General features: G+C 39.2%; 4 protein-coding genes across 11 annotated transcripts; 3 read left to right on the top strand and 1 right to left on the bottom strand.

Annotated features, from left to right (window-relative positions):
- Positions 1-471: 471 nt before the first annotated feature.
- On the bottom strand, positions 472-4069 carry LOC103715800 (heat shock protein 83). The gene is made up of 4 exons (XM_008803558.4): positions 3820-4069; positions 3576-3717; positions 2389-2669; positions 472-2283 (listed from the first exon to the last, which is right to left on the bottom strand). The coding sequence occupies exons 1-4, from the start codon at positions 3955-3957 to the stop codon at positions 733-735; spliced, it is 2112 nt and encodes a 703-aa protein (XP_008801780.1). The 5' UTR covers positions 3958-4069; the 3' UTR covers positions 472-732.
- Positions 4070-6653: 2584 nt separating this feature from the next.
- LOC103715799 (monodehydroascorbate reductase 5, chlorplastic) lies at positions 6654-19099 on the top strand. Of its 2 annotated transcripts, none has more exons than XM_008803557.4 (18): positions 6654-6873; positions 6964-7147; positions 7239-7338; positions 7841-7918; positions 8189-8260; positions 9919-10037; positions 11588-11672; positions 13937-14026; positions 15304-15405; positions 15498-15587; positions 16450-16530; positions 16884-16955; positions 17023-17117; positions 17222-17310; positions 17413-17475; positions 17550-17593; positions 17769-17882; positions 18919-19099. In XM_008803557.4, the coding sequence occupies exons 1-18, from the start codon at positions 6864-6866 to the stop codon at positions 18949-18951; spliced, it is 1521 nt and encodes a 506-aa protein (XP_008801779.2). In that variant the 5' UTR covers positions 6654-6863; the 3' UTR covers positions 18952-19099. The 2 variants fall into 2 exon arrangements, with proteins under 2 accessions (XP_008801779.2, XP_008801778.2); XM_008803556.4 differs by having other exon boundaries at positions 6958-7147.
- A 150-nt stretch (positions 19100-19249) lies between these two features.
- On the top strand, positions 19250-39227 carry LOC103715820 (UDP-N-acetylmuramate--L-alanine ligase-like). 7 transcript variants are annotated; one of them, XR_005506858.1, is made up of 17 exons: positions 19250-20232; positions 20924-21129; positions 23437-23507; positions 26504-26592; positions 27857-27907; positions 28015-28110; positions 28244-28320; positions 31142-31322; positions 34096-34170; positions 35933-36183; positions 36294-36363; positions 36457-36552; positions 36810-36888; positions 36987-37058; positions 37226-38258; positions 38354-38411; positions 38761-39227. XR_005506858.1 is itself a non-coding variant. In XM_039115573.1 (15 exons), exons 1-15 carry the CDS (start codon positions 19909-19911, stop codon positions 37246-37248), a joined length of 1761 nt encoding a protein of 586 aa, XP_038971501.1. In that variant the 5' UTR covers positions 19250-19908; the 3' UTR covers positions 37249-39227. The 7 variants fall into 7 exon arrangements, 2 of the variants coding, with proteins under 2 accessions (XP_038971501.1, XP_038971502.1); XR_005506857.1 differs by having other exon boundaries at positions 38501-39227; XR_005506854.1 differs by having other exon boundaries at positions 38354-39227.
- A 9318-nt stretch (positions 39228-48545) lies between these two features.
- On the top strand, positions 48546-53137 carry LOC103715797 (UPF0496 protein 4-like). Its single transcript, XM_008803555.4, has 2 exons — positions 48546-48683; positions 51817-53137. The coding sequence occupies exon 2, from the start codon at positions 51827-51829 to the stop codon at positions 52952-52954; it is 1128 nt and encodes a 375-aa protein (XP_008801777.2). The 5' UTR covers positions 48546-48683; positions 51817-51826; the 3' UTR covers positions 52955-53137.
- Positions 53138-60948: the final 7811 nt, after the last annotated feature.

The raw sequence follows: 60948 nt of genomic DNA, 5'->3' as shown, positions 1-60948 counted from the left end.
CTGCTGCCTTGAGGTCCTACATACATACAAACGGTTTAAGAGTACGGCATGATGTTTTAACTATAGAGAATGCCAATGAATGGGTCGATCCACACGCTATGCATGGACTGAGTAACTACTTTGCTCGAGAAACAACTCCTGCAACTTGATAACTTCAAATCTCTAAATGAATTATCCAGAGCTGTCATCCAAGTGATTTAAATTTAATGCTATGAAAAGAGTGTCAAATAATATCAGGCACGGATGCAGAATTCTTCGACCACTGGGTGGAAGAAGGAGGAGGAACCCCAAATGCATCATTGCGAGAAATTACAACTATTACTTGCCAGATGCACAACCCTCCACAGTACGTTTTCCATCTTTTGTTTTTCTTCTCTTTGATCCACTTAAGCCTGCAGATTAATTGTTCAGAGAAACCTGTTCTACAGCATTCCAACACATTGCAGCTACTCGCAGAAACAACAAAAATAGTAAAATTGAAAAGCTTCGAGCATGAGAAGGTAAGAGGAATCCAGAAGCATATTACAGAAAAATATGATCATTACCTCATCGGTCCAAATGCACAACGCAACCAAAACTTACATCAGCAGCGCACATTCTAAGAAACAACAAAGAAGAGAAGGGAAAGAAAACAGAGAGGGGACGACTCAGATAACACCTAATTTAACCTGATTCAGATTCTTCACCTAAAGACACATTATCAAACATCTGTGGTATGAAAACCTCAAATTCCTAATCGACCTCTTCCATCTTGCTCTCCTCGTTGCCATCCTCCTCCAGATCAGGCAAATCGGTATCGCCGTCGCCGGCCGCTTCATCTTCATCAATGCTCAAGCCCAGCTTCAACATTCGGTGAATCCTCCCAGCAAAGGTGTTGGGATCCTCCAAACTGAACCCAGATGTCAGGAGGGCAGTCTCAAACAGAAGCAGCACCAGGTCCTTCACCGACTTGTCGTTCTTGTCAGCTTCTGCCCTCTTCCTCAGCTCCTCCATGATTCCATTCTCCGGGTTGATCTCCATTGTCTTCTTGCTCGACATGTATGAGCTCATGCCATTGTCCCTCAAGGCCTGAGCCTTCATAATCCTCTCCATGTTGGCGGTCCATCCATACTCACCAGTAACCAAGCAGCAAGGGGAATCTACAATTCTATCCGACACCACCACCTTCTCAACCTTGTCGCCCAAAATGTCCTTCATGACCTTGCAAAGGCTCTCGAAAGCAGCCTTTTTTTCCTCCTTTTTCTTCTTCTCATCCTCACTCTCCTCAAGCTTGAGACCTTCCTTTGTTGCTGAGACAAGCTTCTTGCCATCATATTCCTTGAGCTGCCCAACTGCATACTCATCAATGGCATCCACCATGAACAGGACTTCATAGCCCTTCTTCTTGAGCTTCTCCAAGAAGGGAGAGTTCTCGACAGCCTTCTTGCTTTCACCGGTAATGTAGTAGATGTCCTTCTGCCCCTCCTTCATCCTGGTCACATAGTCTTTCAAGCTGGTCATCTCATCACCACTCTTTGTGGAGTGGAAGCGGAGGAGATCTGCCAGCTTAGCCCTGTTCTGGCTGTCCTCATGGATACCCAGCTTCAGGTTCTTTGAGAAGGCCTCATAGAACTTGTTGTAGTCTTCCTTATTCTCAGCAATCTCGGTGAAGAGTTCAATGCACTTCTTCACCAGGTTCTTCCGGATAACCTTCAGAATCTTGTTCTGCTGAAGCATTTCACGGGAGATGTTGAGAGGGAGATCATCTGAATCCACGACACCTTTCACAAATCCAAGATACTCTGGGATGAGCTCCTCACAATTGTCCATGATGAATACCCTCCGGACGTAGAGCTTGATGTTGTTCATCTTCTTCCTCGTGTCGAAAAGGTCAAAAGGAGCCCTCCTCGGCACGAAGAGGATAGCCTTGAACTCAAGTTGCCCCTCAACCGAGAAGTGCTTGACGGCGAGGTGGTCCTCCCAGTCATTAGTCAAGCTCTTGTAGAAGGAGGCATATTCCTCCTTGGTGATCTCCTCAGGCTTGCGTAGCCAGATGGGCTTCTGCTTGTTGACAAGGGACCACTCATGTGAGACCTCCTTCACTTTCTTCTTCTTAGATTTTGTCTCCTTTTCCTCATCAACCTCTTCAACATCACCTTCCTGTTCCTTCTTGGTTTCCTCATCCTCATCATCGCTAATCTCCTTCTCCGTCGTCTTCTCCGTCCAGAGGTAGATAGGGTAGCTAATGAACTCAGAGTGCTTCTTAACCAGATCCTTAAGCCTCCTCTCTTCCAAGTATTCAAGCTGCAGGGAAATTTATCATTATCATTAAATAATGATGATCACCAAAAATATAGATAAAGAAGGGTCGATACATGGAGATAAGAAAGAAAGGGACTTGTCTTTTACCTGATCTTCCTTGAGGTAGAGGGTGATCTTGGTTCCCCTGCCAAGCTGCTCGCCACTCACATCCCTGGTGACAGTGAAGGAACCACCAGCCTGAGACTCCCAAATGTACTGCTCATCATCGTTGTGCTTGGTTGTGACAACAACCTTCTCAGCAACCAAGTAAGCAGAGTAGAACCCAACACCAAATTGACCAATCATGCTCACATCAGCACCAGCTTGTAATGCTTCCATGAACTCCTTGGTTCCGGACCTTGCAATGGTGCCCAAATTGTTCACAAGGTCTAGCACCAGACAAACCCAAAAGTGAGAAGGTTGATGATACCATCAATCAATCCACAAGCCATTTATCCAATTAGCATATCATAATCAGAGCAAAGTACAACAGCATCCCATAAAATTCAGTAAACTATTTTTCTGCTGCATGTATTATTCAACGATATAATGCACTTTAATGTCAATTAATATAGCTTCTCTTGGTTACGGAATCCATCAGAGTAACACACCAGACTAAATGGAAAATGGTAGAACAATGCATGCAAAACTCATTATTTTCATATGCTTCTTGGTTTGCTCTGTTTTACATAACATGAAAGACATTTTCGAAAACCAGCTAAACAACAACTCAATTTCACCACTCTCACAAGTTTAGAATGACTTGGCTAGAAAAATCTGGAGGCACAACCTTATGATTCAATCAATTGTATAATGCTGAGAATTTATCAAAAACCCCAAAAATAAGAATAATTTTCAAAAAGCTTAAGCGTTAATTCCCGATCCATCGATATACGCACATATCAAATCATGAGAAAGAAAAAGGAAAAAAAAAAAAAGAAGAAAAGAAGAAGAAAAAGCAAACCGCACAAGAGGAACAGCAATAACAAACAATTCCAACAAGAAGTCCATTTATAATTAACTGGCACAATTCATGAGTGTTACATCAAAAATCCATTTACATTCCTAAAACAATAATTACAAAACTTATCAATCATATAAGTCAGGATTAATTTGATTTCACAAGCATAATTCAGCTAATCCTTCGTATGGAAAGTTATAAGTACACATCATACATGAACCCAAAGGAAACAACCAGATTGGAACCCAGAAAATACCACAGAAATCGTAAATTCAACCAAAATAAGCGCATTAAAAAGAACAGAACATAGGGTGTAGAGCTGACAGCATCTTACCGGCTTTGGTCATGCCGACCCCACTGTCGATGATGGAGAGCGTCTTGTTGGCCTTATCCGGCACCAGCCGGATGAACAGCTCCGGCTGGGCGTCCAGCTTGCTCTTGTCCGTCAGGCTCTCATACCGAATCTTGTCCAACGCCTACAAAACCCCAACGAATCCACAACCCCAAAATCCAGTCAGAATCATAAAACAAAGAAAAGAATTCAGCAAATATTGTAGAATTGGAGAAAGCAATCATACATCAGAGGAGTTGCTGATGAGTTCTCGGAGGAAGATCTCCTTGTTGGAGTAGAAGGTGTTGATGATGAGGCTCAGAAGCTGGTTGATCTCCGCCTGGAAGGCGAAGGTCTCGGCCTCTCCCATCTGCACATCCGCCATTGCCAGCTCCCAAAAGAACAAGGAGGAGAGAGAGAATTGAGAGCAACGAGCTTTGGAGAAGGAGATTTTTTTTCTCTCTTGCGACCGCTACGCGAGGAGAAGGGCGAGCGATAGGAGAATTTATAGAACTGGTGGTTGGGGTTCTAGGTTCTTCTTTCCCCCGTTACCATTTGCGCGCTCAACCGATTCTAGAGGCTTCTCCAACTTTTCTTTTCCTTGAAATTTTAAACTGGTTCTCATTTCTGGATTCGAGAAGCTTCTTCTTTCTGTTTTTTTTTTTCGGTTTTTTTTGTAAGGTTGGTTGGGCTAGGATGGTATTGGGCTGAAATTGGCTTGGGCTGAAATTGTGAGGCTGGCCTTCTTCAACCAGCTTTTATCTTCCCCTATTATATATTTTTACAACAATTCTTAATATTATTTAGTAAAAAAAAAATTTCAATATCATGGTACACCATAACGTACCGAGCTAGATTCCGATATATAGTATGGAGAGTGTATATATATTTGGTATGAAGCCTGATATCAAGACGACGTATCTTACTCTATATACTTTCATTTTTACGAGGAAAAATACTGGAGGCTAATTACAAATTAATCATATAAACTCATACAAGGTTGATGAACATTTAGACTAATTAATAAATGATCGCTGAAGTAGCCTCTCTATGCAAATGAGAAGTCTCCTGCAAGATTATTATGAGAAACTTCATCACAAAGTTACTTATCCAACAAGGATGGGGAATATCTACGGAGCTTTCCACCCAAGATATAATTAATATAATCATGTTGAATGCTATAACATTCTATCAACTTTCCTTGGTAGAGATATACATGAGGTGCTTTCTATATTTTTAATTTAATATTTCGTTAATAAAATGCCAGAAAAATCGAAAGCTCTAGAACATATCTAATTTTTTAATAAACACTAAGAATAAAATATGTTTCTATCATATAGATACATAATATCTTTTCTTAGTGTGCATATAATGGATACATTATGCGTTACGATTACCAAAAGACAAGAAGAACCTAATGGCTTAGGCTGTCATAAGTTGAACAAGCCCTACTATCCCTGGCTTGTGCTTCATCAAGGTCAAGATCAAGATTATTACCTGTACCATACTTATTTCCATAAGGTATTGGCTTTGTCTATCTAATAAGCTAGAGTAATTAATTAAAAATTAAAAAATGTAAGTGATGGCCACAAAGAGTTATTCATTAGAATATAGATCTGACTTTTGTATCTGCCTTATGATTGGGACATCAAGTTCACAATGCTCAAAAAGAAGGGTTACAATTGGATAGAAGCTGTTTAGATTTGGTCAAAATCAATCTATATGCTACTAGATTTGTCCTCTTGCCGGAGATGGCCATGAACTCGGCGATCACCAGTATGTGAGATCATTTGTTGATGTTATTTTAGGTCAAGAAGGAGAGTCATCTGGGATTGCTAGACTCTGGAGTTCCGGAGCAACATGAATCAGAAAGAGGAGGATGCTACCTTTGGCATTAATCGAGTAAAAAATAAATTTAATTTAGAAACTAAAGATGCGAACTTTGAAGACGAGGACTATTACAAATTCAGGACTTATGAGCGGAGCATATACAACTAAAATAAAACAATGACGTATTGTCGAGAAGACATAAAAATCTAATGAATGAATATGGGCAATTGCATGAGTTTTATGACACGACAACTTTTAAAAGGTTCAATCCAAGCATTCCTTTGAATTCTTTAGCATCATTTTCACTTCATTGAAGCCGTTGAGGTTATCTAGCCGCAAGATATTTAGCAATCAACACTGAATTTTATCATCTAAGCCTTGAAATAGATTGGTCAAAACTTTTTTTTTTTTGCGAAAAGATTTTGCAGTCTAATCTAAATATTCGTTCAATATTTTGTTAGCATAATCTTCTCTTTCATTGAAGCCATTGAGGTCATGTAGTCGGAAGATAATGCATGGCCTTGTTCGTGGTGGATCTATAAGCAAAACGATGTTAAACGACACCAAAATCTAGACTTAGCATGAGCAATAAGAGTGAAGAGTCAATCCAAACATGATATACCGGACGCGTCTCATTTATTGTTTTGTGCTTGGCGGTGAAATTTGAACGTGCCAAATCGAGTTAAAAAGTTTAGACCCGAACTTCAGCGTTGCTGGGGTAGCGGTTGGAGAGCCGGCTACAACATTACTGTTACTGGAGCAGAGCTAAGAACTGCATCAAAAAGTATTAACTATGCGAGGTTTATTTTGGATGCGGACTGCATTCATCTTGAAAAAGATTTGACTACGATGATCGAGTAGATTCGAGATCAGCACAACGATGTTGACGGACAATTACTGCTTTGCGATATATACAGGCTATCAAGAGGATGTAGCTCCTTTAGAACCATGTATATCTATCGGAAGGCGAACAATGCTGCTAACTGGATCGTTTTTTTTGCGGCTCATTATTCTGGAGAATCTTTTTGGGAGGAACCAAGCATTTGTTTTTTCTTTTTTCCGCCAACTTTTTTTTTTTTGATTTTGTTGGTTATACTCGTGTGATGGCGCCCATGTTAAAAAAAAAAAAAAAAAAAAAAAAAAAAAACAACTTCAGTCGGTGCAACATGAGGCAGACCCGGACCAGACCTAACCCACTTGCAACCATTTTGTTAACCCAACATTTTTAATTCGATTGCTCGCCTGCTGGCGTCGTCATCCTGTCTCTCCCTTCCCCCCGCCAGCCCCATCTGCGCCATCTTCTGACCTTTGGCTCCTGCAAAAGCCAGCGACCACCAAATCCTCTGAATTCGAATCAAAAGTAAACTAAAAGATAATTAAAAATATATCAACCAGCCGAAGAATTAAAGAATTATATAGAACGAGATCGAAGAAATAGAGCGATCCACCGCTATTTCTCGAATGTCTTCAGGTCCACTCCACTCTCCTCTCTAGATCTCTCTACCGATCTCTGATTCTCTAAATCGTAGTCCTAATCTTCGTTCCCTTCTCCTAGAGGCAGTTCTCCGGCGAATGGCGGCCTCCCTCTCTCCTTCCTCCTGGGCCGTGAGGCAGGGGAACTCTTTCCTGTGCCCATCCAATCCCTCATCTTTAAAACGGATCCCCCGCTGCCCTCCTTCGATCGGCACTTTCCGTAGATCGCTTGTGGTCGCGGCGTCTTCGACTTTTGCCAATCAGAATCGCGAGTGAGTTATTGATTGGAAGCTTTTGATGTTTTGAGTTTGATCGTGAAAGAAAAGGATCACGTTTGATCGGCCGGAAGTTGGAATCTTTCAGGTTTGTGATAGTTGGAGGAGGGAATGCGGCGGGCTATGCGGCTCGGACTTTCGTCGAACATGGGATGGCCGATGGTCGGCTCTGCATAGTTTCCAAAGAGGTAGCTCTGTGTTTCCATTTGCGCTTCTTTCCTTTTTGGAGATCTTTGTGCTAAGATTTTTTTTCTGCTTTTTATTAGCTTATTAAATATAACACTTGGATTACTGCGGGGATGCAGGAAAATGTAAAATTTTGGTGCATATATATATATATATATATATATATATATATATATATATTATGCCGGAAAAAAAAAACAAAAAGATGGTCCTATATCCGTTATTTTGTTTTGAAATGTAAATTATTTTATATACGGCCGAATGGGCTTGTTTTCTGCTAAATTTCTATTTGCATACAAATCAAGTAATCCAACTCTGTTTGATAGAGCTGGGTTTAATTTTAGAAGAAGCTATCCTTTTCTGATTTTAGATGATCTAATAATGTTTATCAATAGTTATGTGGGTTATTCGGAATCTCCTCTCAATCAGTCGATTTCAATCTTCTGTTGTAACTCATCAAAGTATCTGTTATAATTGTGTATTATAACATTTGCGGTCATGCAGGCCGTTGCACCATATGAACGCCCAGCATTGACAAAAGGTTACTTATTTCCTCCAGATAAGAAGCCAGCACGCCTACCTGTAAGAACTGGCTAACTCTTGGTAGTGGTAGAACTTTTTTATTGTAGCATGTGCATAGAGGAAATTGTGAGCCTATAGAGGTAACTGATTTGTTATTGCTGTGACATAAGTGACAGCCAAGATAATATCACTTTATAGCAGTCTATGTGGTGTTCAGTATTGGGTGAAACAGATAAATTTGTGTTCTGATGAAGTTATAGGATCTTATGTTAATCATCTTGTCTTAATCTAATGCCGCTTGTCAAAATTTCCAAATTCTTGTTCTATTAGGGTTTTCATACTTGCGTTGGTTCTGGTGGCGAAAGACAAACCCCTGAGTGGTACAAGGAGCATGGCATAGAGGTATATGGAATGATCTTATTCTGCTTTCTTTGATCTTTTGATTTTAATCAGTTTGAATTATTTGTTAGCCATGCTATTAGAGTATGAATATGCTTTAATATATGAATAGAGATTACCTATGGATGCTATTTAGAGTCAGAATAAACACATCCTCTTTGAGAACATTGGGATCACTAATATTCAGCTATAACACTGGCAGCTTTGAAGACAAGGAACATTCCCAACATAGTCTACTGCAATTCATCTGTTTTTCTTAAATGAATTGTCGATGCCTCTTTTCATTCATTTAGCATGACTTTCTTTTTTTCTTTTCTTTCCTTTTGGAGAAAAACATGACTAGGCTTTTTGACATGGAATTTCTAGGGTGAATTCACAGAAATGTCAAATCTTCAATATAATGGAGGAAGAATGAATAATTCAATGTAGAAAAGAGGAGGGAGTTAAGATTTGTTGGCTGCCACAAAAACAAAAGATGTTATCATTCTTCAACAATTTAATTCATCTCCAATGCTGTACCATTGGAGGGTTGAGCTGCCTTATGTCGAGATAATTTATTTTTCTCTTTTAATATGGAATATGGTGTTCCTAGAGTTGCTGGACAAGTCATTCGGGAAGTTCCCTAGGAGACCTGACGCAGAAATTTTGAGGGAAAGGCCAGCTTGAAGATCCCTAGCGATAAGGATTCCCACCTTTCTCTGTTTAGTAGTCATCAGACTTACAGGTGGTGGAGGCAAGCTTAGTACTTTGTGAAGTAGTAGCTAGACTTGTAGATGGCTCAGCTACATCATGGAGTGGGGCTTCTTATAAAGTGGCTCATGTTGAGGAAGAGATAACATCAGCATGAGATTTAGGAGGGGATATTTAAGTAACTAGTTTTATATTGTTATAAGGAGTTTGTGGATATTCTGTTTGCCCACACACTATATAAAAGCATCACATGGGGGTTCTAGTATACTCGAAGTTTATGTTGTATATGCTGAGTATATTTGTTTTCTATGTGGATAGAGCCATAATGGGAACCAACTCAAACATCAGAGGACAAGGTAAGGGTCCCAGATCTTGATCTCCAAGTGATTCAGGTCTGTTTGTAGAAAGATTGAACCTAAACTGTATTATCCTGTGTCATTCCCAATATGGTGCAGAAAGTTGATAGACTGTTGAGTCAAAACAAAAACCTCAATCAAATTACTTGATCCACAGTGTAATACAAATGGGTTAGATATTGTTCCTAATTCTAGAACAAAAACTAATTGTTCAGTTCTTGCTGATGTCCGATTGTGCCACTCCAGTTCATTTGCACTGTAATGTCTGGAAGTTGGGGCCCATCATGGATTGTTGAATTTACTGCATTCACCCTTATAGTGCTCCTCTAGTTGCATATGTAATGTATTAACTCACCTGGAAATGCACGAATATATGTTTTTTATTATAATATATCTGTGAACAAGAAATAAGTAAGTCTATAATAGATCTGAGGGTCTATAAAATTTGTTTCATATGCATGAGTTTTTGTGCATATGTATGCACTTGCATTTACATGGACTGATTCCATGGTGGCTTACAAGTATGTGATTAAGCTTTTATCATTGTGTTCTCCTTGTTTCTTGGAATGCTCCAGAGTAGACAGGCCATAATTCAATCTTGTCTATCTTTTCAAGGTGCTATATCAAGATCCAGCGGTGGACTTTGATGTCAAGAAACAAACTTTGACCACATCATCGGGGAAACTTTTGAAGTATGGATCCCTTATAATTTCCACAGGTTGTGCAGCAGTAAGGTATTGTAACAGCTTTCGGTTTATTCCTTTTTCATTTTCTTCCTAGGTCCATGGTTTTCCATGGAAAGTTTATTTATTTAGTGAAATGTATATCTAGTTTCATTCGTTAGTAATTTGATTTTATGCATAATAGAAAGATATCCAACTTAAATTTGAGTAGAAAAGAAAAATTTCAAGATTCTCTATATAATTAATGGGACAGAATATTAAATATTTTTACATGTTTTTATTTTATCTTTCTTGTATGATTCTCTCCTAAATTATCAGGAGCCATGACTTTAGTATCCAAAAGGCTTTAGCTTTCATGCTGATTTTGTTGAAATAGATGCTTGAATTTTGTAGGTCTCTAGCCAATGAAGTACTAGTGGCTGAATTTTAGTGTATGCTTATTTCAGTGGCATGACCGAGTTTCCTTTTATGCACTCTTCCATCTTTGCATCTAAAAGTACTCTTTAATTTTGAAGTTGCCTTGTTGTTTAATCTAGTCCTTCCCCACAATCTTGTGATTTTACTTCACTGACCTGTCTACTTTGACCAAGGCCAGTATTTCCTATATTAAATTTTTAATCAGTAATCGTCATCCTATCTCATAGAGTCAACTTTATGGATCAAGATATAATTGATGAAATCTTGAGAATGTTGTATAATCAGCTCTTAACTTGATGAGAAACCTTTTGGAATTGGTACTAGTGCGTGTCCAAGGTAATTTTGAGCCAGAGAGGAGCCTGAAATGAACCTGGAAGTTATAGTTGTTGGGAAAGAATACTGTGCTGGCCTAAAAGAGTCTAAAGAAAGCCTTGGTATAGGGGTCTCTTTTAATCTTTTGAGGACCAAAAATTATGCCAATGATCTAGATTGAAATTTGAAACCTGATTTTCAATTTCTGACATTAGATACAAATAAATAAATTATCAGTTGGCCTTTTAAATTTGTTTCATGACTGCAGGCACCTTGTGCTTTAACAGTGTGATAATTATTTCCAGATGTACATTTTAACTAAGATTCCTTTCTATGAACTACAGTTTACCTTATATGAAATACATATACAATTCAATTTTTTTCTCATAAGGTCCTAAACTACAGTTTGAATGTGAAACAAAAAATGTTTTGGTCAGATCAGGCTTCTCTCACCTCTAATTAAACTGATAGTTTATATAGAGTTGTTCAAATAAGATGTGTAGTTCAAGATATTTAAACCAAAAAATTGCTTCTCTTGCAAAACTGCAAGAAAACTTTCAGTCCTCTTGCTTTAGGAAAGAGCTTTCAGAGATGTCGTATCTGCAAATGGTTGATCATCTTTGCTTTTTGATGTCTGTGGATACTTAATGCTTTCTCATGCAAAAATCATCACCTAGAGATAATCTGTACCAACATCTTATTGATTATGTTTAAATGAAACTAGTTGCATTCATATTTCATACTTTTTGTGCTGTGTATGGGTGACCAATGATATTCTGAAAGATCAACAAATTTAATATTATGCCTTTCTTTTTAATAATACTTGTTTTCAGAATTCATACTTTTAGGTAGTTGGTGTTCTTTGATTTCAGATTTCCAGAGAAGATTGGAGGAGGTTTACCAGGAGTTCATTATATACGTGATGTTGCTGATGCTGATAGTCTAGTGTCTTCCCTGGTATTTGCTGCCGCTTCTGCAAGTAATTTTAGTGTTACTGGATCTCTTGAATATATTTCAATGTTGAGATTCCTGAATTTGTCTTTTAAAAGTTTTGATCATCTATTAAGGCATGTTTTATTGTGCATCTCATTTGTGGTGCTAATATGTTTTTTGTCCCTTTGGCCTTGCGACTATTTGGATCCCCTTATGATTGATCTGGTAGTTCTTATATATAACATTGAGAATCATTGGCTGGTTATAATTTATGTGAAGTAACAGCCACATCCTTTGTCGTATGTATGTAGATGCAAACTAGGATGACTTCATCTTATGTGAAACTTATAATATGTTCAGTACAGAAAAGGGCTTGCTTAATCTTTGTTACTGGCAGAAAAAGAACATTATGTATGAGGATCATGTTAACACTATTGTTTGCTTATATGTTTGAGGTTCCAATTAAGTAGACAATATGGTATATTTGTTTCTTGCCCTTCAGTTTCTTGAAAATGAGATGTTTGTTGCACAAACAGCTACATAATTCATCTGTACATGTTTCAGTACCTCTTGCGGTAGAAATTGACTAATTGCTGTTGTTTTCTACCACCTTTTCAAAATATGTGTCATTGGTGTAATTTATAGGGGAATTTTGTTATGTTATAAGTATATCAATTTTTCTGCTCTTCAGAATGTGATGGGTCTAGAGATTCATATCCGTATCGCCAATTTTTCTTATGGATTAGAATTTTATGGCTTTCAATTCTGGTATATCCTCATTGATGGTTAAGAATCTCTTTGTTGAAGAGTGGTCATTGGGAAATTTGATTACTCTTGTCGTGCATGGAAATTGAGGCAAGTTGCTTCCAAATATGCCAACTCTAGCAGACTTGGTGTTGCCTGAAAAGTTTAAGTATGCATGTCCTATCAAAATTCAATCCATGAAGTTCCTCCCTATAAAGGAGCATTTAGTCAGGGCTTACAACTTTTTAATGCTCGTATTTGATAGTCTGGACTTTGGGAAAATCATATGTGGCTGTTAATTGATTAGTCTGAAATTGTTTAGTAGCTTCATATTTCCTTTTCAGGATAGCATCAGACATCTCATATTAGTTCACCTGAGAACATCCTTTCTAGTTGAAAGATCTTTGAACAGGTTGACGACCTCCCATTTAGTTAGATTCCGATACTTTACAAGACTTCAAAGGTAGGTCATTCAGTTTGAGAGCAGTCTCCATTCAAGGCTCTATTAGCTGTATAGACTTTGTTATTGCTGAAATCCTCATTTAGTCACAAATATGAAATAAGATCTTGAACCATTAATCTACTCAAAAGCTTCCACGATATAAAAGCTTCATCTTCAATGACCTAAACTTCTTTTTTCTCCCCATATATGCATGGCATAATTCAACTACCATTTTAGATACATGAATGTTTTTATAGTAAGTGGACCTGGCACTTTTCTCTCTGAACTAGTGTTGCATGGATATGGATACACTTGGATGTCTGTCCAAGTGTCTGACTTTGCAAGAGAAAGTAGTAGAGATATAGGGACATGTTGAGAAAATAATTTCAACTACAAAATATGTTTAAATATTATAAAGGGATACATTGAAAAAATAATTTCAACTACAAAATATATTTAAATATTATATAAAATAAAAATTAAAGATATTATTTGTTAAGATATCCCAATATGCATATTTCTTTTCCAAACTTTCCAATTATTTAAGGATTTTAGATAAATGACTTTATACTTGGATCAAACTCATTGTGGAAGGTTCAAACTCTCTACCAATTTCTACAGCTATAGTCGAAAAAAAAAGATAAGTATCCATTGTCTGATGTGTATCACTTTGATACATATATTACATGGATTTTGGGATCTGAACGTGAGAGTCTAGGTATCATAGCTTGAGCTAGATTAAGTCTTTGTCAATAAAGTGAACATGATCGATGTATATCATAGCACTTCATCAGGGTTTTTGTATGTTTAATTTGGATGAACATAACTAGTTAGTTACCCATGTTTGTGCGACTTTGTAATGGTTCGAGTTCGATCACCTGAGAAAAGAACTGCAAATGCTGAGTTGTCATTTCAAATTTTAGATCAGTCTTCTTTTCCCCTCATAGCATTCTCTGTGGGACACGGTGACATAATTGTGGCAACCCTACTCCTTTTTTTTCCTACTTGCAAGTTTGGAGTAGAAGTTCTCATACTTCTGATTTTGCTTAACACATATACATCTATTTCCTGCTTTCTTAGTTCATGTCACCTGTTTTTGTAGGAAAGAGCCAACAAGGTTGCCATTATTGGTGGTGGTTATATCGGCATGGAAGTAGCTGCTGCAGCTGCTGGATGGAACCTTGATACAACTGTAAGAATGTATTTATTAATTGGCATCGTTTATATTTTTTTTGCGGAAAGTTAGGCCATTACCTTGTTATGGTCCTGGCAATTCGGGATCCTGGGAGGGGTGAACTAGAGATAGACCTAACTTTTGGCATTTTTTCGCACAAAGTGGCTTCCCTAGGACTTGAACCTGTGTCATTATGCTTGTCAGCCTAAGCCTTTTGCCATTGCACCAAGCAATGACCCCTCTGAAAGTTTTTAAGTCAATTACCATTCCAACTTGTTAGACATTACTAATTCAGCATATAGCATCATGTGTTCATGGAAAAAAACATTGTTAGATGACACACAAAATGTCTAGACAAATGTTTTATGACTTGTTATTTGTGTTTTTAAGAAACTTAAACATTTATGCAAAGTCAAGGGCTGACAAATATGGTATCTTTAGATTCATTACTCATTGATTTTTTTTTGTATTAATATTTCTTGTCAGTATCAGTTAGCTCAGAAAGCAACTGGGCCATGACACATCCCTGAATACTGGCAGGGAATGTTACATACACTTGTTAAAACTTTCAGACAGGACATGGAAAGTTATGATTGGAGAACTATAATTTCTAATTTAGTGCATCTCTGAACTCATTTTGAGCACTTAACATGATTTTACCTCATCTACACAGATAATTCCTTCTAATCATCTAAAACATGCATCGCTGGATGCTGTTCCAGTAGAACTTGAACTTACACGTGCATAAAACATTGCATTGGCAACTGTATGGTGCTGGTTGTATTCCAAATATCTGAAGTCAGATTTTACTTGCATAGCGCTGTCTTTCCTGATCAGAATCTAACTAGTATAACTTGTCTAAATTGCAATTCTTGTACGGTTACACTTCCTTTTCTTGTTGTATGACTTGTTTATTAGTGGATCATGTGGCTGTCAATTGGTCCGACAGGAACTTGCTGTTGGACGGTCTTTTCCTCTTTATTATATGAAATATGTTTTTAACAATGATCATGATTTAAAATGCTGGATTTTTCATTTTCCAGCTCACTGTTTTTTGGCAAATGCAACTATGTTCTGGTCATGACATTATCTCTTGATTTAGTTTCCAACTGTCTATACACAGACTTTATATGCATGTTATTCTGTTATTTTTTCTTTTTAATGAAATGTTGCTTTTGTGGGGCTGATTGAGTGTAGCATGAGATCTAAAATGAAAAGGATAATGATTGGCATCGAGAGGCTACTTTTTATTTTTTTTTTTAATTATTGCTCTTGTTTTTGTACTTACTACATAGCTGATATTTCCTGAGGAGCATATAATGCCAAGATTATTTACACCTTCTCTTGCTCGGAGATATGAAGAGCTTTATCAGAAAAAGGGTATCCAGTTTGCAAAGGTAATTTACCATTTTGTAGATCATAATGATATTTGTTGATTGTCAGAAGCTATTGATACCGTTATTCAATAAAACTTTTTTATTTCTATCAGGGAGTTCTTATTGACAAAATAGAAGCTGGTCCTGATGGAAGAGTGGCTACTGTTGTTCTTAAAAATGGATCCATCATAGAAGCAGACACGGTATCACTTTTTGTTGCTTGTAATCATTTGGCCTCTTAACTTTGCCCTGGAGAGTTTGGCTTTCTAAATTTCTGATTCTGAATCTGAACATTAATATGTTCCCTTCCCTCAATAACATGGCATGTTATGTGATTTGAGCATTCCAATTCTCATTCTTGAAATAAAATAGGAAACTTTTCATGCGCAATTTATAAGTTTTAATGATGCCTTTTAAGATAAAAAATAATTCTTCTTTTATGATATTTCCTATCTTTTCAATTCAAAAGTCAGGTAGTAAATTGTAGCTTTTTTAGTTAACATTGCACTAGTGTTTAGTCCTACATTTGATGTGGCTTGGAGAGGTCTTGGGTACTTGAGCATGGCCAAGAACCCCAGATAATATAACCTTCCAGCTAGCCTATTTGAGTGAGGTCATGGATTGCTACGGGTACACCTTGTAATGGAATATATGAGTTCAAGTTAATAGTGATGGTCCCCAAGTAATGTTTTGGATATATCTTGAAATGTATCTGGGTATTATGTGGAAGATAATTTTGTTTTTTAAATTTGCTTTTCTACCTTCTGATCTTTTAGTAATTATGCAAAGATGTAAATCTCAGCTTCTACAGAAGAATGTACATTTCAATCATCATGTAAAAGGAGTATTATCCTCTTTTATAGATTTAAAGAATTCCAACCCCCCCTGATCATACACAATCTCCATGTTTGGTCAACCCCTCCCTGATCGTACACAATCTCAGTAAATGTTATCAGCTGCTATCTTCTTTAACCAATGAAAATTTAAGTTACAGTCTCATTAAATGTTTACGTGAATATTTCAAAACTAAGTTACTCAAATGATCTTATGCACTCGCAAATGCAGGTCATTGTCGGGATTGGTGCGAAGCCAGTTGTCAGCCCCTTTGAGGTTGTGGGGCTGAACACAGATGTTGGTGGAATACAGGTTGGTGCCTGGTCCAAGGATTTTTGTCATGCTTTTGTAAATTTATGCATTTAGGATTCACCAATTTTGCAGATATATATAATTATCAAGTCTTTTAGTTTAATTTTGGATGCCTTTTTCCTTCCTAACTTATTGACATTCAATCAAGCCAAAGGTTCTGTTATTTACCATTCCTGAAAACTTGATGTTCGGTAAATACGCTTTTTTGTGTGATTCATGATACATGAATACTGCTTCCAGAACGACTATAAATAGGATGATTTTTTTAAAATTTGAAACTTTGAAATCTGCACCTATAGTAGCATCTATTAGAATGTAATAATTGATCTGATAGTGTCTTCCTTTTCCCACAGGTTGACAGCCTTTTCCGAACAAGTGTACCTGGTGTTTTTGCTGTTGGAGACGTGGCAGCATTTCCTTTGAAGGTAAAGCATGCTTTTGATTTTCCCTCATTTAAAAGCATCGAGAAAGTGATGAAGTTCTCCCGAACAGATGTACAACCGTATGGCACGAATGGAACATGTTGATCATGCTCGAAAATCAGCACAACATTGTGTTAAGACACTTCTAACTGCCCATACTCAACCGTAATTCTATTCACTCCTCTGAAGCCCACTGATTTGCATAATGTTCTTTGATGTGGTGTTCCATTTTTCCCCAGTATTCATATGATGTCTTGCATATAATCCAGATATGACTATCTGCCATACTTCTATTCAAGGGTTTTTGAGTATGAGGGAAGTGCAAGGAAAGTTTGGTGGCAATTTTATGGAGATAACGGTGAGAGTTTTTAACTGAAAATTGGCATATCATATCTGGAAGTTGAAAGACGATCTCATCATCATCATCCATTAACTTGGTCTCGTGTTTTACTTTAAGCAGTTGGTGATACAATTGAAGTTGGAAATTTTGCTCCAAAGATTGCCAATTTCTGGCTCGATTCTGGTTAACACTATTTGATCCATTCTCTAATTTTGGTTTAAATTTTTTATTGACATTTGAATAATTTGCACTTACAGATAGCAGATTGAAAGGAATATTTCTTGAGAGCGGAAGCCCTGAGGTAACTATGAGCTCTCATTCTTAGTTGGACATACCTGTGATGTAATACATGTTTAAATCTTTGAACGTTGAGCAATCATTAATTGATTTCACTTAATTAGGTACTCGAGACCATTAAATGTGTATGGCCCCTCTGTAAAATAGCTAACTTCATGGCTTTCTGTCATACTTTTCAGGAATTTGCACTCCTTCCTCAACTTGCTAAATCTCAGCCGGTTATTGATAAAGCCAAGCTTAGAAGCACATCTTCTGTGGAGGATGCTCTAGAGATTGCTAGGAGCTCCCTCCAGGTTGGTGCCACAGTCTAGTATGCGAATTATGCAACCTCCATTTCACCAATAATAAAAGCCGCCATGGCAATTTTCATGAATATTTTAAAATCCACGTTTCTGATCCTTTTCGTGCATTAATAATTTTGATTTATATTTGAAATCTTTGTATAAGTGGTTACTCTGGTTATTATTTGATGCTGCTTTTGCGAAGTCGCTTGAAAGCTTTTTTCCTTTTCTTTTGTTCTGTTTCGAGCAAAATGTTTCGCTTTAGTGTTAACACGTTTGGATTTATAGGTCATAGAAATACTGATTGAAAGAGGACTGAGATTGAGATAAATTTATTACTTATAGTCTCCATACTCACAGAAGCGAGCAGCTAAATTGATCACAAATTAATATTCTCTGCATAATGTTCCTATCAAACTCTTTTTTGTTTTTTTGAACTCCAAAATGCTGTGGGGCGAACTGAAATGCTGAACCAAAAAAAAAAAAAAAACCTTGACTTAGAGCACCATTTAAATAAATCAAAGGACAATTCTTTCAATTCCACAGTAAATCCTCAGTTTTCCGACCATTTCGCTGCTACCTGTGTGCGAATGACGCCTCGGCTATCTTTTTTTTTTTTTTTTGATATTTGTAGCAGTCAACGTTATATGGTTTCTGTGTAACAATTAAACCTGAGTCTTCTACCATCACCTGCATAGCGGGGTTCCAAGAGTTAGACCCAATTATTGAGTGTGCAACGGGATTTGATCAAGTTGGTACAATGTGTCGCTTCAACTTCATCAGATTTCAACTCTAGCTAAATATTGACACACCATATTGAACCTGAGCCACTCAATTCTCCATCGGGAATGTTGAGTAAATCTTCCAAATTTCAAGTTTCAAATTACAAAAATGCTTGAGTAATTTAATAATTGGCAAACTTACTCTAGTTAAGAATCATGTTGTATGCAAAATAACGTTTCTTGTACTTTAAATGCTCGATCTAATTAAAGGTAAAGATTACTTATTTTAGTGTTATCTCATTTTATTTTCACTTGCATTTTTACAGGCACCGAGTAGCTCGGATGAGGTTATGGGTTGAGAGCTGAAAGAGTATGGTTTAGCTAGTTGTCCCTCAATAAGTGATCTGTATCAAAAAATTATTTTATAATTTTGGAGGAAAAGTTTTTATTTAACTAAAATTTTCTAAATACCATATCATTCATTATATCTATTTATAAATTGAGTAATTTAGGCAGGCCTTGCATGTTGTGGCATGATGGGTGTGGCATTGCAAATTAGTATGAGCAGTTGCAGGTTTAATCAAAAATCTATTCAAAGAATTGCACAATGTTGTTTTTTTTCTAGGTGAGAGTGTAATAATTTATATTTAAAAAGATCAAAATGTAATAGAAAAAACAAATATAGAAGTCTAGGTCAAAATAATAAAATCAAGGGTCTAATTTCAAGAAATTTGGAGGTGTTGGTGCAAATAGTTAACATGCAAACAACTGTTTTTTTTCTTTTTAAGTAACGATCATGCCATCCGAACTCAAGTTCGGTAGTACTGTGTATTCCGATTTTAGAACCGCAAATCGGATGCTGCTTGGACATTACGGAACGCACGGCTTAGCTCCCTGCAAGGAAACTTCCGATATCCAAGCTTCCGGGGTGAGCCTTTAATTTATTCCAAGGTGGACCGGACAATCTAAATTGCAAACAGTTCATATGATGGACACGTATCCGATTTAGATGACGCATGCTGCTTATGACTTTGCGTTTTTGCCGCTGAGGTGTCGCTCTCTAAATCCCGTCGGACAGAAGTTCGTCCATATTTCCCTTTTTAACCAGCTGGACCCCCACGAGACATCCCCCGTCACGTGGTTTTCGTTCTCCGGCACGTGCGGAACGTGTCGCCGCACCGCGCTCTCTTCTACTTCTCCCAGCGGCAGCCTCTTTTTCCGGCGCCTGAAGACGGCGAGCGAGAAGCGGAGCCGAGCGAGTGATGCTCACCGAGCGGCGTCTCTGATCTCCAGATCCCGTCAAGGCGCCGGCACCGATGGAATCCCGCGCTCTTCTCGCCGCCGCCAACGGCCGTTCGCCGGCCGTTCCAACTCGGGCGAAACTGGGGCCTGCCGCTCCGATCCTTTGTACGGGCTTTTCATGTCGGAGGCGAGGGAGAGGAGTTCCTCTGCGCGCCCGCGGCTCGGCTTCGCGAGGCCAATGCGCTCCCCTGGCGGCCAAAGGCGCGGATACAAATGGCGAGGATTTGATGGTATTAAATGGCGAAGAGGAGGGGAAGAAGAAGAACAAGGGGTGGATTCATTTCGTTGGTATCGGAGGCTCCGGTTTATCGGCACTTGCTTTGCTGGCTCTCAAACAGGTAAGCTCTTTTAATTTGGATTTGGATCAATTTTAAACAACCACCTCTACGTCGTTATCATTTCTTGTTCTTGTTCCCATTGCTGTCATTTTGTTATATTCTCATGTCTTCCGAGACTCAAATAACCAGTGTGGGACTAAACACACGCCTGCATGGGTCATGCTGCAGTGTCCCCTATATGGGTCGGATCTCCTCTGGTACCATTTTGTAACAACCCAATCTCACCTAAACTGGCTAGCTGAAAGGTATTATTTGAGTTCCTTGATCCTGTATAAGTGCTCAAGATCTACTCAGCGAATAACCAATATGGAACTAAACACACGCCTGCATGAGTCCTCACAGTATTTTCATACATGCTACTGGCCTGGAGGGTGTGCCTTAGCACAATGGGAAGTCCGCTTCATCGTGACCTGGGTGTCATGAGTTTGGAACAACCTCTCGATTAAGACTCCGTACATCTGATCCTTCTCAGAACCGCAATGGCAGGAACCTCGGTTTCCCTTCTTCTTCTTTTTTTAACACATGCTACTGGCCTACTGCTATCATAAATTTTAGGCTGTAATTTTTGTTCAGCGTGCATGTAATAAGCATGTTATTGGTATAAATTCTTTGTCTTTAGTTTTCTTGGGAAAAGTTTCATTTTTCCTCTAAAATATGGAGAACCTTATTGATTTTCTATATCAAAACTCAGGGCTTTGAAGTTAGTGGCTCGGATATCATGTGGGGTAGATTTATGGATGGATTGCATAAAGCTGGGGCAAGGTTATTTATAGGGCACTCAGCATCGAATATGGAAAGGAGTGCTGGATCTGGTCTACCTAATGTGGTTGTTGTTTCTAGTGCTATTCCTGCAGATAATAAGGAGATTGTACATGCAAAGTTAATGGGAATTCCAATGTTGGTACTTTCTGCTCTGTCTCTTTTTATGCTACAAGCCTTTTTATGTATGGAGAAAACCACACTTGGCATTTTATTTAACAAATACAAATGTAAATTAACATATTGGTCATTGATATAACTCATCATGTACGAAATTTCCAACAAAATTATTATGTTTTATAAATTGAAAATAAATTTTTAATGTCAGTCTATTGCTTAGTTTGTGTGCACCAATCACAGCAATGAAGCGAAGAATGAGCACCTTTTTTTCATTACATCTGACATGATTGGTATTGGACCTCATAAAATTGCAGTTGCTTGGTGTCCCCTATGTAATTAGTGCAAACCATGCCTCTGTTTTGTGCATAAGTATTAGATGCTGTGCTAGATCTTTCCTCTTTCCTCTTCATCATAAATGAGAAAATGTTATGAATTTCACAACAATCTTGATTAATCAAATTTAAGATCATCAAGATGGTATAATGTCTTGGAAGTCAAATGAAGATAATGCACATTTGAAAACTTGAGGTCTTGTGCATGATCTAAATAAATTACCAAGCATGCTGTGCTCTAGTTGTTTTTTCATTCTTTTCTTTCCTTTCCTGTGTTAAAAAAGGATGTCTAGTTCTATTAGCATGATGTACTCCTACATCTTTTATGCATGGTATTCCCTATGTGTTCGTGGAGACAAGTTTCTTTATTTTTGTTATTACTTCCCTTTTCCCATGTCATTATATATTTGGATGCTATCCATTCCTTTTATGTCTGGCAAGTGCGTGTAGGGCATCTATCGTCTGAATTTGATGACATGCTACAAATAGTAGTTCAAGATTCAAAACGTTGCTATGATCATTTCTGTAATACATGTCCTATCAACAGTTGGCTAACTAGCCCATACCCTTCTTGCTCAGTGTTATATTATGAATTCTCAATTTCCCTTAAGAATTTGATAGTCACTTTGGTGATGTTTGATTCATTGTTCTAGCTGGTAAAATGTCTATTATGTATAAGATGCATTTAGGCCTTTGGCAAGTACACAGAATCTTCCAATATAAAAATTCTCAACATATCAGGGATGATAGTGATGCAGATCAATAATTCCTGAAAGCTAGCATTTGCAAACTCGTCCCAGTACCCCAATACCCATTATTGTTAAAGAACATAGAGTTGAAATGGCTATAATCAACAGTAAGGCCGGAAATGCTCTCTCCTCTTGCATGTGCATGCGCAGGTCCACACACTCCTTTAGGATAGATTAATTGGTGTATTCTTTTCAGTTTTAAGGAATAAACATAGCTCATTTTGTCAAAATGGTACAAGCGAGCTAGCTGACACAGCAATCATATTGTGATATTCCATCAGATCTTGCATGTTCCCTGATAAGAAATGTGTCACATTGGCCAAAGATATGAAGTATTCATGCTACGACATGCTACAAAAAAAAAGAAATTATTTTTGCATGTTACTTTGTGAAACAAACATTATGACATTCAAACTTTTAAAGATATCATTTCTTGAAAAAGGTTATGGTAGATCACTAGATAATGAAGTGAAGTATGTACATGAGACTCTAGAATTATCCGTAGATGTGTACTATTGTGAATATCTTGTGATGATGTGATCCCAAGAGATCCAAACTTGGTAGTTGTGAAGAATACATCAATAATCACCACATTGTCTGAGATGTCCAATTGTAGGTCATTGAACCTGTTGAATTAATTGATTATACAAGATTAGTTGATCCATCCTGCATGCCTACTCCATATTCAGGAGCATAACATTGATAGGGTGGCCTTTAGCCTCTGTTCTCTCATCTACCGCTTTGTTGATAAATTGATTGGATGGAGGTCATTCATCATATCGGAAAGAATTCATATTATTGTATAGCCATGTGAGGCATCTCTATTGAACATTAGGAGAGACCTTGACATGTCCATAATATCCTCTCCTATCTGCAATATATGGAGCTTGAAGTGTATCGTGCTTCTAGTAAATGTCTTACTGCATTAGGTAGAACCGTAGAACTTTATTTTTTCCATATGACAGATAATATAGAACATGTCCGCACCCCCCCCCCCCCTTTTTTGTTTCATTTTTCTTTTTCTGGACCAACTACTTCCACATAGTCAGATGTTCACAAGAACCGCATGTAATAAAGACTGGTCTTTTGAATATGTCAAAAAAGGATCTCCTTCTTATTTTATTAATGATTACTTTTGTCACATTGCTTAATTCAAGTTACAAGTATGTGAAAAAATTGAAATATTAGTTGCTCAAATGCTCTGTTCCATCATTGGTTCAACTAATTACCTTTATATTGCTCAGATACAAGAGAGATGATTGGCTGAGGAAAATCACAGAGAAGCACAAGGTTATTGCTATTAGTGGAACCCATGGTATCCTTTCTTTGCCAAACGAATTATTTTCTTTATTTTGTATTTTTTTAATGTTATGCTAATACTATCTGGTGCGCCTTTATAAGAATATTACTTGAAGAACTGCAAGAAAGAATGACAGGATAAAAGCACATAAAATCCTCATAAATTTACTAAGAAGAATAGCAACCACTATTTGAATGAAGTAGTGAAAATTACCCCTTTTCTTGGGTTAGGGAATAAAAATATGCCTATGAACAATTAAATCATGTTATCCATGATAATTTGACTGAAAAATCATCAGCATTCCTCAGCCTGGAGTTGGGATATTGAAACACCCAAGCTTGGAATGGAAGTAAGGAAGCTATTTCTTTTACAAAATTTCTATTGCCATTCTGATCTTTCGATTCATTATATGGGGTGAGTGCTTTCATAGTCTCCACCTTTTCAATGAAGTCAATTCTATTATGGTCTCTGACCGTTGACTTTCTATCTTGCAACTTGATCGGTGCAGGATGATCTTGGATCTGGCTTCATTTCAAACTTCCCAGTCTATAAATAGTAGACTAGTAACATGTTTTGGCCATTGATCTCAACACTAGACCTGGTTTATCTTCAACCTAATAAAATTATTGAGCTTGTCAAGATCTTGAGGGTGGGCATTGGCGCAATTGTATGTTCTCTATTATGACCTAGGTGTCATGGGTTCAAAATACAGAAATAATCTGTCCGCACGCATGGATAAGATTGCGTACATCTGACCCTCCTCAAACCCTACAAGGCTTGGAGCCTCGTGCATCGGGATGCCTTATTTTACCTTGTCAAGATCTTTTGCATGAAGTTGCTGATCTAGAAATCCTTTCAATTTATCAATGCGGCATCACTTATATTGACAAACAATATCTCTACATATTTGCTTGGATAATATGTTTGACATACCTAGTATATGAAACATCTCGATGTGTGTTAGTATAGTAAACTAATATATCTGCCAGTCATCCTGGACCTCCAAATTTTGATCCTTAATCAGGTTGTACTTCCAAACTGCAATATGCCAGATTATCCACATTCTTGGTTAAATCATGTTGATCTCTAATAGGCCAAGCATATAATTGACATAATTTAGAACCAGAATGGGAGTCTGCTGTTATGGGAAAGTATCTAACCTTGTCAGGATCTTTAGTGTGAAAATGATGGCCTGAAATCAAGAATTCAATTTCAGGTACTGGTAGCATCAACCCCTTCTGCCAGTACTGCACTGTTCCACAGAGAGAAGAATATGTGTGTCAGGTACTGGACACCAGTTCTTTCGTGCGCCGGGATGTCCTGCTCGTCTCGCTCCAAACTGGTTGGGACAGGCTGGTACTAAGGCTGGTTTGGCTGATACGAGGCATGATCCGACGGATTGCTTTTTTCTTTTGGAAAAAAAAGAGAGAGCAGCAGCAGCAGCAGGGGGCACTATCTCCTTTCTCCTGGGCTCTTTCAGTAGCATGCCTCAGGCTGAAACAAAGCATGAGATAGAGGGAGAGAAACTTGTTTAAGGATATTAAAACATATTATTATCCATTAAAATTCATTAAAATAAAGTAAAAAAATTGAAAAAAGCATCCCATTATGGTACCAAGAAGAGTCGGGACTGTAGCACTTGGTACCATTCCATTCCATGACCAAATTAGATATAGGGGTTGGCACTAGCATTTAAACCCTTCCCTGAAATTGTTTGAACCTCTCAATACAGATTGATTCATCAGTAAAAAAGGCTCCAGTTCTAGGATGGTATCCACCAGAATAAACCAAAGTATCCCAAGTAAATATGAAATCATTATTATATTTATGAAAATTTTCCTTTTTTTTTAATTTCTTCCCTTTTCTTTTTTAAGCAGATGTTTCATCCTTTTAGAATCAAAAGAACTGTGTGTTTTGGATCTAAAACGCGCATGAGATGAGTAGTGCAGCCTTCTTGAAACCAAGGTTTCCTGCAAATATTTGAGTGAACCAATCTTCATAGGTTCTTTGGTCAACTCAAACGATCTTTAGAATATTGATTTACAGTTCTGGCCAGATGGTAATAGGAACCTTGTATGTCCAAGGGTTCTTGATGAATAACCACTTTGTGCAACAAATGTTTCAATGCTGATAAAGAGACTTGGCGACCGACCATCACTACGTAAGTCAATGACCTCATTTTGGAAACATATGGAACCCACTGGCAATCAATAGGGACATAAAAAACCTTAACAACCACTCAAAATCTGGTATCCTTCATATGGTCAAAAGAAAAAACCAGGCTTTCTTAATATTGTTACATACATTACATGCGTCTTCTACATATAAATATACAGTGTATATTGCGTATATTCTTTTGCATGTTATTTTTTCATGTCTGTCCAGTAGCATATTTAATGAGTATTGAATATTTGCTTATTTTTGCATATTGACTGAAGTTTAAGCCAAGTCATCACAAACATGTGGCACGCATTAGTTCTTTCATAACTATCTGACTGAAATATTCCGAGATCACTGTTGAACAGAAATATTATGAGATCACTATCCAAGATAAATACAAGACATTTAACAATCTCCAAATTAGTACTCAAGATCTGCATTCACTCACATCTTGAGATTTATTTTATATTTTCTTTTTCTTATTTCTGACTTCTTATGACCTTTACGTTAGTCAGTAATTATTGATTATATCATTAACCATGAAATACTAAGAGTGCTAAAATTAATTTAATAATTGACTATACTGACAGCATTTTATAAAATAAGACATATGAGATATAAAATGCACCTTACATTCTACTTTCTTTAAACCAAAAAACTCCTGAAACAGATAATAACACAGCTATTAAAGAGTTTTCATGTGCAGCAGTATTATATCTTCCGATTTTGCTTTTTGAGCATTTATTTTTTTCTACAATACATGGAATTGAATCCAAGAATCTTCAATCTTATTATGCCTTATTACAGCCTAATCAGCTGCTATCATAATCATTCTTATCTTACTATTATAGGAAAGAGTACAACAGCAGCAATGCTTTCATATGTTCTGGGTGCCATGGGGGACGATCTTATTGCAGTAGTTGGAGCAAATGTGCCTCAAGTATGCTCTCCAGCCAGTACTTTCAGTGAAACATACCTTTATTGGGAATACTAACTGAATTTAAATGTTCTTCTTACAGATGAAGGATATATCATGAAATATTATGCAATATCATGCTTGTGAGGCATATGCATATATTGATAAAATAAATAGTTGGTTTGAAATCTACACATTAATTATGCACCAATTGCAGAAGTCTGTGCTACTAGCAGATAAATAACTTCAGCAATTGGCATCATGCATTTATATATTCTATTTGTGCACCAATCATGATGTTTCATATGCATGTTTTTTTCTGGGTAAAATCCTGATACCCAAAACTTGGTACAATCTATCAGTTGCTGAATGGGATCAAAGTCTTTGAGTAATCACTCTCCCCTTTGGTACATGAAAAATCATGGTTGCAGCACACCATAATCAAGAATACTTAAGATCCTTAGCAATGATATTTACTATTACTTGTTTATTATTGAGATTGAGAATCCTTATTTATTTATTTATAGAGAGAGATGAGCTAGCATCCTCTAGGTAGTAGGAGGCTAGAATCCAACCCTGATGGTGCAAATTCAATGATGGATATTTTAAATTGAAGATAATTGAAGATTCGTACAGTTAATCATGATACACTACATTTAAAATTTCTATAAACAGAAAATCATGCCATTTAGAAATCTCTTCATGTTGCACCAAGCGCACAGTGGACAGTTTCATAGGGGCCTTACATGTGTATGCACATACGCAGACCATTGCTCTTAAACTAGACATCTTAAAACACACACACACACACATAAAATATCAACTAATTTGGATGCTTATGGACCATAGATCAAATTTAGACATTGTATCTTGCATTCCGGGACATACATATATAAATATTCTTTTTTGGAACATATATAGAAATATCAAAAACATTTTATTCTTGGTGTCTTGGCATTTTAAACATGTTTAATAGTCCACTTAAACTAGTATGCTCTTGCTAGGATGGTGGCTTCAGTGAATTTGAAACTCTGAGTGGAACTGAAGCTTCAAATTCTTGGTGCAAAACCCAGGATGGACATTTTAAATTGAGAATCCATACCATGGAACATGATCTACATTTTCTCATAGGTAGAAGTTAGAACATAAATCATGTGTTTTGGGGGTTATTTTTGTATTATATGTATTTAAAATACATGGCTCATATTTATGTCTAAATTACATACTATGCATATAAATATGTTGTTTTGATGGGGCCTTCATTCCAACTAGAATTTACTTTCTATAGTTTTCAGGAGGAAATATTATTTCAGGAAGTGGTCCAAACTTTGTCTTGGAGGTACGTCAGTCCCTAGATTTGCAGGATGGCATATTCCTCTCTAAGACTATCATTTTTAACATGTTTATATAGTAGAGCTCCATTAATAATTTTATCCTGCTGTGCAGGCTGATGAATATGATAGTTGTTTTCTTGGATTATCACCTTATATTGCTGTTGTAACAAATGTGGAATGGGACCATGTTGATATCTTTGAGGATGAGGTTTCTTTGAACTTCTTGTTTCTCAGAATTATAATAACATCTTCAGTTAACAAGTTGAAATTCTTTGTGAATCACGTACTTACATTTTATTCTTTGGGAATCACATACTTACATAGTATTTCCCATTCACTAGGAGGCTGTTCAGAATATATTCAGAAGGTTTGTTCGTCAAATTAAGACTGGTGGCCACCTCATACTATGTGGTGACAGGTAGGTGCATTACTACCTTATAAATTACAGTTCTTATCATTGTTATCCGAAGCCAATAATGAGAAACTTATAAATACTTCTTTTCAAAGTATTTGCCTTTTTCAATTTAACATTCGTTAATACAAGAATATGTACTTTAGACTTGTTTATAGTTTTTGTCTTACTTTTTGTGATATTTTAGTGCCCTATACCATGGGTTCAATTTGATCTCCAATTGCTTGAATTATTTGGATAAGTATATAACTATAAGTAGAAAGCAATCCAATAATTCTATTTACTAAATATGAAACTCTTACAATATCTTTTCTGTTGTATGATGATGTTTTGTAAGTCTGTTCTGGTTTTTGTCAATGCTGCACACGGTATGATAGGATACATACACTTTATTGCTTCTGTAGTTGGAGGATCGTGCAATCTCCCTAGTGCACCCGCTTAAAAAACATGGTTATGCACTTCCAAGACCTTGGGGATGCATTGATGATTTATACATTCCCATGATCATGGGGTATTGTTCCTCATCTTCTATCATGGTTTTTTATTTTCGTAGGTTCATGTATATGTGTCCTTTCTGATGATTTTGTATAAGATTCATATGCACGAATGCTGCTGGCAAATTAAATGCAGTTTTACAATCCAAGGACCGTAACCTAAATTAGACTTGTGCTTGAGAATGCTAGAGTATAATCTGAAGCTTTATAAGAAAGTATCAATTATTATAACTTGCAATTTGTATTACTAGTGATCCAACTAATTGATATTATACGCTCATGCTAACACATATTAGATATTTCTTAGGCACATTTGAATAGATACACATACAGACATACATATATATATGATACATATATAGTACATATATTATGTGTATATATATGTATGTAATACACACACAATATATATATATATATATATATATATATATATATATATATATATATATATCCTAAAAACTATACATGTACCATTGTTCTGTGTGAAAACTTTGCCATTCTTAAAAATACCGCTCTCTCAAAATACCCCTATCTTAAAATATTCTTATAATAATAAAAATATATCTCAAATGCCTTCATGCATTGCACGGTGATGGTGATATGTGTATCATCAGTTTGCTTAATTATAACCTTAAATTAGGCACCACTTTGCTGTTACTTGACCAAGCTTGCACAAATATTCCCAAACTCATTTTTTTGAGAAATTGGCCAGTGAACCTATTGCCAAACTCATTTTACCCAACAAAAGTTTTTCCCTTACACATTTTCTTTTCTTTTTTCTTTTCATATATACATATATCTTAACATGTTAAAATTTAAATGCTTATAACATGTCTAATTCATTTATTCTTTGAGTTCGCTTTTTCAAGAGAGCTGAATACAAGTTCTTGCATTCCTTTGATAATAAATGTAATATCCTAGCTAGCAACTATGATTAAATATTATATAATTTTATGGCATGTGTGTATATTGATATACGACAACTTTTCTGACAGTTTTAGCATGCCAACAGAAAGTTTTGGAATGATCCAGTATAAAACTTCAGTAATGCAAGCCAAAGGGATGGGCTTAGAGTGTTTTGAAGGGAAGATAGGTTATAGGATCTGATCATTAAAACAGTAGACTTGAAACTCCAACAATCAAGACCAAATTCCATTAAACTATGTATGGACATAAACAAGAGAATGTTTTGGGGCTTCCTCTAGGAAGAAAGTCAAGTTTCTTTTTTTAACAAAAAAAATCATATCTCCAATTCCAAGATACCACTATAGAAATATATTTTTTCCCAAAATACTATTATAATATTTTACTTCCAATATTAAGATCCTTTCTTTTAAAAAATTGAAGTATTTTCCAAAAAACCAAGCCATCCAATCAAGGCAGCAAGTGCTTTGGGTTGACCGCTTCAAAACCAAAATCTGCTAAAAACCCTCAGGAATATCATGTGGAGGAATTAAATGATCCAATCGAATCTAAACCAAAGTTATCTGGACTAAGATTTCAATTGACTTTTGTTTCAATCATGACTCAGATTTTGATATCTAGAAGCCCTTATCTGAAATTACTCTAACTCGAATTGTTGAAACTAATAAACTAAAACTTTCACAAACCTCTTTGAATTTATAAAATTATTTTTTCCTATAGGGTGTTAGTTCTTCATGCATAAGCACATGCACTTTAACTAGTGTGTGTATGTATGTGCACATGGATTGGGTCAACCAAAATCTACTAAACAATGATCCAATCCATTCCAATCTAAACTAAATTTTTCACAATTACACTAACCCAAATTGTTGAAACTAATAAACTAAAATTTTTGCAACCCTCTTTAAATTTATAAATTTATTTTTTCCTATAAGGTATTAGTTCTTCATGCACTTTAACTAGTGTATATATATGTGTGTTTATGTATCCACATGTATGTATTTATGTATGTATGTGTGCCCACATGCATGCTTGCATGTATATCTATCTATCTTTTAGTATGTATGTAGACACATGAGATCATTATGAGTTGTTCGGGTGTATATTACATATGCCAAGCAAATGATAGTTTGTATAATTCATATGGAAAGGGAAAATGTGAATTAGTAAATAGTTACTCGGTCCTCTCCAACTCAACCAGACTACCGCAAAAGATGTGCTATTGTCTGTTTATTTCTTTGTGTATTCTCTTTTTTCTTTTTTCTTAAGGAACCCCTATTGAGTTGTGAACCACGTCTAATGTAATAACCCACTGCAATGAGGTCAAGATTTTCCCCCACTCTACTCAAGACAAATGGATATATTTTTAATATTTTTATTAAAATTGACTGAAAAGTGAAGTTCAGTGCAGGTGCATATGCATTGTTGAGCGAGTCTAGGCAGGCGACTGTTTCCTGCAATGTGATTTCAACTTCTACAATATTGAATCATGGCTACAGTATAACAACTTATGGACTTTCAAGCAAAAATGACTGGCATGCATCCTCAATTACTCCAAATTCACAAGGTGGTCAAGATTATGTCTTGGTGAGTCATTCCAATTCCAGGATTTTGGCTTGGTTGTTCTAATTGACCTTCTTGTTAATATGACATCCCCCATCTCTAAAAACATCATTTATATTATGTCCCAATGGGATGTTCTGAAATTTGATAAGTATTTGATATATGCTAGATATATGGTTCATATGCTCACTGCATACATTCTTAAGTAAACAATCAATAACTAAACCCATACTTGTATCTGTAAGAGACTTTGTAAAATAATTGGAGTGCCTGTAGGTTGCAGATGCATGCAACATGCTACAACAATTTAAGAAATAATTTTTCTTTCAGAAATTACAAGTTTGGGAGTGATTTTAAGTGCAATTCCAGAAAAATATAGAAGATTATAGAGGAATTTGGGTTTCTTTATTTAATTGATCTACTTATGGTATGCCGTACCAGCCCGAACTGCACGGTACAAGGCGTACCATACCGTATCGGTTGGGTACCGGTACTTGGTACGGAAAGCGTACTGACACTCGGTACGTCAAAAAAATCACGTACCATACCGTACCGACACTGTGCTAGTGTGGCACCGGTACGAGGTCCGGTACTGAGACGCGAACCTTGTATCTACTTAATAAGATTCTAATTAACTCAAGAATTTATTTTAGATGAAAGAAAATAGAATGAGATTTGCAGAGGTACATGATTTGCCATGAAATGGATTGTATCACTTCTGAAACATGAATAAGTTTGTTGAGTGAGGAAGAGAAATCAACAAGGACTAGCACAAATTGAATAGGAAAGAACTGTCATTGTTGTTTGTCGTCTGTGATTGTGGATAGGTATAAGAAAACACCAAAAGAGTTCATTTTATAAGTGATACGGAAGAGAGGTATCTCAAATGTGTATATCATACTTTTAGAGATGTATGGGGGAGCAAAGACAGCTGTGTGAACTATGTTGGAAGAGAAAGCAACTCTTAGTCATTTCAGACAAACATCATGGTTACCATAATTTTCTTTTTTAAAAGAATTATAAATGAATTAATAATCGATTCAGGGGTAGTTTACTTGTTCATATCATGTTTCAGATGATTTGTTGTTGTAGATTGCTTGATGCATATAGAAAGGATTTGATAGAAAGTTTAAGTTTGTAAACAGACTGTAACTTTAGTAGGCTGACTGTAGAGACAAGCTTGAGAGGCAGATCACTTGCTTATGCAGTCATGTTCCACTTGCTACTTCTCATTTAGTATACTGTAGTGATTATGTCATCTGAGTTCCAGAAGACTTAAAAATCTGAATATCATACTCATGTATTTTGATTTCAAATTTTATAACAATTTGTGTGATCAACTGTATGCCCTGATGGCACTATGTTGTTAGTGCATTATTTTGCATCTAACTTATGTAAGTATCTGAATTGTTATTTTTTTTTTTTAAACAATGGGGTATATTAAATTTGTCATTGCTAGTATATTATGTTTGCTATCAAATTTTCCCTTATTTGTTTGTCATGTCATATACCAATGCATTCAATTGTCTATTCTTTTATAGCATGTTGAATTGCCTAGGTGCGATCACGGTTTGTTGTGCCGATACCGGGCACTGTACCGGTTGCCTGGCAGCACGAGTCAGTACGGGTCCGTGCTGTGCCGTGCCAGGCCTGTATTGACACAGGAGAGGGCGAATGCAGAACGTGGGAGAGAGAAAAAGATAGGAAGAGAAGGGGGAGAGAGGGAGGGAGAGAGGAGGCTGGTGGAGGGTGGCAGAGGTCGGAGCCCGGGCAGGAGGCGGAGGCCGTGGCCTGGTCTCCTGTTTTGTTCGACTTCACTTAAAAATCGCGAATTTCTTTAGCGGTCGAACCCCTGTTTCGTTCGATACAGGAACCCGGCCACGGCCTCCGTCTCTTAGCCGAGCGTCAGCCTCCGCCGACCTTCTAACGGCCTTCGATGGCCTCCCTCCCTCTCCCTCTCCCTCTCTCCTCCGCTCGCTCTCTTTTCTTCTCTTTCCTTCTCCTTCTCTCCCTCCGGCTACGGTGTCTCAGTTTCGTCGTCGGAACCATTCCAGTCCGCCGCCGGTACGTCTTGAGATGCCTTAAACCGAGCAGTTCGGGACGGTTCTGCTGACCCTGGGTGCGATTTCTCTTGCATTATGAAATTGTTGTTTCAATTTTGTTGTGCAAGTATGTCTAGCACAATCCATTGGCTTCTTTGTGTAGATCATAATTTACTGCAACCTATGCACTTTGCCTTCTAGCAAAAATTTTATTCACTAATTCTGTAGCATGTGCAAGTTTATGAGAAGTCTATAACTAATTGTTTGTGCCTGTCTGATGGTCACGTTGTTTTTTCTACCATCAGACAAAATCATTTTACTTTCCGTCATTTATCTCTGCTAGAAGTGCTCCTTTTCTCCTTCTGCATATCAAGTCAGTTGGCATACTTCAACATGCTCCTAACTTTGGTAGTGGAAAGGCATTTGACATTAAATTCATCATTATTTTTATTCCATTGCAGTATTTTCTTTTGATGAAATTAGTATATTTTCAATAAAATTGGTATCTTTTTGTTGTTTTCCATTTTTGTCTCAAGAAATATCCTTTTCCCGAATTTTTAATTTCTTGCTGAAATCGGGAAGTTATGAAAAGTACCTGTCATAATTTTGGAGGCTATTTCATTAAATAAAATAATCTACATGTTTGGTAGCAGTAAGCAGTATTTAAACTCATTCACTGCATTCATGAAATTTTATACCCATGTTAAGGAGTATTTTATGATCTCACTACCTTATATAATGTTTCATTTTTGCAGTATTACAAGGCATGCCGGATTGCCAACATCAGTTTGATTTTGCCAGGAGTTCATAATGTTCTTAATTCTTTGGCGGTTAGTATATGCTGTTGTTACTTATAAGGTTGACAACAAAATCTTGACAATTCTGCAAATTCTATGAAGAAAATAATGTTGGGAAGAAGTTTTCTTTTTCAATAGCTTGTTTGTCAGGAAATGAAAACTAAAATGAGCAAATTCCTGCCCTTCTCTTTATTTGTTTTCGTCAACATCATAGTGGTTAGTATACTAGTTTTTTAACAGTTTAACTTATATTTGTTATAGAATAGGTTCAAAATTTTCTAGTCATAGAGCACATTTGAAATCTTAATTTGGAACATGTTTTGGATATTAGAAATCAGAACCAAGTTGGTGTCAGTGAAAATGAGTGGAACCAGAACTGACATCTTATGGCACAAAACTTTTTTTTCAAAAAATTGATATTATTTGATCGAATCAGAAACAATATTTACATAAAAATCTGAAAAGAATTAAACATAACCATTTGAGCATCCACTTGTAGGTATCATGTCCCTGCACATTTATATCTAAAGAGAGTATTGCCTGTTTGTAAGTGAAACCATGAGATATTGACTGCAAAATATCAGAAATCATAAGTATTAAGATCTATGGAGAAATTGTTGGAATTGGGGCAGACATGCGATCTAGTTAGGTCATAAATTCAAGTATGCATATATATGAAGGACTTACATCATATGAATGTATTTCATTTAGTTTTTTGTCAGAAACTAGTGAGAATTTATTATATTCTTTTGAAATTTTCATGGGTAAAGACGAGGTTATAGAATGGTTTACTTTCTTGAAGATGCCACTTTCCAAATAAACAGAAGCCAGATTGCATGAAGAGACATCTTGGCGTTTTGCTACTGCCATAGAGGCTTGAGAAGCATTCATGGTTAGCCTGGCTGCCTGTTAGACCCTTTCTTAAACCAGAGTTTTTCCAAGGTTTAAAGAAAACTCTACTGAATCATCACCTCACTCCACTGAACATATTGAAGATGTTCTTTCAATAATTACATTCTTTTGGTTTGATGCGAAAAGAAAAGGAAATGCCTCGTTTCAAGCCTCTGTCTGCTAGTCTGTTACATTCTTGATTTGCTTATATCCAAGTATGAGAATCTGTCTTCTCATCAAGTATGGCCCAAGAACATTCAATGAGAAATCTGCTATCTTGAGGACATTAGAAGCCTTCCTGATCAATCTTGTGACTAGTTTAGGATCTCACTCCAGCTATTAGTTCAGATATTGAGGTAGACTTCTATCAACAAGCCACTTTAAATTATGCCTCCAGCTTAAACTGCCAGATGGAGATATACTGGCTTGGCTCTAACAATGGCCATCTTTCATAAACTGAATATCACATCCATCAAACTGATGTTGCTGCACAAGTATCCATGAATGTGATCTCAATTCATCTTGAGGAGTGTTTGATGCATTAGCGTGTCAGATTCAGAGTCCAGCAAGGAGGATGGTATCCCTAGCATGCAGAAATCTTATTTTCATAAATGCATGAAGCCATGAACATAAAGTTGCTTAGAATAATGTATTGTTCAGTTGAACCAGTAAAGTTTGTCTTGGATTAGTTTTTTTTTCACTGTTGTAGCTAAACTTGTAAAGTAATGGAATACGAGAGAGACATTATGGACTCATGGTTCTGCTGGTTTCAAATTTTAGAAGTTTAAAATAAAGGCTGGAATATTACTACTATATATACTCTTGTTATCTTTGTTGTGGCAATCTCATCTTTCAAAATGCTGCGATTATTTCTTAACTTTGCTTCTCACATTCTGATTTGTAGGTCTTTGCTACAGTGGCAACATTGGTGAATGACAGACATTGTGTCCATGAAACGATCAATTCTGTGGGGAACCACTTGAGTAAATTTGAAGGAGTATCTCGACGATTTGAGTTGATTGGTAAGGTAAATGGATGCCAGATATATGATGATTATGCTCATCATCCAACAGCAGTTCATGCTGTCCTCGAAGCTGCACGACAGAAATTTCCATTGGAACCATTATGGGTGGTTTTTCAACCACACACATTCAGGTTATACGTTTGACTGAAAGGATCACTAGAGAGCTGCGGTTGCAGTCTTTTGGATAATTTGGCCTTCTATGCTAATGTGCTTGAACTGTCATGGTGAATGTGTTTTGTAGCCGTCTAGCTGCATTGATGAAAGATTTTGCTACTGCATTCAGTGCTGCAGATTATGTGATAGTAACTGAGGTATGTCGGTGCTACGTCTAATCAGCTTACCGTACCTCTGTGAACAGACTTGGTTATGATGCATAAACGCTAACAGTTGACTTTATATTCCAGACTTATGCTGCCAGAGAAATAAATAACTGGAATTCTAGTGGAAGCCACCTGGTAACTTTAATCAGGGGTCCATCAACTGAATATATTCCTCAACTGGTATGCAAATACAGTTTTCTCCATTTCAAGATAACATATCACCACTATAAGTCCATGCCGATTGTCTGTTTTTTGCCATTCCTGAAGTATAACTTTATAACTTTATTCCTTGAGTAGCAAGTCATACTGCCTCCAGAATTTGCTTAAAAGTTTTCTTAGATCTGAGTTAAATACTGCTATTGAGCATCAATAATCTACCTGTGCTACTGTTTTTTTTGGATTTCTTCATGTGTTCAATGAATGCTTCTCAATATCAGGAGGATGTGATTGATAAGTTGGTGCGCAAGATACCATCAAATACGTATCAAGACACAATTATCTTAACACTAGGTGCAGGTAATTGGTTTTTAGTAGAATACACTAACAGAAAGCTGTTTTGTTTGATGCCTTGCCATTCAAGAGAAAATTCAGTATCTTCATATTGCTTTGTGTAGGTGACATAGCAACTCTAGGACCAGAACTTCTCAGAAGACTGCAAAAAGATCATGAAATTTCTAACAGTGGAGGTATTAATGTCCGAATCCTGTCTCTATTCCCTGTGTATTTAGTACTTACATATCATGTGTATACTTACAAAACAAAAGACACTAAAAAGCTGTAATATTTCTCACGTCTCTCCCTCTCTTTCCCTCTCTCGCTATTTTCTCTCACAGTCAGGTGCTTTGTGTTGCAGGCCTAGTGGAAAGCTACTGCTGACCTGGGCTCAGCTTGGGATAATCTGGCAAGATACACATCTCAGCCACAACTGGAGTCCAATTTTTGAGCTGCAGGAGTCATCTGCCTTTCAGGATTGTTTCCCACCCTTCAAAGATCTGGGCAAGCAAAAGTACTTTAATTCAATTGTTTGAACACAAGTGCGAGTTGGTCCTGCGAAGGATCCCCATCTATCCTAACACATCTGATATCAATCAGGCTCCAGGCTGGCCAAAATTATGACTAAAAAGTGTATTCTAACAGTATTGTTTACGCAGCAAATCTATTTGTTTTAAACTCTCGTATCATACTTGATTTTATACACATGCATGTGCGCATTCATGCACCCACACAGAGAGAGAGAGCTAGAAGCACAACCGGACTAACAATCTGACTTCAGACCATAAGCATCAGTTGTGCTGTGAAAGGACAAAATATAGTGATATTAGAGATGCACTAGGGCGCAAGAAGCATGTTGATTATTTACACTGGCTAGCATATTTCTTTTCCTTTATCACCTCTTGACCACACAGCTCCCTCCCCCCCTCTCCTGTATTTGCTTTATATTTATTCCTTCATTTTCTTAACAAGCAGGTGAAGATTTTTCATCCCCTACCTTTCTCAAAACAAAAAAAAAAGAAAAAGAACAAAGGGAAAAAAAACATGCATGGTTGGCATGCTGCTGGACATGCCCTGAGCTGTGAGAAGAGTTTCTTATTATCTTTATTTTCTAGGAGAAGTGAAATTACACCAAGAAAAAGAGAGAAAAAAAATCAGCAGCAGATTCTATGAACAAGCCAATTATTCATTCTTTTTGGTGGTTGCTCAAGAGGTGTTATGTTCGCTGCATCGAGCTAAAGGCAATTCTTGCATGATGGCCATAAAGCTAGCCATGGAATGAACATTAGGTGGACTGGAATTACTTGGAGGCTGTTTTGCATCACTTCCTATTCAGTTGATCAGTTGGATCAAAGGGTGCATTTGCAGCCCCTCCTTTACAGTCTTAATTATTGGTATGCCAACGGAGTCCTCTTACTCATCTATGGATCTCAGGCAAGGTTGTGCTCTTCTACCTAATTATTTATATTACGCTCTGAGATGCTTACAGGTGCAATCAAAGATTATCTTGCTGACCAGAGCAAGGGTTATTGAAGGGCGATTCAAAGGTATTGTGAACAATCTCGTCCATGGTTTAGCTTGTCAATTCTTATCTGGCTTTGGCCTATCAATTCTTATCAATTCTTGGCATCACAAGAGCTGATAATTTGGGGAGATATTTGGGTGTGCTGCTTCAATCTGTTCAGCTTACATTAAGCAAGCTTCAGCCTGTCAAGGATCACATTCTGCGTCGGCTTGATGCATGGAAATGGAAGTTCCATTCATTTGCTGGTTGCTTTCACTTATAAAAGCTGTTCTTATTTTGTGCTTCACCAATCCACCATCTCCAACGCAGTTGTACCTGCAAGTTTCTTCTATTGGTTAAATAATTTAATTCGAAGTTTTCTGTGTGGACAGGCAGTGGGTGCAAGGAAGGTACGTGCAGTTGCTTGGGACGCTGTTTGCAGACCAAAGGCTCAAGGAAGGCTTGCTTACTAAAGTTGCAGGCAAAGTGGGGATGCAACCCGATACATTCCAATCCAGAATTCTGAGATCATGGTACATTTTCTCTGGGAGCTGGGCTACCTATGAGCCCTCATCTACTTCTTCAGCACTTTGGAAGCTACAGCAGCAGCTGGTTGTCGTTTGCTCAGCAATTTATTTGGTCTATTGGAAGCTCAGTAAGATCAGCACTTTTAATGAACCTTTGATTTGTTGCCTTGCCACTATACTGCCAATATCGAATGCCTGGCTCAATACCCAACCCTTGGTTGCTTCATTTGGGATGATCGGAGTTCCAATATCTGGGGCTGATTATAATGACTATCTTTGTTGGTCTCACAATTATGAATCTAAGAATTCAAATTCCTGTGTCCTTTGTTTCATATGGCCGTTGGCATGGCACCCTCACCCCACTTTATGCTTCTGATGCAATACTTTGGATCACCTTCTCTTCCACTTTGCTGAAGTCTATGCCATTTGGGAGGACTCTTACAATTCCTAGCAGGCTTGCTTACTCGATTTGGACGATCTGGAATGCCAGGGACGCACATATATTCCAAGATGATGATCCCCTCCTCAAATCATTGTTCAATAGGGTTTGGTCTCTCTCTGTCGAAAACCGCGTTGCTGTTCTTTCCACTGTTTCTTAACAATCTGGACAACTAGGGTGTCTCTCCCTCGGGGTCCAATCGACCAACTAATTAACAGCTTCATGTCTTGCGCATTTTGTATCCCGGTCTTCGTGAAGGTGGATTTTTGTGGCTTAGGTGTTAGCAATATATTATCTAAATAAACAAATAAATTTAATATTATAATTAAATTTTTTTTATAGAATATATATATATTATATTCGACATCAAAATAATTCTATTTTAATACAAAAGAAATATATTCTTGTATAAAATAAATCTATTCATTTAATAAAATTAAATCACAAAATTGCAAATCCTACATATCTACTAATATTAAATTAAAAATATACATTAGAGAAAATAGCCTGATTGAAGGCAGGTCGAAGCGCGTAGACGCGGTCCCAAAGAAGTGTTTGCCCCCACGTACGGGTCTCTCGACAATGCTTCTCTGAGATACGACGATCCTACAACTTCTTCTTTGGTACGTCTCGGAAGAAGTCAAAACGAATTTGATCGGATTTGCAGATCTAGCGAAGAACGAAAGAAAAAGGATAAAATATAAAAGAGCAAAAATAAAAATCATAAGTGGCTAAGAGGAGGAAGAACTTTTCTCCATAATTTTTTCAGTATTTTTCTCTATTTTTTTCGTATCTCGAAAGAGATGAAATTGAGGGGTATTTATAGGGATAATTATAGGGGCAAAACGGTCTTTTTGCGGATGCGCCCGCGGTGATTTCACGAATGCCGATCAGGCATTTCGCTAAATTCAAATGTGGGCAGCGGATTAATTCCGCAAATGCTGGCAACGTGTGCCATCGAATGCTAGTTGGCGCCCGCTGGCGCGCGCCCATTTATTCCCAGCGGAACGCAAAGCAAGTGCGCCTTTTTTTCAAACGCGCAAGCTTCAAACGCACACGCGACCCAAGAAGACCGCGTGCATATTTAATTTTTCCCACAAATTTCCACAAAAATTAATTTTTAAATAATTTTAAAATCAAAACAAAATGTTGGATATCTTATATTATGTAATAGGTGGAGGTACCTTTCGGTTTGAACCTTCACTTAGTGACAATTGATTACATCTGTAGAGCCAAGGTGGTCTTAACCTTGAACCTCAGTCCATGGTTCAGAATAAATCAACAGCACACATAATATAGCCCGATCTGGGTTCTAAGCGGGTTGTGCTAGGCCATGCACAGGTATCTATCATGTGCTTTTTAGGAAATCGCCCTTTTCCCATAATCGCGGCCTCACGACTACAGATATAGATGAATCCTAATAAGAAAGCTAGCAAGGAAGCTCCTACCTCTTGGGTCTTGGACTCATTAAGAGTTATACAAACAAACTCATCCTACCGCTTGCTTTTATGAGCACTAGCGCCATAGGAATGAGAAAAACATAAAACAATGTTCCTTTTAGTCACATCCGGTTTGTTTCTACCCATTGAACCTTTTAAGGTTGGGTTTCCACCATGATGATCTATCTTTATGGGTTAAGCCCCATCCCCCTCAACGACTCTAGAACCACTGTTCTAGATAAACTTTTTGTAACTTGATCAGCCAAATTATTTTTTAATTTTATAAAATTCAGAGCCATAACGTTATTTTTCGATTTATATCTTAATGATTTATGACGCACTTTTAAGTACCTGTTCATTTTTACATAGGCATTTTCTTGGTTGCACTTATCTATTGCAGATTTACAATCACAATATAAGAAGACAGGTGGTAAAGGTGACTCATCTACAATAAGGTCTATTAGTAGATCTCTGAGTCACTCAACCTCAGTGCTAGTGGTGTCTAAGGCAATTAGTTTAGACTCCATGGTACTCATAGATATTAAGGTTTGTTTGGTGAATTTCCAAGACACAGCAACACCTCCTAGGAAAAAAATATATCTTGTGGTGGATTTAACATCTAAGGTATCACTAATCCAGTTGGCATTACTATAGCTTTCTAGAACAGTAGGAAACCTACTAAATTGCAAACTATAAGACTTGGTACCCTTAAGATACCTAAGGATCCTCTCTAATGCTGTCCAGTGATCTCTATTTGGATTAACAGTATATCTACTAAGTCTATTTACAGCATATTTTATGTTTGGCCTGGTGTAGTTTGCTAGGAATTCTAGTGAGCCTATGATTTGAGCATATAGGTTTTGAAGGATAGGAATTCCTAAGTTCTTCTTAAGGTGTGTAGAGGGATCAAAGGGAATAGAGACAGCCTGAGAATCGGAATAATTAAATTTATTGAGTATCTTGTCAACATAATGACTTTGAGATAACTCAATTTTATTTGCATTTCTAATTATTTTGGTATTTAAAATTAAGTCAGCTTGTCCCAAGTTTTTCATATCAAACTTATGACTTAAGAATTGTTTTACTTCATCAACTATTTGAAGATCTGTCCTAAAGATCAGTATATCATCTACATAGAGGCACAAGATCACAAATTTATATCCAACTCTCTTATGATATACACATTCATCTGTGCTATTGATTTCAAAGGCAAATGTCATTATGATTTTATCAAAGTTCAAGTGCCATTGCTTGGGTGCTTGTTTAAGACCATAGAGAGACCTGACTAATCTGCAAACTTTATTTTCTTGGCCTGGGATTACAAATCCTTCTGGTTGGTCCATATAGATTTCTTCATTTAAGTCTCTATTTAGAAAAGCTGTCTTGACATCCATCTGATGAATTACTAATCTATGGATAAAGGCTAATGCTATAAGGACCCTAATAGTTGTAATCCTAGCTATAGGTGCATAGACATCAAAAAAATCTACCCCAGGTCTCTGATTAAAATCTTTGGCAACTAATCTAGCCTTAAATTTATCTACAGAGCCATTATGCCTAAGTTTCTTCTTAAAGATCCATTTGCACCCTATAGTTTTACAGCTAGGAGGAAGATCAGTTAATTCCCAAGTATGATTTTGGATAATTGACTGCATCTCATTGTCCATAGCTTCCCTCCAAAAAGGTGAATCCAAGAATTTCATTACGTCCTCAAAGGTAGTTGGAGAGTCTTCTATAAAAAAGGTATAGAAGTTATCTCCAAATGTTTTCTCCACTCTAGATCTCTTACTCCTCCTAGGTTCTGTATCTAGTTCTATTTCACTTGTCCTTATTTTACTAGAGCTACTAGCTATACCACTATCTACTCTAGTCTTAAGTGAAAAGGTGTCTTCAAAATATGTTGCATCTCTGGCTTCTATGATGGTATTGTTACTAATATTATTTTCTTCTAAATTAATTACCAGAAATCTATTAGCATTACTATTGGCTGCATATCCTATGCATATCGTATCCACTGTTTTAGGTCCTATTTTTTTTCTTTTAAAATCAGGTATTTTTACTTTTGCCAAGCACCCCCACACTTTCAAATAGCTAAGATTAGGTTTTCTATGTTTCCAAACTTCATATGGGGTTAGATCATTATTTTTAGAGGAAATCCTATTGAGGATATAACAGGCTGAAACTAGAGCTTCCCTCAACAAATTCTCTGGTACCCTGAGCTTATAAGCATGGAGTTAACCATATCCATTAAAGTCCTATTATTTCTTTCACTACTCTATTTGATTAGGGAGAATAGGGTGCAGTCACTTCATGAATGATTTCATGATCTTCACAAAATTGAGTTATGTCATTTGATGTATATTCAGCTCTCCGATCTGATCTAAAAATTTTAATTTTCTTCTCCAGTTGGTTCCCAGTTTCGATCTTAAAAATCTTAAATTTGCTAAACACCTCATCCTTGATTTTAATTAGGTAGATGTAACAGAACTTGGATAGATCATCTATGAAGCTCACAAAGTATCTGTTACGTTCCCTAGAAGTTCTACCCAAGTCACAAACATCACTATGGATCAACTCTAATAGATCTGAATCCCTATTAACAGATTTAAAAGGCTTCCCAGGAAGTTTGGCTTCTACACAAATTCGACATTTTTAATAATTCTTTAGATCACTTTTTGGTATTAGATTTAGGTTCATAAGTTGCTTAATTAAATTATAATTTACATGACCTAATCTACCATGCCAAATAGAAGGAGGTTCTATATTCATAATCAAAGGATTTTCATTCATTGAAGGAGTTATTACATTCAACTTAAATAATTCTTCACTTAGGAACATTTTTTCAATAAACATTATACCATGAGAAATTACAACTTTATTGGACTCAAAAATAAGACGATAGCCTTGCTGGATAAGCAAGGAACCACTAATGAGATTTCTCCTAACAACTGGAACATGTTGAATGCCGTGCAGGGACAGAACTTTCTCAGAGATAAGCTTTAAGTCTACTCGTCCCACTCCTAGCACACACGCCTCTGAGCTGTTTGCCATGATCACAGCTCCTCCACTTAAGACCTGGTAAGAAGAAAACTAGGAACGATCCAAACAAATATGAATACTAGCTCCGGTATCAATCCACCAATCAAGTGCTTGTAAAGTCATGTTAACTTCAGGAGTGAAGGAAACAGACCTAAAAGCTGTTTCAGAGAAGCCAGCGCCGGAAGTCATATGTTGACTTGAGCACTGGTTGTGTGTGGACCCTTATTCTTGGATTGAAGAGATGTAGTCTTCTTATAGAAGCACTGGGGAGATAAATGGTTGGTCCGACCACACACATAATAGAAACGGACACCACCACCCTCTTTCTTCTTCTTCTGCTCTTGGGATTGGATAGGTTTTCCATTGTGGTGGTTAGGGTTTCTAGGGTTGTAAAGTTTCTTTTTGTAATGCTTATTTTTAAAGGGTCGATTCTGATTTTTCCTAGGTGGGGCCTCTACATTATAAGCATTATTCTTGTGTCCAGTAAAGGTTTTACTCCCGAGCCTATGCTGCTCTTCTATTCTAATGGAGTTCAAAACTTGGGTTAGGGTGAGACCTCATTGGGCATGGAGTCTTAGCAAAATCAGACTAGGAATTAAGCAGTTTATCTATCAGACAGGCTACGTGGAATGATTCATCCAAATTAGTTCTATTAGCACTAAGTTGGTGGATCAGGATTTCAAAATCATGGATTTAGTCATTCATAGGCTTTGAGTGCACCATCCTAAAATTATTGAAGTCGGAGGCCTTGAACCTCTTCACCCCAGCATCATCAAGACCATATTTGTTTTCTAGGGTGTCCCGGAGTTCTTTGGCACTCTTGGCTGTGTAATAAATATTATATTACACAGCCTCTCAGAAAGGACACTTAGGATTCTATGGATGCAATGATAGTCTATTTCATCAGGTGTCCTAGAGGGTGTGTTGGTGGAGACAGAAGGTTCAGTGTGGGAGGAGGATGAATTTCAGTTTGAGTTTTGGCGAGTAGCATATCGTGAAGTAGTTGGGTTGGACCTGTTATCAACTTCAGTGGTGTTCTCACCTATGGCTGAGATCAATCCTGATGTGGTGAGCCAGAATAGCATTTAGTTCTACCACCTTCTAAAGTTATAGCCATCAAATTTTTCAGGTTTGGCACTAAGGTGGTCACTAGTATTGGAGGCCATAGGTTCAAGGTTATAGAGAAGGGACAGAAACCTAAATGAAGATAAAAAGTCTATATCAAAAGATTGCACTAAAATTTGTATTGAATTTTGAATGTCTAGTTGATATATCAAAAAAATAATAGCCAGATCAGCTCCAGATCGGTGGTGGAGCACTAGGCTCACTTAAGTACCAGCCTTTCTTAGGCACGTTTGCCTTTTTGACAAGCTTTTCTTTGACACTATTAGTTAGTGGATATAATCACTAGAAATCACACAAATTCAATTTTTACAAAAGCCTAAGTGCAAACTTAAATTTGTTGTTACGAATTAACCAATTTTTAAATTTTCTGTTTAAATTTTTTTGAATTAGTAATAATTGATTACTAATTTTATGCCAGCAAATCAAATATTGTAATTGAGATCTAAAATATTAATTCAATGAATTATAAGATTTATTATCTTATTAGAATAATTAATTACTAATTTTGTGCTAGCAAATCAGTTATTATAATTGAGATTTAAAATATCAATTCAATGAATTATAAGATTTATTATCTTATTAGAATAATTGATTACTAATTTTATGCTAGCAAATCAATTATTATAATTAAAATCTAAAATTTCAATTCAATGAATTATAAGATTTATTACCTTATTAGAATATTTGATTACAAATTTTGTGCTAGCAAATCAATTATTGTAATTGAGATCTAAAATGTCAATTCAATGAATTATAAGATTTACAATAATCGATTACTAATTTTGTGCTAGCAAATCAATTATTGTAATTGAGATCTAAAATATCAATTTAATGAATTATACGATTTATTACCTTATTAGAATAATTGATTGAGATCTAATAAGTCAATTCAATGAATTAATTATTATGCATTAACCAATTTCCGAATTTTTCGTTTGAATGAGATATGGAAATTACTCCTTGAGGAGTCCAAATAGAGGTATGATAAACCTCTTGGAGGTTAAACAAATTATTACCTTTTTAGAATGATTTACTGAATTATATATTACTAACAAAAAATAAATAAATAAACACTTCTTTGGATTTTTAGCAATATATTATCTAAATAAACAAATGAATCTAATATTATAATTAATGAAAAATCTTTATAGGGAATAATATATATATATATATTATTCGTCATCAAAATAATTCTATTTTAACACAAAAGAAATCTATTCTAGTACAAAATAAATCTATGTATTTAATAAAATTAAATCACAAAATTGCAAATCCTACAGATCTACTAATATTAAATTAAAAATATAAGTTAGAAAAAATAGCCTGATTGGAGGCAGGTCGAAGCGCGTAGACGCTGTCCCAAAGAAGTGTTTGCCCCCATGTACGGGTCTCCCGATAATCCTTCTCTGAGATACGACGATCTTACAACTTTTTCTTCAGTACGTCTCGGAAGAAGTCAAAACGAACCCGATTGAAGTTGCAGATCCAGCGAAGAATGAAAGAAAAAGGATAAAATATAAAAGAGTAAAATAAAAATCACAAGTGGCTACAAGGAGGAAGAACTTTTCTTCAGAATTTGTTTAGTATTTTTCTTTATTTTTTCCGTATCTCGAAAGAGATAAAATTGAGGGGTATTTATATGGGTAATTACAGAGGCAAAACGGTCTTTTTGCGGACGCGTCCGCGGTGATTTCACGAACGTCCAATCGGGCGTTTCACTAAATTCAAACGCGAGCAGCGGATTAATTCCGCAAATGTTGGCAACGTGCGCCAGCGGACGCTAGTTGGAGTGTTCATTCAAGTAATGTTAATTCTTGGCTGAATGGAGAGTGTTCATTTAGTATCCTTGCCTTTGAGGCACAAGAATTACGCTCTCGCCTTTGTAATCATTTGAGGCTACACACCAGGGGCGGCCCAATACATTTGGGGGCCTAAGGCGAATCCAATAAATGATGCCTCTTTTTTTAATAATAAAATTTTTAATAAGTATAAAATACTTTAAAAAATGATATGAAAATAGATAGCTATCATGTACACTATTTGAACAAAGATACATGAATCTACCAAAGATAAACAAGAAGTCTTTTTAATTTAATATAATTTTTGAATGGGAGCACAGAAAAGTAATTACCCTAAGAAAAGGGCAATGAAACTGATTAAATAACTGAGATAATGCTTGATAATACTTTTACCCTGTCAAGCAAGAGCAGAATAGGAAAAGGTCATCCCACCCTCCAAGGTAAAGAAAAGAATTTGACCAAAAAGGAGCGTCCCTATATGAGAAAGTAGGGGCATTATGGAAAATTCACTCCATCTAATTAATAAAAGTGCCATCCCACCATCTCCCCTTCAAGTGAGTACCCAAGCTGCAACATCACAGCACAGCAGCCATTCAACCCCCTCCCTCCTTTTCTCTCTCTACCACCCAAGAGGGGAGAAAAAACCGAGAGGAGAAAATTAAAAGAATCTCCACCCTCCAAGAAGTCCATCTCCAATCCCCCTATCTTTCTTCCTGATGGCCCAGCTGGATAGGAGTAATGTGAGGGAAGGAAAACCAAGACCAAAACCAAAAAAGAGAAGGGATGAAAGATAAGAGTTGCTTCAGACGTGTATCAAGCCAATCAAGCCAACCAAATCCCTCCTCTCTCTTTCTCTCCACCAAAAACAAAACTACTATCCCAACTTCCCAAATTGCCCCTCTGCAGGCCAGGAAACTCTCCACCTCCCTTCCATCAAGGGGGAAGACTCGTAGCCAGCTCCTGTTCCCGTTTTATATGGGGCCTTTGCTTCCTTTTGGTCATGACGCAAGAAACTTCCCTCTCTCTCTCAATCTCTTTGCTTCCTTTGCCTTTCGGAGGCCTTCCATTGGCCCGAGACCTTAGGCGACCGCCTCGATCGCCTAAGGCTCGGGCCGGCTCTGCTACACACAGCATGTGAAAAGGAAACTAGTGTACTGCTGTGCTTGCAACCTCGTAGTTATATCCACAATTCTCTTCTCATAAGTTGCATATATGTCAAAGTGACCAATAGGTCATTCAATAATAAAGGTGGCAATTGGATCAGGTCGAACAAGATGTGGATAGTCGAATACATGATAGATCAAAAATTGATCAGTCGGAACTGGACCTATTAATTAAATAGGTCAAAAATACATATTCAAATCTAACTATTTTATTAAATAAGTAATCTAGCTTGATTATATAATAAATTAAAATAAATTAAATAAATTAAACAGTTAATTAACAGCAAATTCGTATGAAAAAAAAGAAGAAGAAAAAAAAAAGAGGTGAATCCTCCTCCAACGTCTCAAGTGTAACCCATGCTTTGTCTAGTTACGTTTGTAGATTGTAATTGGATTCACCTTTTTGTTTTTAAGTAATTGTGAGTCAATGGTCGCCTCTTCAAGGAAAGCGGAAATGCATGTTTATCTTTAAACGGTTGGCAGGCTGGCAATTCTGACTAGACTTGGAAAGTTCCACCCACCTGCACAAAAAAAAAGAAAATTTTACGACGCACCGCTTATTTCCCGCCCATCTCCCGACCCAACATGTCTTCTAGATACTGGGTGATCTACGTGATCCAATTACCGACTGCCACATTGCATGGGAGACTTAGCACCAGTCGGTCAAGATTTTAGCCATATCCCGATGGACATGAATTATATAATTTCGGCCAGCGGCTCCGAGCCTCAATCGCGTCCGGAACTATCCTGGGGAATTTCCGACCTCTACGACGCTCTAATTCAGGTAGAAGCCTCTGTCTATGTTCCTTTCCTCTCATCTTTGCCATGCCCTGATCTTTATGTGTTTATCCCCTTTTTTTAAAAAAAAAGTCTTATATGTATTGATTTCTATAATTTTAGTGTTTTAGATCCATTAGGGTTGCTTGATATTTTCCTTTGGGTTGGGGGATTTTGGTCCAGATCTGGCGATCCTGTTGCATTTTTCCTCCATCTATTACCCAGATCAAATGATGCAATTGTATCTGCGTGGATGCCCCTTTTTTTGGGATATTTTTTGCTTTTCTCTAAAGTTTTGGATCTATTATCTGTTATGGATCTTTACGGTGATGGAACCTTTTGATTCTTTCATGTTCATTTTTGTCTTGTTAATTTTGTCTATTGATGATGTTTGTAAGAGAAGGACCTATTGAGAGTCCTCAAGATCTCCTATTTATTATTAGGAAGTTTAGATGATGCTAGTTGAAGAGACCTTCCGCCAGCAATTGCCATGGACGACTGGCCATCATGGGAGAGCAGTTTTTTAGGGTCTCTCTCTTTAGAAGTTTGTGCAGTTTTGATTAAGAGAGATAAAGAAAGAAATTACCATAGACATGAAAATTAAGAGGAGGAGGTTTTTGTGCCATGTTCATGAAAAAGGGTCGTTGAAAAATCATGTTGGAAATGGTAATTTCAATCTTAATTTATTTAAAAATCATCGATCCATTCAGATCTTCCATATCATATTCATTATCAGAGATTTTCTCTTATGCGAATGCATATTTATCAAGAAATTTTTTTATTAAAAAGGAAAAAAATATAGATGAGGAGGAAGCAGTTATCTAATAAAACCTTTTGCATGATGTGTCCTAAGCAGTGCTGGTGATAAAAGTAAAATAACCTAGAATGCTTCTTTTTTTTTCAAACGTAATGCACTTGGGATATGATAAAGCAAAACTTGCCCAATAACGATCACTGTTCTTGAATTCATATAATGGTCCGTAAAATGGATCGCTTCACCTGTAAATTCATGTATCTTGTTGACTTGATTCGATACATATGCTCTATAGTAATGATTCAAGGTGAATTGTTGAATAATAGTAGCAAGAAACTTCTCGATCCTTTGGTGCTTCAAAATATAAAAAATTGATGTTCCATTTTGGTGCCCCAGTAATATAGTTTAGTTCTCAGTATATAAGGTAGTAGTTCATCTTCTCTATATATTCTTCCTCATAAGGTTGTGGAGGGGAAAACTGAGAATTGGTTTGCTGGTGCTTACAAGCTTGGAAACTTTTGATTTTAGGGATGGTCCAAGAAAGATAGAGTAGTTTCTAAAGAGAATACTACCCAACTCTAAGACTAGGGATACTGACTAGACCATCTCATAGTTTCTCCAACTAATCTAGGTTTCTTTGAGGCTATGGATGCAAATTAAAAGAGTTTTGGGAACGTTTATTGCTTTGATCTTATGTGGTGGCGGTGGTGATGGTGGTGATGCTTCTGAGAAAGACCCAGTGGTGGTGTTGCTATAATTTTGTTAAATAGGATTAGACATGGCAGCAATTTGACATCTCCTGCAAGGTTTAGCTCATGTTTATGGTCCTCATTCAATAGGATAAAGAGGAAGCCTTTGGCAGTCACTGTTTGGGTGTTTCCAGCTATTGGATATACTGTGACTACAAGCTATGCGAAGATTCTTGCTTCTTGTGAGGACACTCTCTTACACGGATAATAGGGATTTTTGCTAATTATTACTACTTTTAGGTCTTTTTTTTCTCTTTTTTTTCTTTTTTAACTTTGGTCGGAAGGTCCTTTTCTTTAAGAACAGAGAACTATTGATGCATGACTGCTATAAGCACCTGGCATAATACTAATGCAAACTTGGATGAAGAATTATTGCTTCTTAAGGAGATTGAAGTCTAAAGAGAACCTTGTGCAACAGCCCATAGGAGAAACACTTCTTGGTGAAGGTAATGGTTGATAGTGGGAGTTCATCTTTTGGAAAAAAAAGGGACAACATTGACTCTTCAAAGGGATGGAGGTGGTGGAGATTCTGGGTTGACCTGTTCAAATTGGGTGTTATGCAAGGCGTGTGCTACTTAATCTTTTGGCTAGATTGTGCGAGTTGTTCTGGTTGGAATCTTGAGAGGCGGAGTGCATATTTCCTGCGGACCTTTCATGGTGGTTCAAACAACTTCTAGGCTGCAGATATGAATCAAGGTCAGTGCTTGCTTTGTGGAATCCAGGTTGTTGGTTCAATATTTGCTCATTAAATCATTGCCATTATAGGAGCTATTTTGGAACCAATCTTCTCCGTCCGTCTCTCTCTTTCTCCCCGCCCGCCCCCACCATACATGCATGCATGCATGTATACACATGGCATAATGGTGAGGTTAGGTCTTTGACTAATTTAACATTAGAAGAATTTCTTTTTCAAGAGTAGAAAGAGGCCCACAGGCAATAAAGGGCTAGACAATAAGGGGCAGGTGTTGAAGCCAGGATTCAAGCCCAGGTTTCTAGCACAACAACTAAGACATTACTAGCGGGCCAAGCTGACAGCTTTAAGAGGAATCTTTATCATATTTCTTTACCAATTATTTACCCTGAAATTACTAGGGCTTACATAGACAGCGGAGGAAGGTGTGTAGTTTGCTTATGTAATATTGATGGTATGATAATGCTTAAATCTTAATCAAAATGTTCCTTCTTGATGTTAACAAACATAGACCATATTTTTTACAAGTTGAGCAAGTTTAGAATAGTTAATCTTTGACATGATCATGGCTAATGCTATATGTTGCTTGAAATAGTTCCAGTCAAATGGAACTTCCTTCAGTGCTTGGTTGATTTCGACAACATTAGGTCTGATACTCAACCAACTTCTGATTGTAACAAGTTAGAGTTATCTAATTAACATTGCCGACAAAAATATATCCAACTCATCAAAATTGACCTACCGATTTAAAGCTGGCTTGCTTGAGTTTCAAGCCATGCCAAGAGTATAGGATTTTTTCCTTCTTTTTTCACTTTTTGTACTTCATATACCTTTAGAGTTTGACATTACCTAAGTTTGCTTGCTTAAGTTTTAACAGGCTTTGATTTTCATATTTGATATCTTGATTTATCTATATGCTAACAATAGTTTCTTCTGATGACAACAGTTGAATTACAATGAGCCGAGCACATGAGGGGTATCATAGTTCTTCCCCTTTTGGAAATCCCTTTAGGATGATATTTCCTAAGGGATCTAACCTATCGCCGAAGCTATTAACCCTTTTGAATTCCTTTGAGCAGACCTTAGCAGAGAACTTAAGAAAGCTCAAGCCTAAGGAAATCTCAGATATTCTTAGTTTAACATGGATGAGACATGCTATGGAGTCATTGTCTGAAACCCATACTAACATCAAGATTTTATTAAAGAATCTTGAGTTCCCTGTTTCAGAATGGGAGGAGAAGTGGATTGACATGCACTTCGATGATAGTCTGAAGTTGCTTGACATTTGCGTTGCATTATGCTCCGAGCTCTCTCGATTGGATCAGAGCCAGCTCTTGCTCAAATATGCCCTGCATGTCATGGACTGCTCAGGCAAATTTCCTTCGTCCAAGCAAATCAAACGAGCTCATGCATATCTGCATGACTGGATGCAGCAACTTAACTCAAGGAGCCCAAAGTTTGAAAATTGTCCTGCTATCCTGCAGGGGCTCGCAAGAACACTTTGTTTGGCAAAGGTCAAGAACTCACCTAAAGGAAGGGTGTTGATGAGAGCTTTTTATGCAGTCAAGGTCGAAACTATATTTGTTTGCAGCATCATCGTAGCAGCATTGTCAGGCTGCTCAAAGCCGCTGATAGACTTGTATGTTTCTGAAAGTTTCTTATGGTCTGAGGCGTTCCATGACTTGCAAGCTGATGTAAATGAGAAGGTCAGGGGTCTGCTTTCCTGTGAGAAAGTAGTGTTATTGAAAGAGTTGGAAGTAGTTGATACGCGTGCAAAGAAATTGCATGTTTTGAGTGGTGGTGTTGATGACTTGGAGGACATCTTGAGGCACAGAGATGATGCCAACCATGAGGAAGTAATGACACTGGAAAAATCTATTAGCCAGGAGGAAAGAGAAAGATGGCAGAAGTCTGTTTCAGATGTTGCTGACAGTGCCAAGAAGCTCGCCGATGGGATAGATATTCTCTCAGAACAAACAAGGGACTTTTTCAATATTGTTCTCGCAGGACGTGATGCTTTGCTTTGTAATTTAAGGGATTCTGATGTAACACAAGAGGGTAAAGCGCATAAAAGCAGGAAATAATAGGTGATACTTGTATATCACACCATAGGTATTAGTTGCTGGGTTTCTGTATGGTTGTAAGGTTTGGGGTGTAGACTCTTGAAAAATGTTGAAGTAATGTTGTGGCTTAAGCATGGTGTAATAATTGTTAGTATATATATGTATATCTGCAGGAAGTTGTTGAATTTCAATTTTTCTTAACCATTTAGGGGCCATTTTTCTTAATTAAGCTACAGTTGGAAGTTCCATTTCTTTCAATTATACTTTTTTGGTCCCATTTCTAAATTACGTTTGCAATGCACATGTCATCCAAGCCAGTAGATACGAAATAGTTGAAAGCAAATATTGGAGGGCTTATTTCATGTCAGTTTAATTTCTTGTTTTCTAGTTTTATAATAAAAGTACAAAAAACTGACATAAAACTATTTTTGGTTTTATTATTTTTGTATTTTATTTTCAAAAATCACTTTTATTTTTTTTAAAAAAAGCAAGAAAAATTTATTTTTTTTAAACAAATAAGAATATTATATTTTTACCAGCACCATCATATTTCACTGCCACCCACAAAAGTGATAATAGACTAGACAATATTTATTTAGTAGAGATGCAAATAGGTTAGATCGGATCAGGATCCGATTTTTTGTTCGGGTTCAAAATTTGAACCCAGACTCGATCCAATAAAAAATTGAACCGAGCCAGGTCGAATCCACAGCAAACCCAACAGGTTATTTTAGTTGGATACATGTATAACTCAATCCAATCTAAAGAAAATTGGAGAGATGGTGAAGCAGGTGGCGAGAGGAAAGACCAATGTTTGCGGAGAATAAGTGGGTTCGTCGGTGTGGTCAGACGAAGATCGAGCCATGGCGGTCCTCGGTCCCGTGGCCGTGGAGTATCTCTCCTCCAGCCATGTGTCCTTTGACGGGCTCCTCACAGCCATCGGAGGCGACGCCGACCTCCAGAGCAAGCTCCAGGACCTCGTCTGCCGCTCAAGCTCGCCCTATTAGTCGTTTGGTTCGCGGGAAGTATTTTTCCTCCTAGGAATATGATTCCTGGGAATCAGATTCCTAGGAAGAGGATACCTAGGAAAGTACTTTTGACATGTTTGGTTAACCATGGGAAAGTGACTAATTTCCAAAGTGCTTATGTTTGGTTGACCATCCACTTTCCTAGGAAAATTATGTATAATTCCTATTATGCCCTTAATAAAAATTAGGTCTTTAATGCCTCTTTAATGTTTCTTTAATGCTGAAGGGTCTTTTTGGGAAAAAATAAAAAAGGAGTGATTTCCACCTCATGGGAAAGTAACTTTTTCATGTTTCTCATGGGAAAGACTTTCCCATGAAATGTGGGAATAATATTCCCATGGGAATACAGCTTTTTTATCTCTCTTCTTTGAAAACTCCAACCAAACAAGAGGCATTTCATTACTTTTCCGTTGACCACACTTTTTCCCCTCCTTTTCCTGCGAACCAAACGAGCCCTAGAAATAGAGAAGAGGCATTTAGCGCTATTCTCTCTCTCTCTCTCTCAAAGATAGAGAAGACCCAGAAGAGGCATTTAGAAATAGAGAAGAGGCATTTATTACACTGACAACTGTACTATTATCTCTCTCTCTCTCTCCTCATCCGCATTCATAAAATCAAGGCATTTAGTACATTACGTATAATAAACAGTAACCACAAACACTAATATTTATTACATTAAATGTTGAAACTAGCACAAAATAAAAAGCTATTATTTATAATAATATTTTAATATTTTATATAGGGGTCATTTGGATTAGGTTGGATGAATTTAATAAATCCAGATCCGATCCGAAAATAGAACGGGTCCAATTTTAGGACCCAACTCAGTCCCACGAGTCCTCCAAAATGAGTCGAATTAAGTCTAAACGGGTCAGATCGGATTGAATCACGGATCGACCCGACCGATTTGTAGCCTTATCATTTACATTCATTTTCGTATCTGAGCTTATCCAGATATGGATCAAAATATGAGCATCTGACTAATATCTGCATTCATGTCTATCAAAGAATAATAGAAATGAATATGGACAAATAGCTAACCATTCTGTATTTGAATATCATATTTTATTTGTAATCCTATTTAATTTTATATGGCACTTAATGAACTTTAAAAAAAAATAAATAACTATATAATTATAAATATTCTATTTACTTGATTTACCTTTCATTTAGTAATATCTTTGATTCTGTAGCTATAAAGTTTAATTATTCGGCTTATTTGTATTTATATCCATACTTTCAGTATCTATTTATATTTGTATCTGTTACTGGTGGTCCAAACCGAGAACGATTGGCACAGCGGTGTGAACGGGATTCCGTCTGAGTTGCCTTGGTTGGTGTTGATTGTGCTCCACCTTCCACCGGGAAACCTGCAAGCAAGCCTCGCACCACCACTGGGGTAGTGGGGGCCCTCCGACGATCAAGTCAGAGGAGATTGGAGGAGAAGGAGAGATAATAGTAGCAAGTAGGAGAATGCTCTGGAAGTTCTTGCTTACCCCCCCTTCTCCCCCCAGCCGCATATATACCAGGCTGGGGGGTCCTTCTGGGGGGTTGGTCATCGTGTGGCACGATGGAGTTGCCACTGACATGGCCGTTACTGGGCGTCGTGGGGTAGCGCTGGGTACGGCCATGACAGGGCGTAGTGGAGCTCCGCTTTGTACGGCTGTTACAGGAGATCGTGGAGCAGCGCCGGATACGACCGTTATAGGGAGTAGTGGAGCAGAGGGTCGCGGCGTGCTTCAGGGGAACAGCCTGTCATTGTCGAGAGATTGCCGACTCGGGGTCGGATTGCTGGATCAAGGGGCAGCCGACTCGGGGTCGGGCTGCGAAGCCGAAGATATCTGACTCGGGGTCGGACTGCTGGATCAAGGGGCAGCCGACTCGGGGTCGGGCTGCGAAGCCGAAGATATCCGACTCGGGGTCGGACTGCTGGATCAAGGGGCAGCTGTAGTCTTCTAGGGCGCGCGTGCCGGTCACGTGGGGCATGGTGGCTGAGTTCCCCCGTAACAGTAGCCCCCCACTTCCGAGCCTAGAGCCAGAAGGGGAACGGGTGAAGGAAGTGATGCTTCGAGATTGTCGCCATCCCTTGGAGAGGCGCGCGCGCTTCGAGCTCCCCGCCTTCTTTATGGCGTATGGCGGTTGTTGCTGACCTGGCAGTCTGAGGATTTCGGCGGACATCCTTCCTTAATGGCGTCGATTCGCCTTTGGGGCGCGAGCGACCCTTCGGCAGCCAGGCGTCCTCTGGCGTCACCGAGGCGTCACCCACCTTTCCGCCTATTTAACCGGGGGTCCTCCTCCGTCCGCCTTTCTCTTTACAGACATCTTCGAGTTTCTCCTTTGCGTTGCCGTCATCGCCGTCGGACTGTTCGCTTGCTCCTCCTTTGACGCTCTCGGAGCCGTTCTTCCTTCTCTTCCGGTGAGTTGCTCCATTCTTTAATTTAGGGCTCTCCATACTCTCCTTTTGTATTAGTGTACTCCAGTCGTTCCGGTCTTTTCCCCCTTCTCGACCCTGTCCTGACCGTAGATTCACTGGCCATTAGGGATGGGCGAAGTGAGAGCAGACCGCATTAAGTCGGAGTTGTCCGCCGAAGACCTAGATAGGTTCGTGGCTCGATACCACCTTCCCGAGGCCTGCAATGTTACGCTCCCGGGGCCTGAGGAGAGGATGTCCCACCCTCCTCCAGGGAAGGTTGCCATCAATGAGGGCATTCTTCAGGCCGGGTTCCGCTTTCCCCCCTCGGACTTAGTCGTTCAGGTGCTTCGGGGTTTAAGAGTGGCGCCGACGCAGCTGGTGCCGAACTCATGGCGCGCCCTGACAGCCTTTCAGGTTCTCTGCCGCATGCACGAGGTTCCCGCCACCCTGAATGTCTTTTGGGAATGCTACGGCCTGAGTGGCCACCCCCAGGATAAAGGGTGGTGGTGCTTTGCGGCGCGGCGAGGGTGCGGCCTCGTCAAGGAGGCTCCCACCTCCATTCACGGCTGGAAGGGGCGCTTCTTTTTCGTTGACGCAGATCCCTCTTGGGGAATCAGGGCAACCTGGGAGACGCCGATGAAGTCCCCGATTGGCCTATCGAGGTCGTCGAGGGAGGAATCCGACGGCGTCGCCGTCTTGAAGGAGTTGGTTGCCGAGGGTCGGCTTCCCCCGGTGTCTCGCCTTATTTCCGAGGATACCTTGGTGAACGTCGGTCTGAGCTCGGTCCCCACTGACCGTGAGCCCGCCACCATTTCTTTTTTAGCTCTTTTCTCCTCTTTCATTTCGTTCTTTCCTTCAGTTTCTCAACCTCCGACCACCTCGTCCTTTTTGCAGAGATCGACGACGTCATGCGGTCGGACAAGGCAACTGCTGTGGGTAGGACGTCCCTACTGGAAGCAGTCCGGAGGAAGAAACGAGCTCCTCCGAGCGGGGCTCCACCGGCGAAGAAGTCCCGCCGGCAGGCGACTCCGACGCCGACAGACGGGTCCGGACCCACCGATCAGGGGGACGCCGCGGGCGCGGACCGGGAGTTGACGCTGTATCAGCCCTCCGATGCCGAGACTACCGTTTCTCCGGAGGCATCACCCGGGCGCGCCCAAGATGGACGGGTCGGACGTGATCGGTCCCCAGCCCAGCCTTCGACTCGGTCGGCTCCGGATGATACGAGGAGGGACGCGCCGAGGCCCCGGCCGAGCGGGACCCTGTCAATTCCAGGGGCGGTCCCCGCCCCGAGCGTGGCCAGCATGACTCTTCCCCAAGCGATGGGTAAGGGTAAGGCTGCGGAACCACCGTCCGACTCCGGAGAGAAGTCGGGGTCGGCCTTCACTTTCGCCGGCGCCCGAAACCTCATCGAGACGGTACTGCTGGAGAAGGACCGCAGGCAGGTCCGGGAGATGAGGGTCCCTGACGTTGGGGCTGCCAGCTGCGTCTGTCTCATGTCGGTGAGTGTTCTTTCGGTCGCTTTCATCATTTATAGGCTCTGTTGATCCCCGCCTGACGCCCTCGTTTTTCCTATCTCTTAGCTCGCCCAGTACATGATCCGCCTGGAGGAGTGCTACGAGGAACAGGCGAGGCTTCTGGCGAGGGCCGAGAGCCAACTGAAGGCAATAGAGGAGGGAGGTCAGGCTGCGGCGGGGAGGACGACCAGGGACCTCGAGACGAGGCTCCAGGTGGCCGAAGAGCGGGCACTCGGCTTCGCCACCCTCGAGAAGCAACTGTTGGAGGCTCGGGAGCAACTCAAGGTTGCCTCAGGTCTCGAGGGCGAGATTAAGAAGGCGGAGGAGCGGGCCGAGAAGCAGTCCCGGAAGGCTGCCGACTACCGAGAGAGGTGGGAGAAGGCCCAGCGGTCAGCCGACAACGCCCGCAACCGGACCCGGTCTCTTGAAGCCAAGCTGGGCGAATTGGAGTCGGCCTTGGAGAAGTCCCGCGCGAGCGACCACGAGCTTCATTCGCGCCTGGAGGAGGCTGAGGCTGCTCGCATCGCTGCCGAGGCGAAGCACAAGAAGGCCCAGGCTGATCTGCTGAGGGTCTCCTCCGAGGCGGATGACCGGATTGTGGCGAAGGTCTTGGAGGCAAAAGCCCAGATTATGGAGCGAGCAGAGGCGGCGCTGGCCGAGAAGAGTGCGGAGATCGGGCGTCAGGCGGTACAGGCTTATCGTCAGTCCGCCGAGTTCACCCGTGACATGTCGGGGGCGGTACAGGCCTATCGTCAGTCTGACGAGTTCGTCCGTGACATGTCGGACGCGGGGTCCGACTCCTTTGTCTTAGGCTTCGAGGAAGGCCTAGCAAGGGTGTCGGCTAAGTACCCCGAAATTGACCTGAGTGGGATCTCCCTTCTCGACTCCCCTCCGGCGCCATTGCCTGCTGATTCTCCAACCGTCTCTCTACCCCTTGCAGACGTGCCGGGCGTTCCCGACCCGGGGGTTCCTCCAAGCTGACCCTCTGTACTTTTCTTTGTGTGTTGGCGTTTTGCCAAGTTGTATGAGTCTCGGCCCTGAAACAATGAAAGTTAATGCAAATAGAGTTTCTTCATTTCACTTTCGTCCTTCTTTTTAACTCTTGGTAGCGTCTCGCTGACTCCCGACTCTTGAAATTTTTCTGGCGCTAGGCCGGGTATCCGAGGGTTAGGCCTCAGGAAATCCTTCCGGCACTAAGCCAGGCATCCGAGGGTTAGGCCTCAGGAAATTCTTCCGGCGCTAAGCCAGGCATCCGAGGGTTAGGCCTCAGAAAATCCTTCCGGCGCTAAGCCAGGCATCTGAGGGTTAGGCCTCAGGAAATTCTTCCGGCGCTAAGCCAGGCATCCGAGGGTTAGGCCTCAGGAAATTCTTCCGGCGCTAAGCCAGGCATCCGAGGGTTAGGCCTCAGAAAATTCCGCTCGTTGGTCGGCCAAGGCTGGCGCAAGCCGAGGCGACCGGTCGGGGCTTCAGGCTAGTCTGCTCCCGGGATGATCATCGGGTTAGCCTGGCATCCGAGGGCCGAGCCTCGGGAGATTCCGCTCGTTGGTCGGCCAAGGCTGGCGTAAGCCGAGGCGACCGGTCAGGGCTTCAGGCTAGTCTGCTCCCGGGATGATCATCGGGTTAGCCTGGCATCCGAGGGCCGAGCCTCGGGAGATTCCGCTCGTTGGTCGGCCAAGGCTGGCGCAAGCCGAGGCGACCGGTCGGGGCTTCAGGCTAGTCTGCTCCCGGGATGACCATCGGGTTAGCCTGGCATCCGAGGGCCGAGCCTCGGGAAATTCCGCTCGTTGGTCGGCCAAGGCTGGCGCAAGCCGAGGCGACCGGTCGGGGCTTCAGGCTAGTCTGCTCCCGGGATGATCATCGGGTTAGCCTGGCATCCGAGGGCCGAGCCTCGGGAAATTCCGCTCGCTGGTCGGCCAAGGCTGGCGCAAGCCGAGGCGACCGGTCGGGGCTTCAGGCTAGTCTGCTCCTGGGATGATCATCGGGTTAGCCTGGCATCCGAGGGCCGAGCCTCGGGAAATTCCGCTCGCTGGTCGGCCAAGGCTGGCGCAAGCCGAGGCGACCGGTCGGGGCTTCAGGCTAGTCTGCTCCCAGGATGATCATCGGGTTAGCCTGGCATCCGAGGGCCGAGCCTCGGGAAATTCCGCTCGCTGGTCGTGCGCCTGTCGCTTGCCGCCCGACGGGATCTCTCCGTGGCCAGCTGCGACCGTGTTTCTCCTCCTCTTCAAGCGTCGCCTGGGGAACACCAGATGGGCATTAAATGCTAATTAAGGGGTTACCTGGGAAATCGGATCGCCAGTTGCTGCTTGCGAGGAGTGTCAGTTAAGCGGCCGTGATACGCGCGTTCTTCGAGGCGGACGCGGCCTGAGGCGCGAGCGGAGATACGTGGACCTAAGGGTACAGGCCACCCGGAGTGTCCTGCACAAAGAATGCGATTAAGGAGAATGACGCTTAGGAAATCGCGGGAGGATACGCCTCGAGAGCCGGATCAGCTCCGGATTCAATGCGCCCGCATTTATTGGAGCCACCCGCATCGGAACGACCGGGGGGCCGCAGTTTGGCTATAAATATAGGTGCAGGTGCGATGGAGCCTGCCAAGCCGGAGCTGTTCAGGTTGCCATGGATCGTGGGCCTCCTCTCCGGCGCATGGTTGAGAGACCCCTACCGAAGGAACGGGAGGCGCGCCCTTCGCGACTTCCGCCAACTAGCCGTTTCATCTGGGATCAACAAGGAGGTTCTCCCCGGCGGAACTCCGCTCTAGGCGTTTCATCCGGGATCACGTCTCCCCTCCTTGAAGTTCGGCCTCCCGATTGAGCTCCGCACCAGGCGCCTGATCCGGGAGCGCGCCTCCATATGCTCTTCTCCCTTGTATTCCTTCTCTCCCCTAGCACTGGGGAGGACTGGAATATCCCTTGGAGGTGGCGTTCCCCTGGAGGCAGCGGGAGCTTCGTCTGCGGCGGCTCCTCGTCCTTTTCGTGGGGCGTGGATGGCGCCTCCGGTTGGAGGCAGTGTGGACTTCTCCTTCGTCCACTTCTTCTTCATCCGCGCCGGCTCTTCGTC

This window comes from Phoenix dactylifera, chromosome 18 (assembly GCF_009389715.1).
Source record: "Phoenix dactylifera cultivar Barhee BC4 chromosome 18, palm_55x_up_171113_PBpolish2nd_filt_p, whole genome shotgun sequence".
NCBI classification, from domain to species: Eukaryota; Viridiplantae; Streptophyta; class Magnoliopsida; order Arecales; family Arecaceae; genus Phoenix; species Phoenix dactylifera.
The sequence above is the reverse complement of the archived record's forward strand: the minus strand, read 5'-3'. Positions and strand labels throughout refer to the sequence as shown.

Bases quoted from the DNA above. Each gene is read 5' to 3' on its own strand.
- LOC103715800 (XM_008803558.4), bottom strand. From the start codon at position 3,957: ATGGCGGATGTGCAGATGGGAGAGGCCGAGACCTTCGCCTTCCAGGCG. The intron at 3,718-3,819 runs GTATGATTGCTT...GGGGTTTTGTAG, and splicing joins TCATCAGCAACTCCTCTGAT to GCGTTGGACAAGATTCGGTA. The intron at 2,670-3,575 runs GTAAGATGCTGT...GTCTGGTGCTAG, and splicing joins GGTCGGCATGACCAAAGCCG to ACCTTGTGAACAATTTGGGC.
- LOC103715799 (XM_008803556.4), top strand. The intron at 16,531-16,883 runs GTTGGTGCCTGG...CTTTTCCCACAG, and splicing joins CAGATGTTGGTGGAATACAG to GTTGACAGCCTTTTCCGAAC. The intron at 17,118-17,221 runs GTAATTCTATTC...CATATAATCCAG, and splicing joins CTAACTGCCCATACTCAACC to ATATGACTATCTGCCATACT.
- LOC103715820 (XM_039115573.1), top strand. From the start codon at position 19,909: ATGGAATCCCGCGCTCTTCTCGCCGCCGCCAACGGCCGTTCGCCGGCC. The intron at 21,130-23,436 runs GTTGGTACTTTC...TATATTGCTCAG, and splicing joins AAGTTAATGGGAATTCCAAT to ATACAAGAGAGATGATTGGC. The intron at 26,593-27,856 runs GTATGCTCTCCA...TACTTTCTATAG, and splicing joins TTGGAGCAAATGTGCCTCAA to TTTTCAGGAGGAAATATTAT.
- LOC103715797 (XM_008803555.4), top strand. From the start codon at position 51,827: ATGAGCCGAGCACATGAGGGGTATCATAGTTCTTCCCCTTTTGGAAAT.